The sequence below is a fragment of the Anser anser genome (assembly GCF_964211835.1).
Source record: "Anser anser genome assembly, chromosome: 2".
Taxonomy (NCBI): domain Eukaryota; kingdom Metazoa; phylum Chordata; class Aves; order Anseriformes; family Anatidae; genus Anser; species Anser anser.
The window spans coordinates 97492160-97564248 of NC_139721.1; the positions used below are offsets into that span (position 1 = coordinate 97492160).

Here is a 72089-nt window from a genome sequence, read left to right on the forward strand (position 1 = left end):
CTGCAAGAGAGTTTTTAAAAATCTAGACGGGGAATTACTGATTTGCATAGACATCAGGTAGTTGGAAGAAGCGTGCTCAGTGTTGATATGCCACCAAAATAACAATTTAAAGGTGACTGCTTAGCACTGTTCATAAAATGACATGAATGCAGAATAATTCACAGAGGAAAAGCAAATGCAGTCACTCTTTCAGGAACACTTGAAAATTCACCTGAATCTCTCCTAGAGAATGGGCAGTTAACATGGTTATTACCATGGAGCAGGGTGTAAAGTTATCTGGGAATATTTATTATCTAACAAACTTGAGCAGGAAATTACTAGTTTTTAGAAAGCTTTAATTTAGGTTTTTGCACACAGAGAGCATCTTCTGGATGAAACACACTCGGGGAGACATTTCAGCAAGGCCCTGGCCTTGTGGCGACAAAACCTCTTGGGCTCATGAATCCCCATTCAAAAAGGGGGAAGACCCACACCGAGGAGCACCCTGGTGCTGCCTTTGCTTTCTCACCCCTCTTTCTCAGTCTTTCTTCACTCCCAAGACAAGATTTTCATGTGCTTTGGGACTTCTCATTGATGCTGGAAAAATGTCTGAATTCTTAAAAAAAAAAAAAAAAAGTATTTATGCAAGTTAGTTTAATCCAGGAGTTGAGAGGGGGGTAACAGGGCACTGCCTCAGTTCCCTAAAAAGAAAGGTTGATAGGAAAGAATTGCAGCATACAGTATTTGATGTCTACAGTAAATACTCATTTCAAATCCCACAGCCACGAGCGAGATACACACTTAATGTATGGAGAGACACTGTTAATATGGCTCAGTAAGGTATAAGAAAGGGCCAGTTGGGAATCCAGCGTTACATGTCTGAACCTGTTTAATATTCTGAGCCAGACACTCAATTCTTGCATCTCAGCATGGCTTTGTCACCTTCAGTTGAAGCTATGTTGCTTTTTACACCAGGACTACATTCATGCATTAAGGAATATAAGTGTGAACTATTATGAGCTATGATCAATCATCAGAAAACAGACATGATTATAATTTTATAATTATGAGAATAATTGGAAAAGATTAGTATTCTACCCAGCTGGAGACTTCGCAAAAGCCTGAAGGCAATTAAGCTGCTATATTTTGAAAGTATCTAATCAATTTAATTTCTTTTCTTATATAAAGCAGCATGAACTTCAGTTTGCATTGTCAGAGGAGGCATGTTGGGTGACAAATAAACATCACTGGTAGGTCAATCCAGCCCTGTCACAGGTCAAGAAAATTCTTCTTGCTGGTTCTTGTAGGCCTTGATGTAGGCTCTGTTCGAGAGCACAAGACCTCTTTAACATGTTTACATTTACTATTTCAGGCAGCACTGAACCAAATTAACTGGCATCTCAAATCAAACTGACATTTAAAAAACAGGTTGCAGAGACTTTTTCAGGTTAGTCAAGCAAAACACTGATAGAAAATAGTGCACATTGACATGCAATCATTTAAGAAAACCTAAGAATCAAGCATCACTTAAAAGGTGCCAGAAAGGAAAAAAAGAATCCGTACTTCCTAGAAGCTCATTCCTACTTCCTGAAAAACTGCCCTGATAACAAAACAAAAAAAAAAAGAAAGAAAGAAAAGCGGATTCAAATTACGCTACAGAAAGGAAAATCATAAAATACCAACAATCTGGAAGCCAGATATTCAATGTCAGTACAGGGCACAGAGCACACCGAGACTATTGCATCAACTTCCTACCTGCTCTTGGTATTTCTGTGGGCTCAGCATTGGTATAACGTAATTCCTGGCTCATTGAGTATACTTAGAGTAACAAGTAAGCATAAAACTTAACTACCAACTGAAAAACAACCCAAAGCAATGAGGAACAGCATAGGCCTCTCTCTACTCAAGATAAGAGCTCTGCTGAATTTCACTCCTTCTCACCCTTAACTGGGATTAAGCAACACAAGCTCCATAGGACACGATGCAAAGGTCCTGAAAGAAAAAAAAATAAATTGCTGCCCTGGCCTCAGACTGTGAACAAAAGCCATTGACTTTCAAAAGCAGGTCTGGAGTATTTCACAGTTGCCAGTGCCTTCATGAAGAAGTTGGAAGAGTCACTGCTGCATCTCCTCGCACCCCGGGGAAACCTTGGTTGCTGTAGGGTAACTGCAGCTTAAACTCCAGACTGGAGAGAGAGAGGGAAGGAGGCTGGAAAGAATCCAGGAAAGATTTACTCACAAGTCAGAATCCACTTTCAAGTCCATCATTTGAGTAGCTTTCTGGCACCCTTGTGCATGTGTGCGGTTAAGGGAACAGGCAAGAAAGTGGGGACAATAGGACCCTGACCATCCTGCTTCAGATTCAGAGCTGGTCTGGACACCTCTGCATGCTCCCACACCACACAGCAACCTCAGACACTGCCTCTGCTCATGTGCCACTCTCATATCCAGGCCACAGTCAAACCAAGTCTGAGGATTGTCTTTTTAATGAAGTGAAGGCTTTTGGGTAAGAGTCAGCATACCTGATTGCTTTGCTGATGGTTTGAGAGACACTAGCAAAAGCCAAGCTTCAAAATAAAAGTGCCATGACATTGTTTTTTGAGATTCATGATACAGCAATCTGATTTTAGTATTTCAGTGGTGTATGAAAGCCACCCACCACTCCATCTCTGCTGCACAAAGCTAATGTGGCTCAGATAATTAACTCAAGGACAAATGATTATCAAGCTACAGGATGTTCACCACTGGAGTCATTAATCCCTTCAAACGTATTACCATTGTTTTATTGACTGACATCCCTTATGCGATCAGCTGAATTCAGTTCATGATCTTTTCAATCACGAAATGCACGACTGCAGTTCTCCTCTTCTGAATTGTTACATTAGCCTCCTCTGATGTTTGAATCACAAGGATTCGTGAAGCTTCTGCTGTTATCTATTAAAGTGATTCTATTAAAGTGATTTATGGTTTGTACTATTTTAGGTGGCATACCTGCAAGCAGAGGCAGAAGTGGCACTTCTGTTCTAAAGTGCCTTTTAACTCCTCTCCTGTAATGCATTGCAGAAAAGGAGAGGGGAAAAAAGAAAAAAAAAAAGTTTCTAGTAGAGAGTGATTCCCAAGAAAGTTTGTTTACAGCACCCTCCAGGCACCAACAGGACTGCAGCATATTTTGGCATATTAAGCCTCTTCTCCTCTCACATTTGAGGCTTTTCCCTTCCACCCCATTGTGGCCCCTTTAATCCCTTAGGGCACATCAGGAACCCTCCCATCGCCTCGTTGCAGGGTGTCATTTGCCTGGAGCACGCTATCCTGGTGGCCATGGTGCCCTTTCCACCCAATCCTCCAACCCCACTTACTATAAAGACAAAGGGCAGGCATCTCAGAAGAAAACGAGGAGACTAGCAGGGGACGCTCAGGGCAATTGCTCTCTGCTGAAGGTCTTTTCCCCAGCAGTCACTTTGCCACCAGATGTTATGCAGTCTGAAGCCTGAAGGCAGGCCAAAAAGGGCATGTAGAAATAACATATTTCACTGTCCATCCCAGTTTCATAGTGGTCATCTGATTCTGTACGCTCATCATCCATTTGAAAATAAAGATATCTCTTCTGCAAAACGATGCTAATGTCATATAAATAAGTACAGACAAAGGCTGAGTCTTCACAAAACCATGGCAAGGACATACAGTAAGTTAGTCTTACACAGACAAAAGGCATTTTAATAAAGTCAAATGCCAGCCTATGCATAGAGGTGCGAAAAATGCCCCCTTTATCAAGGGAAAGTAGCACTGCAGCTGGAAATCCCAAGACTAGAAAGGATCTAGAGAGAATAATGACAAATTAGCAACGTAGCATGAGCTCCCAGTGTGATCTAAGGCTCAAAAGAGATCAGGTAGAAGAAAGGAGCTGTTCTATACCCTTCCATACACAATGGGAAGGACTGGTGTGGATATCACATCTTTTTCAAAAAGCATTTACAAAACTTGGGTAGGCTGTCCCCAAAAAGCCTTAAACAAACCTGAGAATAGAAGAAAATATCTACTGTAGTAAATTTCAGAATCAATCTCTTTTCCTTATGAAAAGATTGCCAATAACAAAATCTAAGAACTTTCACAGGAAGAAAAAGTGCTAAAAAATAAGTTTAGTGGAGCAAGACGTAACACATCAGTAGTACAAAGTCAAACCATACATCAGGATCAGATTTTAATAGTGAAAATGTTTAACTAGTAGAAGGAATCATCATGAGAAATACTGTATTCTTCATCTTTGATTTCTCTAACCAAAGCTGAGGTGTTTATGTTTTAGAAACAGAAATCAACAGTTTAAAATCTTTGAAAAGGTATATTCCACATGGCTTTGCATCACCTCTCCTAGTGATAATTAGTTGCATTGGGTAGCGTAAGAACCAAATGTAAAATAGTTGGCTAGCTTTTAACAGGTCCCACAGCCTGATATTCTTGTTTTTGGACAGGAACAAACTCAAAACGTTGATTGCTTGTATCTAATGAAAATGAGCAAAATGTCTGGGTATCTTTTAGACCATGTTAAGGTGACATAGGAAAACAGCAGAGGTACTTCCAGTCCAGGTGAAGCAGATTCCTAACCTCATCCTGGGAGGAGGCAGTAAAAACAGAACATGTTAAAAGGCAACATCGAGGTAACGGGAACAAACTTTGATGCTATGAAAGATCTGGCCCTCCTGCAATCAGTGGAAATTCTGCCTTTGATTTCAAAATGAACCAGAAATTCACACAGACATTGCCTACTATACACTGAAAAAAGACAAAATCTTGACACTGTTGTTACACGTTTTATGTACAGCTGGGACAGATACCTTAAAGGAGAGGAATAAGGTATATAAAATAGAGACACAGAACAGAGTGGACACTCCTATCCATTATCCCATAACGAAAAGAGAGTGCATTAAATTCAATTACAAAGGCAATCACACTAAATGTAACATTATAATTAACACATCGGTACTTGGAATCATTACTCCATGCTAACATTTAATCAGTTTAAATTTTTATGAACTTTTCAATGCTTAACTGAGCAACAGCAGCATCCGCAGTTGCTGTAGCTCTGGGGGAGTTTCAGATTGAAAATATCTTGAGCATTATATCTCCAGGCAAAAAACACCACAGGTTAGATCAGAAATAATCTTCCATTCCCTGCAACATCTAGCTGTGAATGAATGCCTGGGCTCTTAATGCTTTTGTGTATGTCTCCCTTTTCTTCTACTGATACACCCAGCCAAGACCACTCTACTGGCAAAGCAAGACATTGGTGGGGATGGTCTCTCAGCCTGTCAGAGGATGTCTGTTCCTCACTTTCCTCTTCTAGCAACTCTCTGGCTAAACATAAATCTTTGCATATGGCACTTCACATGTAGCAAATAGGAAGAGTGTCATTTTTCCTTTTTACAGTGCAGCACAACAATATCGCCAATTGCAAATTTAATCTGCAATGTGGACTGCTTTTAGCTCTACAGCTGAGTCACTGTGTGATTGCTTGGATCTGCTTCTGCAATTTTGAGAAGGATTTGTCAAAAGAGGAAAAAAAAGCAAAAGGAGTTCGAAACTGGCCCACTGGTACTTGACCAACACCTGAGACTTTCCTCCTGAATGAGGGATTAGTGGGAGCTAATCCTTCCTGAAGGCACTATATTCAGCAGATTCCTACGGGGAACGTGGTCCACTGTGATTATTGAGATGTTCTGCTTCAGAAACAACTTGACAACCACCCTTGTCTGAATGCCAGGACACCTGCAGCCAATCAGCGATGGGCCAGGCCACCCCTTGGGAGGACCTCAACGCGTGGGACATGAGTGCCTTGGGCAGAAAGGGAAAAGTCTGTTCCCTCCAGGGCTCAGCCAGAGAAAGATATCAGGGCTTTAGCATGCTTGAGCTGTGCATGACAGAGCGCCTCTCCCTGAAAAAGTACATGCATCTCATGCATGGGAGCAAAAACATGGCACATACGAACACCAGGCATGCTGGTAAGGGTCTTTGCAAGTTAACCCATGCTGACTTTTCATTCAGTTCTCATTTCATTGTTTTAAGGCCTGAAATTCGAACCTCACAAACCAATGGTAAAGTTGTGCTATCAACAAAAATACAGTTATGCTTGTTTTCATTTCTCCTAACTGCAAAAAGTGATAGTCGTAGAGTTCAAGGTGTTTTGTTTTTTTTCTTCCCTAACCTCTGTATTCAGCTGCATCCATGTTAAATCTAAATATATTGCTCCCTCCTCACCTGCAAGCTCAGACCACGGTGGGTTTTGTTCAGTAAGACAGATGTGGAAATTATTCATTACCTGATGAAATACTGGAGCATGAGGAAACGTATTCATGAATGCCTGAGGGAATTTGTTTACATGCATTCATTCATTGTCAGTCTTAACCAGATTGAATGTCTTTGTCTTTCCTTCTTTCTCACCCCATCCTCCTCCCCAGACAAGATGTCTGGGGACATTCTGAAGGTTAATTTAGCATTTTCTAAATGTCACCCAACTTGAATGATAAAGTTTATCTAATTTATTTTTCATCCTCCATCACAGCAAACTGTTAGCAACACTTAGCAACTCTTTGGACCATAATCTCTACCATAATCTCTAATCAGATGTTTTTGCAACGAGAGCCCACCCCTCCCCTCATCTTCCTTTTTCCACCTTTTATTGCTGAGTGTGACATCATATGGTATGGAATATCCCTTTGGTTGGTTTAGGTCAGCTGCCCTGGTGATGTTCTTTTCTCACTTCTTTGCCCACTGCCTAGGAGGGTTAGAGGGAGTCCTGATGCTGTGCCAGCGCTGCTCAGCAGCAGACACAACACTGGTGTGATACCACTGCTGTTCTAGCTACAAGTGTGGAGCACAGCACTGTATGGGCTGCTGCAGGGAAAATTAACATCCCAGCCAAACCTAGTACACTGAGTTAGGCACATGGCTTTTGATTTTTAAGGCTAAAATATTTTCAAGATGAAAGACTACTTAAAACCGCATTTTTGGAAAGAATAAGTGCAATGCTGTAAGCTCAAAAGAGCTGTGAAAACACAACTTAAACTAATTCAAACATGTTCTGGATAAAATCAATAGCTAATAAAAATTTGCAACAGCATTAGTAAAATCCATTGTATGTCTCTTTATGCTCAAGTTCAATGCACAGCATACTAATTTGTATAGTAATGCAGTTGGACAAGTTGCATAAAACAGGATGCTTATTTTATTTAGGGTGAGGGGAAAAAGGAACATGTAATCATACTTTTAGACAGGCAACTTAATTTAGTTTATTTTTAACTGTGATACTCAGATTCAGCAATCACACAAATTTGATTTAGAATAAATATATAGGTAATAGTGTAAGTACTGAGATAGCTGCAGCACTAAATCTTACCTGTTTTGAACACACCAAGGAAGCCATAACACACAGGTGTGGTGTCAAAAACAACTTTAGCCTCATGATTAAAATCGCTAGGACACTGTATGCCAACAGCTGCAATGCATGGTATACCACCTGCAAAATAAACAAACAAAACCACAAACAATTGTATTTACATACTTTTAATTTCTCTCAAAACTGTAACTTCATTTTCAGTATAGCTTAAATGACAAGTTTGTCTGAAAAAGAGTCAAAGTGAAAGTAAAGATCTTCACATTTCAGATGGTGAACAGAACTTTGTCATCTTTTTTTTAAAGTGCGTCTAGTCTGTCAAAGTATGGAACAACAGCAGGAGAAACATTAACAATAAAACTAGAAGGAATTTGAGAAATGGCTAGCTCTTCAAAAGATTCTAGAACACAGGCAGAAACAGCTAAAATTTGTTATATTATCTCTTTATAGAAGTGAAGAGACCTTGCTAATACCTTGTCTAATACCTAAAATATTGACGTATGAGATGGAAGAAGCAAATATAGTCATCTAACCTGGAGAAAAGGAGACTCAGGGGAGACTCTACACCTGTATCATGTATCTACTCTGTATCATGTTCTATAATTACTTTAAAGGAGGCTATAAGCAAGGTGGGGATCAGTCTCTTCCCAAGCACCAAGCAATAAAACAAGAGGAAATGACCCTAAGTTATGCCAAGGGAAGTTTAGGTTGGATATTAGGAAAAAAATCTTCACTGTTCCGAAGTGTTGGAACAGGCTGCCCAGAGAAGTAGTTGAGTTACCACCCCTGGAGATCTTCAAAAGATGTGTACCGTAGAGCTTAGTGACATGGTTTAATGGTGGACTTGTCAGTGCTAGGTTAAAGGTTGGACCAGATGATCTTAGAGGAGGTCTTTTCCAACCTAAATGATTTAAATGATTCTATAATCTCGGCTACTCACACTACCACAGGCAACTTGTTAGAAAAAAAACAGTTAGAAGGCATCAGACATGTAGTTCAGCCCTCCTAACAGTGAATCTACATCACCTGTGGAAGTGCTGTGGTAAATCACAGAGGCATTTTCACAATCAGTGCCTTTCTGCACTGGTACAGCAAAAGCCCAAAGGACTCCTATCCTGCACTGCCACCCCACCATTAATTAGCATTATTTTCTGTTCAGCATTCCAGAGCTATTTTGGTGACATATTGGATTCAATTTAAGACAATGGAATAAAAGACGCGAATAATTAGCTACAAATAAACCATCTACCAGCATTAATATTGAAATACAGCTTGCAATGGGCCAACTATTCTCATTAACATATGAATAAAATTGTGCAGAAAAAAATATCTTACCTCACCCTGGTTAAAACGTTCCTCTCTGAATAAAGAAAAAAGGAAAAAAATCATGATTTGTTTCTATCATATAGATGCAGCACTTTTACTTTACAGTAAGCAAGAGTCAGCACCTGTACAGATTTTTTTTTCTAAGAAGCTTATATATATACACTGCAGATTAGGAACTATCCTCCATCCCTATGTCTACTTGGATATCTGAAAATTAATTATAGCAGTTTTTTAATCACTTTCATGAATTATTTCACATATAGAAGAGTTGAACAGTTTATTTTGAGAATGAAACCTCAGTAACATAACAGAGGCAAAGAACTGTTACCAAAATGTCAGACATTTACTCAGACTGGTTTTGGCTTTATGGGAAATATAAATGTGAATACAGTGAAAACAAGGTATACTTTTTTTTTTTTTTTTTTAAATAAAAACCCTCTGAGGGCAGAATGCTGCATCAATTTTTTATTTTTTTAATTTTGATATATGCCATTAAGACTATGGAAAGCAGATATTACTGAAATGACTAGTGACAAAAAAAAATGGAAGCAAAAAGATTTCCTTTGTTAGGGAAATGACAACATGCAATTGGCCAAATTCACTGCCCTTAAGCACTTCAAGAAGTGATGCCAAATGCCTGTAACAGGCAGAGCACGTATTACAGACGCTTAGAAAATAAAATTAATACAGCTGGGATCCCTTCCTAAAGATGAAATTCAAGTATTTTTATAACCTGGAAAAAAATAACGGGGAAGAAACAGCTTGTGTTCACTGTTTATAGGAGAAAAGTGAATAGACACATAAGTAAACACTGATTTAGGAACAAAGTAGAAATATAAATGATGAAATAGAATATTTGTGGGCGAGGGGGGCTAAGATGTCTGAAACTAAGTTCAGCAGATAAAACTTAGTCTATAAAAATACTACAAATAGTACATCCAAGCCATTCAGTTACATAATTTACCCTTCAAAAAGGGTCAACGTAATGTAGCTATTTAGTGTATGTCAAATCAAATGAACTTCCAGCAGGAAGATCAGTTTGACATTCAAAAAGAATACTTACCTTTCATATTGGCCTGTATGAGATAAAGTCCACCTAAGATATTTAATTGCCTGAAGAACACAGAAGCCAGCAAAATTATGAATAAATTTTCAAAAGCATTATAGAGCATTTCCAACATTCGTTAAATTAAATTACACCTGAGTATCTCGTTTTCAGATAATGCTAAGATAAAGGCACACAATGCTTTACCTAAAAATTCTTTCTGAGGATGTTTAATTAGCCAGGCAGTTAGCAGTTATCCCATCTGTTCTTGTGTTCTTGTGTCTGTAAGTTGTTTTCACACAAACTATACATAATCAAATTTACAAAAACAGTTGTAAACTTTAGTTATAGTACTCATCAGCTAAGTGACAGAATTTTTTTTGGTGCTTAACATCAAAGCAAGTTTTCTCACTGACGCAGGACCAGAACTTTGTAAAAACTTATGTAAAGGAAATACAGAACTGTATACAAATATTTTTGACAATCTGTATTTTGTTTAACTTTTTCCTGTCTCAAAATAAATACTGGTCCCTTAGAAACACGAAAAAAGTAAATTCAAGTTAAAGGTGATTCACTAAATCACTTACCTTTTTGATGATTACCCCCAAAACCACCAGAACAACTGGTAGTAGTAGAGTCTTTGTGTATCTAACTGGAGTCTACAATGGAAATACAATGCATTAATTGCTTTCCAGTCATCTAGAGTTACATCGATGTTCATTTTGAAAAAAATAATATAAAGGAGTTTTTCCTCAAGTGAAACAAATATAAACACACAACAAGAACAAAACAAGCTAGAAGAAACTTAAATTTAAACTCCACCCAGCAATCTCACTAGAGGTCTTAATACTAGGGTCATTAAAAAATTATTCCCCTTTCTTTGGCAAACTACCCAAAGACTTGAAGTAGATGGTATCTCAAAAGAATTCGAGTGTTCTGGGTTGACTAATCTATAAATGTTCTGAACACATTTAGATACTGATGAACCAGAAAAGTCTACTAACAACACACATGGAAACCTCGATACTTTTCTGTAAACTAAATCTACTTCACCTTCGTGGCTCTCATCACATTTTCCGTTTACTCAGCATCAGTTACTGACAGACACAAAATCTTAATTTTGCAGGACTTTGACCTTTCATATATCCCTGAACAAGCACTTCTTTTAGTAAAGTAAGCATGCTTCTTAGATATGAAATCAAAACACTTTTAGTGTTAGCAAATTTAAAAGCAATAAAACCATTTAAATTTAGCTGAAGTTCATTAACATCTCTAACTTCATCAGTAAGCGCTTGGAAAAAAAAGAAAGAATTCTTACGACAGCAGTAGTATGTTATGGCTCACAGATGTTTCAAGTTATAAATGGAGATAAATCAAAAAGCTCCCTTTTCCACAAACATCTAATTTGATCAGATTACCTCTTTTTCCATGAAGTCAAACTCTGCAGCACAGGTATACATTAATGTATCAAAATCCTTGTAGCCAATAAATTTAGATTTTAGTATGTTACCTATATGAGCCTGGTAGGAAATACAAAAAAAAGAGCTGCAGTAAGAAAAAAAAAAAAAACTGTTTTCTGCAAACAAGTAGTGTAAATATATATCATTTTTTTAAATTAAAACAGAGGATTATATAATTTACAATAATGTTATAAATGCACCAAAAATGTATTTGAGTAGATTAAATGATATATTTGATCATAACAGATTAGACAAAAGAAAAAGCAGAAAGCAGCAGAAAAAGAATGTTACCACTGCAACTGGGTTGAACAAGAGTACAGTTTGCATATGCATATTTTAAGATATGAGCTTCCCACCTCTTGCCCCTACATTTAGGTGTGCAGCATCTTCATAGACAGGGTTTAAAAAATATAATTTAATAATAAAAGCACTAAAGTGCAATTAGGAGTTCTAGTTACAACAAGCATTTCAGAATTGCCTTAAAAATGAGTTTCAGAAGAAATTGAATCAAGAAACAGAGTAAATAAAGATGTAGGAAAAAGATACCAAAAATAAACAGAGCTCTATAAAGCCAAATTTCATAACAAACACAGAGCATTTATCAACTCAACAGTAAACACATTGGTCTTTTCACAAACTTAGGTCATAAAACCTCAAAGTCTTCATTCATATTGAATGAGAAAGCAAATACACAAGCCCATTCCCATTTCTGCAAAAGAAGTCTTGGAATCTCGGGAAAATATATCAATAAGAGACTGAAATCAAAGTTTTAAGACAAAATATTTTTAAAAGACACCATATACTTGCATAAGAGAAAGAAGACGTACATCATCAGCTATTCCAAATGCTAAAGAAGTTAGGTATTTCAAGGTGACTGTCCCAAATAACCAGGCACATCCTTCAATGACCTTAAAAATACATTCAGAATGAAATAAACATGTCTCAACAAACTTTTAAATAAAGCCATCCTTTCTCAGAAAGATTACTAAATTTAGTGACTAGCTCAAAACTCTACGTTATCACCAAGATATACAATCATTTCTAACCAGTTACACTTCTGAAATTTGAACACACTGGATGGTTTTATGTTTTGTTTTCTCTTTTTTCCCCCTCCCTTAGTTCAACTGAAATATTTTTGGATTAACTGATATTTTGGCTGTATCACTGCACATGACAATGTAGCAGAGGATGTAGCAAAGTAAACTTTAAATGGGGCAGCCAAACTGTCAATTCCATCTGTTTTGCATACAGTGGTGTACCATGATTATTTTCCACCATCAGCCTCTCTGTAATTATCAGGTTGTACTACCCCACTAATCCAAACCTTTGAAGGAATTTGCTGATTTATAGTACCTTTTGAAGATAATCTCAAAATAGAACTTCAAGGAGATAGAAAGGGTTACATACCATGTTTATGAAATGTAACTAAAACTACTAAAAAGGAGAAAATTCTAGGTAGTCTCGTTTTACTTAGTTCCTTATAAAACGAGCCCAGCTGAGTAGGAAAGCCTGGCTCAGCATCATGCATATGACAGGGACCAGCAGCAGATACATTCACAGAGAATATAATAAAAACATGCAAACTGATCTTTACCCTAATGTAACCATGATATTTATGTGACTGTGGGTTGCATTCAATCATCATGTTTAATGGCTGAAAATGAACCTAAATGCCTGAGAGGTACCTAATCCTTTTCTGACTCTTTATTTTTTGCTTCCACAATATAATAATTCTCTCTTATAAATTTACTGCTGCCAACATAAGGAGCACCAAATAAACTGTAATTATAACCTGTTTCTACTCACTAGCTTTCTTATGCTTACCTCCACCTTCGAAGATGTAGAATTCTAACTTATTTTAAAATCTGTGCTATTTAGCAATTCTTTATTAATAATTATCTTCATATCCTCTCTTCTTATATTTGATTGTGGTACGTTTTGCATTTGGGGGGAGGGCATTCTTTCATGTGCCTTTTTTTTTTTTTTTAAGAAAGATATGCTGACTGAGATTGCATATAATATTTAGGATGGCAAGAATGAGTTTAAAAAATAAGAAAATTTACTGCTTTTTCTGGAAGGAGTCCACTCTCCATAACTTCCATTGTTTACTTTCCTTTTTGATGCCTGCTCAGAAATGCAATGATGTATTCAGAGAACTTTTCATAAGAATACCAAAATTTTTCTGCTTATTTAGGTTCAAATATTTTATACATATAATTTGGGTGGTGGTGGTCTTCTTTTGAAAACTTACCATTTAATCCCACCCTTTGTTTCTTACCTTCTAACATTCACACCTTATCACATGGAGCTTATTTTCTTTTACAGTTCCCGTTAGTTATCTTCCCCAAAAGGTTTCTGAAATTCAAGTGCATTACATTCACCCATACACCCTTATCTATATCCTTCAAAGAAGTCAAATACATTTGCCAGGCATGACTTCCTTTAGAGAGGCTGCATCGGACTTATCTTTTGTTATATCACATGTACATGTATCTTTAACAACTTTATTCATCTATTTATTCTTCTACAAAGTTGGACTTACTGGTCTGTAGTTCCACAAATGTCTTGGATCTCAGTTTTAAAAACCTGACACAAGATCTGTCTACATTCCCAATTCCCTGGTACCACAGGTAACTAGTTACATTGACAGGTTACACACGCGATGCAGTTTGTTATAATTTTTTTTTTCATTTTAATGCCTTTATATTCTAATGCCTGCATAATAACTGTATGAATTTCATCCAGTTTTGGCAAGAGGTTACCATTCATTTTAATGAGAATGGTCTTAAGCACCTGGATAGTCTTAGTAGTCTCCCATTAAAGATATCTTTACCAGTTAACGTTGTATCTTAAGCAGCAAGTTGTTTCTCATGTTTTCTACAGTGTTGTATTTTATTTGTCAGAGTTTTGGGGGTTTCCTCCACATTTGGACATTATTTCAACTGCCCTCAAACCCCAACTACATGCCCCTACATCGTTTTAGTCTGACTCTTTTCTTGTACTTAGTTATGTAATTGTAAGTTGCTTGATGTTATCAAAAATATTCTGAAAGAATGGTGATATAGGACATATTTTTAATGAATCACTAGTGTAGTGTCTTAATCCCCATCAAATCACCAGGCACTGTTATTCTTTTAACTGCCTCTTCTAAATTGCTTTCTGTTTCAGAGAGATTTTCATACAGATCTTAGGTTTTGCAAACAGGTTTAAATTAAATGTGCTGCCATTTGAATGTTATTTTAATTTTGTGAAATAAATGCTTATTTATGCCCTTTTTCATCCTTCAGTATTTTAAAATGAATTCCTAGGAATAGGGACAATTTACTTGAAAAGGGCAGTTTATCTGTATTTCTTGATTTTCTGCTGTTAGAAAACAAAAGTTAGTTCAGTTTCATTAAAACAAAAGTCATAATTATTTTCTAAAATTCAAGATGTATGAAATTCCTTACCCACAGATAGACTTGACTTCTGCACCTTTTAAAGACTCTTGGACTCAGTTCCAGAATTCCCTAATAATAAAATGAAAATATATTTCCAGGTAAGATATAACAAGAAGATGTTCCAGTATCTTAGATGACTTTTTATTTTATTTTAATAAGCACCTGCTTTAGCATGCAGCTACTTAAAGTAAATAAATAAACACACACACCACCACACACCAGATTCCGGAATCAACACATGAAACATGAATGAACAGAATCAACATACGGTATTGTGATTTTACCCTGCATTGGCAAAACATGCCAAAATAAAAATTCCTACTGCAGTTTATATATGATTAATGGACGACTACTCTACTTTTTACCAAGTAAAATTCTATATTATACAGTTCTAAGTTTCTTTAAATCAAAGACAACAGGAAACAATTATGTCTGCTTTCATGAACAACAGCCTTCTGAAGCAACAAATAAATTACTGGCAGCATAACACAAATTTTTCATACAAGGCAAGAGAACACAAGTGGGGAAAAAATAATCAGTATTTTTCTGTTTCACATTGTTCCTGATTTATGACACACAGAAAATCCGTTCTAAGATGCCTTGACAAACAACAGCATTAAGAAAAACAGAGAATGAACTTAAAAGCTTTTAGAACCCCGTCTGTATGTGACATGGACTGAGGCCACTATATACAGTCAAATAACAGACAAACAACAAATGTTTTTTTCTAAGCAGAAAATAGGCAAGAAACTCAATGTAACTACACTTAGTATATAATTACAGAAGCTGCTACAAGCAAGTACAGTAAGTTTATAAGAAAAACTATTCCAACAACTACCAGTAGTGAAAGGAGATAATTCTTAACACAGGTGAGAAATTACCACTCTTTTACTGAAGGACAAAATATAAATAAAACAAAAAAGAAAACAAACAAAAATCACTGAGGTCACCCCATGCTTCTAGCAGGGGCAAAAGGATTCAGAAATTGAGATTACTTGTAGCATGCTAAAGCAGATCTGTTTATACAATCTTATCTCCTATTTCATGTACATAATTCCCTTAGCAGAAACCATATGAAACTAGAAGAGGTTAGAGGTGGTTTTTCCTCTTACGTATAAATGAAGATAGCGAATGTTGAGATGAGTCTTTAGTGAATAATTTCACACTTGGGAATATGGCTCAATAGCTTCAAATAGTACTGTGTACTATTTGAACTACAGTTTCCCTTACTCTGCTCTGGTGAGGCCTCACCTCAAGTGCTGTGTTCAGTTTTGGGCCCCTCAGTACCAGAAGGGCATCGAGGCCCTGGAGCACGCCCAGAGAAGGGCTACAAAGCTGATGAAGGGCCTGGAACACAAGTCCTATGGGGAGCAGCTGAGGGAACTGGGGTTGTTCAGTCTGGAGAAGAGAAGACTCAGGGGAGACTTTATTGCTCTCTACAAGTACCTGAAGGGAAGGTGTGGGGAGCTGGGGGTCAGCCTCTTCTCACAGGTAGCTAGTGATAGGACAAGAGGGAATGGCCTCAAGTTGTGCCAAGGGAGGTTCAGGTTCAAAATTAGGAGACATTTCTTCTCAGAAAGAGCAGTCAGGCATTGGAACGGGTTGCCCATGGAGGTGGTGGCGTCACCGTCCCTGGGGGTGTTCAAAGAAAGGTTGGAGGTGGTGCTTAGGGACATGGTTTAGTGGGTGACATTGGTGGTAGGTGGATGGTTGGACCAGATGATCTTGGAGGTCTTTTCCAACCTTAATGATTCTACGGAATTTTGTTATGTAAGTTACAGTCATTTGTTCTGTATTTGCAGTTTCAGAGAAAGAAGCATTTAAAACAAGACTTCTTGCTCATGTTCTCATTTCATAATTATTTTGGTCAAATATTATGATGGTGTTAACAATGGTGTGGATCCTGTAAAATTTAACCTGGCCTAAATAAAGAAGACAGCTGACCCCTAACTCAGCTTCCCTTTGGAAGAGGTCTTGGTGTGAAAAATCTTAGTATTTAATTATTCTCCTAATATCTTTAAGGTCTGTTTGTGACATAAAAGATTTGTCAACTGTCTGGTAATGCAGCAGTTTTACATTTTATATCAATACATACAGAACAGTACATGATTAATTTTCTTTTTCTTAAACAACTTACCCATATAACTACTAAAGATGCAGCATAATATGATGTTAATAACATCGAATTACCGAACATCAAAATAAAACATACTACAAGAGATACCTGAAAAAAGAAAATTAAAATTATTAAATTTACAATAGAAAAGGTTAAGAATTGCCTAACTATATAAATTACGTTGTAACACAAACAGCTTTATAATTAAAGACACAACCCTGGCAACAAGTGCAAGCTTGATATTTGGCTTAGAGAACTGTTCTGAAAACACTGAGTACGACATAATTGTGACAGATAGCCAAGTGTACAGTATTATTTTATATTATAAAGTACACATAGATTAAGACTAACTCATCTTGCCCGATACACCTGTTATATTTTTGAAGTTATTCCTAACATAATGCAATAATTTGGGGAAAAAAAAAAAAGTATTTCTCTATTCTGTTTGTTATCTTTCAGAGTCCTGGACAAACATTAAAAGTACTGAATAACTGAATAAATGCTTGTTTTCTTTCTTCCAAAGTGAGAAGCATATATTTAAAAAATAATCATTACTGAATTAAATGAAGCAGCATTCTGACTGTTCAATCATATGAACAGCTATATCAGGTTGAAAGTCAAGGCTGAAATACACAAAAAACTTTTTTGCACCATCCTGATCTCCTACTGTGCTTTCTGATTAAGAGAAAGCAAGCTGAATTACATTTCCCAACTTGGGAAAGCCATATCAATGATCAATCTCTACCTTCTACTGTGCACAGGAATAAGGAAAAGTAGTAAAATGTTCAGCCTTTTGATTTATTTTCTTTTTTCCATAGCTAGGCTGTAATTTTCTACAAAAACTGGAGGTTGGGGACAGAATCAGAAACACCACAAAGACAGACCAGCAGTTTACCCAGCCTCAGAAAGCTTTCTCTATAATGGTACACAACTATTTAATGATCTGAAATTAGGCTTTTATGGCACTTTGGCACCAATATTATACACTTACTACTATAAGCCAAATGACACAAATATTTCATCCTGCTTCTGCCAAAATTTACTAAACCAAGATGCTTATTTGCAAATTTTCCTTATAAGTGTGACTGGGAACAAGCATTTTATATATAGTTTTAGATAGAAATTGAGCTGAATAGAACTTACTACTGCCTTTCATTTACCGTTTGCAGTATTTCAAAATGTTTGGAAAAAAGTATGAAATATCATTTAGATAAAAGCTTCTTTTGTGTGGCAAAAACACTTTCTGCCCACTGAGTTTGCATTGCAAAATTTTATCAAAAGTGTATTTTTAAAAATAGACATATTTCTTAAAAAGGAAAAAAAAGTTTACATCTTCCTATATATTTAAGACTGTGGTCTTTCTTCAAACAGCAGAAAATCCTAGCAACAGAACTTGATCATTATCTTAGTTTCAAAAATGAAGACCAGGTATATTATGCTGAAACCCATTTGCCTTTTACTTATTATCTCCTGCCTTTGACTTTCTTATCAATTTGACAAAATAAGTTTTTTTCAGACTAACATTTTATCTTTTTTTGCCCTTCATTCTAAACATTTCTCTAAATAGTTTGAGCAGAACATCTTCTCGTGGTCCAGATGTCCGTAGTCTTCAAAACCAAGTTCTAGTTGGGGTTTCCTAATTTTGACTTGCAAACACCTCATTTATTGTTTCCATTAACTAATGGCATAAGATGAACGCTATCTTTTCAACTTTTTATTGTTCATACTCTATTTTTAGTATATTTTCTATTCTGCTGTTTGAGAATGCATGTATCTTTGAATTCATGAAATAAGTAGAAACAAAAAGGCAAGGCAAATATTTCTACAAATCTTTTAGGTCAATAATTTTTATGGAGTTCAACAATTACGATGCATCGGACAGATCCTACTTTCTGACACTATGATATAAAAACATTTAAGATCAAATGTTCAAATCCAGGCCCCTCCAACCCCTGCTGTTGACTCCCTCAAGTGATGACAGGCCATGCAGAGGGATCTAGATAGATTGGTGCATTGGGCAATTATCAACAGCATGAAGTTCAGCAAAGGTAAATACCAGGTTCTGCACCTGGGACGGAGTAATGTTTGTTACAAGTACAGACTAGGAGATGAGTGGCCAGAGAACAGTTCTCTAGAAAGGGATCTGGGGGTGCTGGTTGACAGCAGGCTCAACACGAGTCAGCAGTTTGCCCTGGCAGCCAAGACAACAAACTGCATTTTTGGATGCATTAAACACAATATAGCCAGCTGGCCAAAAGAGATGATTCTCCTGCTCTATTTAGTAATGATGAAGCCTCACCTTGACTACTGCATGCAGTTCTGGTCTTCACAATATAAAAAGGATGTTAAGTTACTTGAAAGCATCCAGAGACGGGCAACAAAGCTGGTAAAATGGCTGGAAAGTATGTCCTGTGAGGAGAGGCTGGGGACAATTGGGCTGGCTAGCTTGGAGAAGAGGAAGCTAAGAGGTCACCTCATTGCTCTCTACAACTTCTTGAGGAAGAAGTGGAGAGGGAGGCACCTGTCTTTCCTCCCTGGTAACCAACAATAAAATGGAAGAGAATGACACAAAGCTATGCTGGGGAAGGTTCAGAATGGATATTAGGAATAATTTCTTTACCATGACAGTGGTCAAACACGGAAACAGGCTTTCTAGAGAGGTGGTTGATGCTCCATGCCTGTCAATGTTCAAGGGGCATTTGTATAATGCCCTTAATTATATGCTTTAACTTTTGGTTAGCCCTGAAGTGGTCAGGCAGTTGGACTTGATGATCTTTGAAGGTCCCTTCCAAATGAACTATTCTATTCTGTTATTGCACATTTCTAATCACTTTGAAACTAATGAAAACACTTCAGACACACTGTTTTGATACTTTAACCTGTTTGAGAAGTTTTAATTTGAAAAAAAAAGTTACCATATGAACAGAGAGTATCTTCTGTAATTTGCAGGCGTCAATATAACCCATAATACACACAGCAAATAATGAAGCTATCTAGAATGAAAAGCAAAAAAAAATAGTTAACAATTTACAGTGTTGTACTTGCTCTAGCAAATACATATTCATACAAAAACTAATTACTCAAACAATTATAAACCAACTTTTACTGGTGCTTTTTTGCTAAGTGCATACTTAGGCATTTTATAACAGCTTCTTTCAAGAAACTTTAATTTTGCTGCTCTGAATAACAGTTATCAAACATATTTGAGTATTTAAGAAGTAGGTACTTGGTTTTCCAAAAATGGAAGTTATCACAACACAGCACTAAACACATCTTTCACTTTTTAGAAAAAAAAAAAAAAAAAAAGCATTCATTAACATTAACTAACCCCAAATTTTTGCAAAGCACTAAAACATCACAATTTGCTGCTGAGGAAAATGAGATTCACTGATTAGGTAGCTTGCTAAAAGTCACATGGAAAATTCATGAAATTATGAATCGAACCTATAAGTGTCAGACCCAACATCTTATAATGGTTATAGCAATGGATTTCTTATAATGTCTTACAGAGTTTAATGGCTTCTTCTTCTCCACTTAGGATATTTGCATACACAGTTTTGAACAATTGATATATACTATCAACTCAAACCGAGCAACATCTCTTTTGAGTGCAACAGACAAGGGAAAAAGTATGGAAACATGGATGGATTTCAATCAACAGGTTACATTTCAGTCAACTTAAGCATTAAGATATTGTGCTGTATGACCAGTATCCTATTGCTCACAGTAGCATATGCTACATGTCAGCGCTAGTTCAAGTTAACTCAACTGCTTGAGCTCTCAGACAGAGAAATTCTGCCACTACTCTCAGGTTTATTAAAATTAAATAGGAAATCATGCAAAATCATGCCAAATATCACATGCCATGCAAACTTTGCCCTCTGTAAAATAAATAAATAAATAAATAAATATCTGAATAGCCCAAAGCAATGCAAGATCAACACCTTTTATTTTTGTACTTCAATATACAAAGTTTTCCCATGTTCTGCACTTGTTCAAATGCAGTGACCTTAGGATGGAGGCTGCTTTTAAGAAATAAGTAAATTATTTAGTCCTGGAAAAAGAAGACTGCGTGGTGTCCAATTTTAAATTTAAGAATAGAAAAAAAAATGGTGTGATAAATGGGGTGAATCTTTCCTAAGAGCAAGAGTAAAGCCTGGCTAAAATGAAAGCAACAATAGTTGTGAACTCAGTGACTGTCTATAGAAAGTAGTTAATTTGCCTAAAGAAGACAAAGAGGCTATGCAGAGGTGGACACGGTCTTACCTGAGTTAGAAGAACAAACTGAGCAAACTGCCAGGGAAGCATGAAAAAGATATTAGAAACACACAGTGCAATCAAGCTTCCTGTATTAATATTCGGAATCCTTGGGAAAAAGAGACAGAATAGGTATCAGTAAGTTAAATTACACAGATATTTGCATATTATCAAAAAGTAAAACAGAGAACGGAATAAAAAAATAATAATAAAGTTACCTTGGAATTTAGCTAGCAATACAGATCCACTAAAAGTAACAATGTTCAAGTAAATTTAGTATCATTTTTCCATCGGTTTCCAAAAACAATAGTTCTGATGCTTAGTGTTTCTTAACGATATGATATAACATTACCAAGTTTGTCTTTTCCTGGCAATATGTAATACAGCAAGTCAAAACTATATTCCATGCAGCGGTCCACCTTCATGTAACAAGTACAGTCAGGTCACAACCATTTTCTTTTCAGCTGAATTCACAACTATTCTCACAACAGTCTGCACCCAACAGTGATTTTACTCCTCTAGCATTCTATCTCACCCTTCTTTCATATTTACTTTCTGCAACTCTTTTTTTGCCAGCAATCCTGATAAAGGATTTCAACACAATCACAAGTATATGAAACTCACCTTTGACTGAAAACACTCTATTTTCCATGTCTTCCTAGAAAAGTTTTATTTATTTACTCCTAGCTTTGAGATCAGATCAGAAATATGTCATGATTCAAGTTTCCCCAAGTGGCCTCCAAAACTCAGGATATCATAAATATTCTTCCGAAAAGAACCCAAACCCAACAGATCACAGCAGTCTGAACAAATTCTGCAAAATACTCTTTGGTTTCTCCTAAAATCTCTCAAGATTAACTATCGGAAGTCCTGCTAAGCATGAGTTTAAGCTATTATTTAAGTGATGCAAATAACAGAGAATTTAAGTTCTAGTCTCTTTTTCAAATATACTTCCTATATTACATTAGGAGACTGCTATACGTAAAACAGAGCTGCTCTTGAAGCAGGATCTCTAACTGAGAACCTGAAAGTTAAGTCTTTATGTTTTTTATCACCTTTTCAGATCCTCGTGCTGAAACGCCTAGGCTAAATACCTTGCTTCTTCATTGGTAAGCAAGATCAAAGACTATTTTAAGTACCAGCATTTGAAGAACAGAAGTGCATGTATCTAATTAAAAGTCAGTTATGGATACAGATTATATACACTAGAATCAACCTAACTTGAAGTTTAATTTTCTTGGCTTTTGTTTGACTTCACAATTTAACATTAAATGAGGAGGTGTCATTATAATATGAAATCTAGCAATCACTCTACAAACTATTCCTCAAAGTATTTTTCTAGACAGCACGCATTTCTTCCTTACCTAACAAACACACATTAGTGACAGATGATAGAAACATGTTTTGGTTTAATCATCAATAACTACAACAAAATTCAGCTAAATCACAAATATACTGCAAATGTGATGTGCTGGAGTTTGTTAATACTTGAGGGCTTTTCAACCAGTCATGCTTATTTTCAAACCAAAGGCAAAACAGTAACACGATCACCTTGCGGGCCAGAAACAGCCACTGAAAAGCAGGGCTAACAAATTCAGGGGCATCCCTGCATTATTATAACTAGATTGCTTTAAAAGACTGAATTAATAAACACAAAAACTGCAAGAACATTCTAGCTTATGGGTGCTATAGAATCCTCTGTTGCATAGCATAAGCTTACGCTACGTGCAATCAACATACCACTCTCCAAGAGGGCCATAACCAATTGATGGGGTTATCAGCTTGTTTCTCAAAGGAAGGAAGTGACATCAACCAAAAAGTCCGATTTTTTTTTTTAGTTTACACATGTATTTGCCGAATTAGTGATTCTGATTTTTATTTTAATCATGTCTTCAAGTTGCAAAAATTTTCCTTTTAATACATGAGTAACATGACTGCAGTTTTACTGGTGCAGAGTCTGCAACATAACAGCCACAGGAAGGTTTCCACGTTAATGATATCACTCCTACAGCATAGCAAGGCACATAAATAAATACTTAAATAAATGTTCTTAAATACATGCCCTGTGACATTCTCTTTTAAAGTCGCTGTAAAAAGCTAAGTATAAATTGAGAGGTACCTGAGAATATAGGTCAAAAGCAACATCTGAAGCACAAGGAATGGGTATGAGAAACTTTCACGAAGAGGCGGAGTCCACATGACACGAGTGCACTAAAAATAAGAACCGGGTTAGCTGATAATGTTTGCTGCTGTATTTTCATAAAGCAATGCATTTGTATTTCAAAATGAATGACCACAGGTACTTCAGTAAAGCAGAACCCAAACTACACGAGCTTTTATTCACAAGCTTAAAAACAAACCAAAAAACAAAACACAAACAAACAAAACATAAGCCAAGAAGCAGAATAGAGAAGGAAAAAGGATGCAGCTTTCAGACTTAAGGTGTATGACGCACTGTTTAATTAAAATAGATTACTGCTTTTCCAAAATTAAGTATGACAGCTAGAGAATATCCCAAGAAACAGACAGGAAAGCAGCTGCTTGGCTCTGCTTCTGCTGAACGTAAAAAGTTATTCAGGTAACTGAAATCATTCTCAAATTCATGCAGTGACTTGCCACACTTACATGGAGAAAGTGTGTGAGGAAAGGATCTGAAGAAGAAACCAACATACTCTTCATTACACTAGTTATTTAGGCTGCAAATATTTTACATTTCTAGCAGCATCAACACGGAAAATTTTATAGAATGGGCTCTTCAAAATAGGCCAATAAAACCTAATGATTAAATTAAGCTCTTACACAGCTGTTCTTATTCACATCTTTCACTCTTGAACTCTCCTAAAGCAAAGGATAACACAGTGACATCAACCAAATAGCTTTTTCATGAATTTCTTGGGGTTTGTGGCAAACAGCTCAACTACTTAACTGCCATCCTCTATCTTTCTATTCAGCTCTTTAGAAAATGCTTACAGATGGCAATGACCATCAAAAAAAATATATAACTATATATATAATATATATAATAATATATAATAATATATATTAACTTCACAGTTAAGCACATTACTTTATATCCTTTTTCCAATTTAAATTGATGTTCCTACATGATCAAATAATATTCATCACACTATTTCAATTTTACATACAGAGGTGTTTCAGATGCATAAACAGTTAACCTGCAGGAAATCATACTTTAAATGGAATCTGTTGTAAAGAACACCAGAAGTCTCAACAAAAGGAAATACAATCACTTTGAAATCCAAGGTTTACCAGCAAAAGTAAAAGAAAGCTTTGATTACCACTATGTAGCTAACATCTAGAAGGCTTTCACCCAGCATTTAGCAGAAATAGTTTCAAAAAAATACATCCTGAAATCCTATTTATTTACGGTTGCAACAGAGAGAATCATGCTTATACATATTTAGCACTCGACTTTTTGTAAATTGCTAAGTATGCTTTTACAAAATATTTATATAGCTTTTCTTACACAGACCTAGCTTATACAACAGTATTACCCATCTCCTTTGTCTAATTCCATTTTAATTAGCCAGCCTCTGTAAGATAGGTAGCATTGAACCTGTGGCCAGGAAACATACAAATACAACCCTCAGGAGATTAAGAGTTTCTCCCCCAGTCTGAAATACCATTTCCCATTGCTGCAATCAGTTAGCACAACATGTAATCGAAAGCAAATAAAGCAATTTCAATGAGGAAAACACATCGGTTCCTGTACATCTCTTCTGTTGCACACATGACAAAATTGACTGTGTAAGTGACAGAAGGCCAAAATAAATGAATGCAAATGAGAATTAGTATAGACTTAATCGTGAAAAAAAGCTGAAGGAAAAATACTCTGATGGATGTTAACACATGCTCCAGAAAAGACTGCTGAAGAGAGAGTTCTGTTCAAAAAATGAACAGAATCAACTAAAAGAGGTGCTGACGAAACCTATGAACTTTCTAACTCAAGAGGAGAAATGGGGAGGGTTGGTCCATTCAAACACCTTCAGTCAAGGTTGACAAGGAATAAAATTGTTTCAAGTAAATATTTTTTGATATAAGCATTACGAAAGAAAAAAATATTTTAAAGAGTGGATAATTTTGACATGCAAACAAAAGGAATCAAAATGGCTATTCCCACTAAAAATTAGAAATAAAATGCAATAGAATCATAGAATAGAATACTCTGAATTGGAAGGGACCCACAAGGATCATTGAGTCCAACTCCTAGCATCCCCCTAGGTCTATCCCAAAATTCAGACCACATGACTGAGAGCATAATCTAAACGCTTTTTAAACTCCGACAGGCTTGATGCCGTGACAACATCCCTGAGGAGCCTGTTCCAGCACGTGACCACCCTATCACTGAAGAACCTTTTCCCCATATCCAGCCTGAATGTCTCCTGTCACAGCTTGACACCATTCCCTTGGGCCCTATCACTGGTGACTAAAGAGAATAGATCAGTGCCTGCCCCTCCACTCCCCCTCGTGAGGAAGCTGTAGACCTCGATGAGGTCTCCCCTCAGCCTCCTCTTTTCCAGGCTGAAGAGGCCAAGTGACTTCAGCCACTCCTCATATGTCTTCCCCTCTAGGCCCTTCACCATCTTCGTATGGACGCTCTCTGGACGGTAGAGACTCTCTGGACACTCTCCATCATGGCTGCGTAGAGCCCAGCAGGAGGAGCCAGCTGGTGACCATGCAGGCTGCCAGCTCGCACCCCACATTTAAGAAAAAAAATAAATAAAACCTAAAAAGCAACCGAGATTGAAGTCATTTGGGGGATGGGAAATTATCATGGGATTGGGTCACTGGGTGAGGGCAGCAGCCATAAAGGTGACCATGCTCTAGCAGGAAAAAGGCTGACAGAACCTGGGGCAGAAGCAAATGCCAGCCGGCCTGAGAAGTGCCAGCCCAGGAGCCGTACCACAGGGAGCAGTCCTTCAGGAGCGGACTGCTCCAGCATGGGCTGCTCTCCACAGAGCAGCACAGGAAGTTTCTCAGACAAAAGGAGCTCTGTTTAGGGTAGAAATCAGGCCCATTTTACACCATTTATACCTCTTACCAGTAAGAAGGCATAGGACAAGGAGGAATGGTCTTAAAACTAAAAGAGGATAGACTAGGCATTAGGAGGAAATTCTTCCCTGTAGAAGGGTGGTGAGGCACTGGAACAGGTTGCCAAGAGAAGCTGTGGATGCCCCATCCCTGGAGGTGTTCAAGGCCAGGCTGGATGGGGCCTCAGCCAACCTGATCTAGTGGGTGGCATCCCTGCCTATGGCAGGGGCGTTGGACTAGATGGTCCCTTCCAGCCTTGGCCATTCTGTGATTCTGTGGTGAGGTGTTACTCCAACAACAGCGATTATCCCGAAGGTATGTGTCACCTTTAGGAATACCCCGGCTCCATCCTAGGCTTCACCAGTTTCCTGCACCTTGCACATCCACATTCGCAAGTTCTCCTGAATTCTACGTGTCTTGCTTTGGGGGTGTGTCTCATTGGTTAGGGGCAAGTATTAAGCTATCAATTTTAATGCTCTGTAGACATCATCACTGGAACATGTTGAATCTACACAGCCAGTATGTGAAAGACAGTAGTTTTTTAGGTCAAAAATTCTTTAAAGACCCTTTCTTGTTTCTGTACTTCAGTGAAACCTCACAATCCTGTCAACAGAATACCTCTAAGTTGAAATCTTTTTATCTGGTTTCCTAAGGGAGCCATGTCTGCTCCACAAGGGGTGGACACAAACTAATACTTTTCTTTACAGAATCACAGAATGGTCTAGGTTGGAAGAGACCTCCAAGATCATCTAGTTCAACCTCTGACCTAACACTAACAAGTCCTCCACTAAACCATATCACTAAGTCCAACATCTAAACATCTCTTAAAGACCTCCAGGGATGGTGACTCAACCACCTCCCTGGGCAGCCCATTCCAATGCCTAACAACCCTTTTGGTAAAGAAGTTCCTCCTAATATCCAACCTAAACCTCCCCTGGCACAACTTTAGCCCATTCCCCCTCATCCTGTCACCAGGCACATGGGAGAATAGACCAACCCCCACCTCGCTACAGCCTCCTTTAAGGTACCTATAAAGAGTGATAAGGTCGCCCCTGAGCCTCCTCTTCTCCAGGCTGAACAAGCCCAGCTCCCTCAACTGCTCCTCGTAAGACTTGATCTCCAGACCCCTCACCAGCTTCATTGTCCTTCTCTGGACTCTCTCGAGCACCTCCATGTCCTTCTTGTAGCGAGGGGCCCAAAACTGAACACAGTACTCGAGGTGCGGCCTCACCAGAGCCGAGTACAGGGGGACAATCACTTCCCTAGACCTGCTGGCCACACTGTTTCTTATGCAAGCCAGGATGCTGTTGGCCTTCTTGGCCACCTGAGCACACTGCTGGCTCATATTCAGCCGACTCTCAACCAGTATTCCCAGGTCCTTCTCTGCAGGCAGCTTTCCAACCACTCTTCTCCCAGCCTGTAGCGCTGCTTGGGGTTGTTGCGCCCCAGATGCAGGACCCGGCACTTGGCCTTGTTGAACTTCATACAGTTGGCCTCAGCCCATCGGTCCAGCCCATCCAGATCCTCCTGCAGAGCCTTCCTTCCCTCAAGCAGATCGACACACGCACCTAACTTGGTGTCATCTGCAAACTTACTGAGGGTGCACTCAATCCCCTCATCCAATCATTGATAAAGATATTAAAGAGAACTGGCCCCAGCACTGAGCCCTGGGGGACTCCACTAGTGACCGGCCTCCAACTGGATTTGACTCCATTCACCACAACTCTTTGGGCCCAGCTATCCAGCCAGTTTTTAACCCAACGAAGCGTATGCCAGTCCAAGCCACGAGCAGCCAGTTTCTTCAGGAGAATGCTGTGGGAAACTGTGTCAAAAGCCTTACTGAAGTCAAGGTAGACCACATCCACAGCCTTTCCCTCATCCACTAAGCGTGTCACTTTGTCATAGAAGGAGATCAGGTTCGTCAAGCAGGACCCGCCTTTCATAAACCCATGCTGACTGGGCCTGATCACCTGGTTGTCCTGCAAGTGCCGCGCTTCCCTGGCACTGAGGTCAAACTAACAGGCCTATAGTTCCCCGCGTCTACCCTCCGGCCCTTCTTGTAGATGTTTGCTAGCCGCCAGTCGACTGGGACCTCCCCTGACAGCCAGGACTGCCGATAAATGATGGAAAGCAGCTTGGCCAGCTCCTCCGCCAGTTCACTCAGTACCCTCGGGTGGATCCCATCTGGCCCCATTGACTTGCGTACATCCAAGTGCTGTAGCAGGTCGCCAACCATTTCCTCATGGATAGAGAGGGCCACATCCTGCTCCCCATCCCCTTCCACCAGCTCAGGGTACTGGGAATGGGCAACAATGGGAACTGAGAGAGTGCTGACCTGGCACCAGCCAACTGACACAGCAGGATCATCGTGCAAGGAGCTCCAAACGGGCCACAGCCAAGGCGGCAGTACAAAACACGCGACTGTAACAAAGGTTGGAGGAGAGGACTCGAGGAATTCAGGTATTTTGAGGAATGGAAGTTACAGGGGAAATGGAAGCATGGAGGCAGGACACATTCAAGGCAAAGCAAGCTTTGGCAGCTCCTTTCTTTAAGAAGCTTTTTGCTTCTGAGATAGATGCATATGCCAGGGTACACCCCTGACTGTACATAGACAAGGAAGAGCTCTGTAACTGTTAATGCAACCACACAGCCTAAGGAAGCTCAGAAATGACTGGGAAGGTCAGAACTCTCTTTTCTTCCCATCTAGGTCTAAAAGCGAAATGTGTTTTAACATAAACTGTATTTGTATGGTAATAGAGACTTCATGCCTCAAATATAATGGCTAAGTTAGGCACTGAATACTCATCATCACAGGTTCTTTACTAAGGGATGCAAGACACAGACTCCTGATGGTTCTTGAACAGGAGACATTTATTGCCCTTTTTCACTACTACATATACTTTCCCCGTAGCCCCACGCGCTGTCCACGCGCCCGAATCTGTCTTACAATTGGTTAGAGACCCTCAGACACGCGCCTTGAGCCAGCCAGCAATTGGCCACTGCCCAAAGCTCATCTTTAACACTGTAGCCAATTTACTTTATCTCGACCTTGCTCAAGTTTTTGGTTCTACCACTGTTTTCCTCATTATCTCACTAACTTGTTCTCATTAACTCAGGGACGTGTGAAACAGCACAAAGCTCCCTGCGAATTCCTTTCCCACACTTTACTACTACAGGACAAAGAAATAGTTTATTTTAACATGGACCATCATGAATTTATAGAAGTTTATAGCATGTTTATGCCATGACGTCCCTTCTACTTCAGTTCCTAGAATCTTAAAGACATTTTTTAAAATACTGTTTTACCAGAGAAGTCACTAGAATCAGCACCATTCAATTCTTTGCTTGCTTTGCTATTTTACAAATATGTTAAATTAATAGTGTAAAATAAATGCTTATAAAGTATAAATTAAATGCAAAGTTGCACTCCAATTACAAATAAAATAAATATTTCATAAATATATATACTAACATGTCTTTTCCCTAAAGCATGTATTATCTCTGTTCTCCCCTGCCCCTCCCTCAGGTCCTGTCATCCACAGAGAGGGAAGCTCTCCTATGGGGTCTCTGTATGTTTACAGTTTCTAAATTCTATGCGTCCTGGCTATAGAATATAGTACAGCAGTACTAATGGGTTTCTTTGCTGGTTTGGTATTCATGAATTTCTGGTAAAATACGTAGCAATCTAAATAAAACCTCCTCTGTTTCTGTAGCTTATTCACATGGTACATCTAGCCCAGTTATGTCTGGAACACAGACAAAAAGAGATTTTGATGTTTTGAAACTTGAACTTAATGTCCTGCTGAGATTTCAATCTCAGAACCACTTTACAATATATTTACTTTGTTGGGCTTTTTGTTTGTTTGTTTTGTTTTGTTTTTAATCTAAGGTGACACATTGGACAGTGATACATAAAAGTTGTAGCGTATTTTGCTTTCAGTAAGGTTTTATTCCTTTCTTATTAACCTTGTGCACTCATCCCCAAGTAGATAAGCAACGTCGATATCTTCAAGGAAATGAGATCAATCTTAGTCTTAAAAAAAAAAAGAAAAAAAAAAACTGTGGAAGACCTACCTCTCCATGGTTGAAAAAGAAACACATCACAGTAATGAGGCCTCCTAGACGGCTCCCACTGTGAAAAGAACATGCAAGACAGGTACAACAAACTCTTAACGGCCAATGCTGCTTCAAAAATATGAAGCAACACTAACTTACAGCTAAGTTTATTGGGGAAAACAAAAATGCTTCCAGGCACCAAGGAAAAGCAATCTGTAGAGTACACAAAATATTAAAATACTAGGCAGTCAGCTAGTGTTTACTCCAGAGCAGACCACTCTTTCCACATCATTTTTTTTTCTTCTGTAGAGCACCCATTTCAATGTAAATAACACGTGAAATAGTTATTCTGCTTGTCACAAGCTTTGGTTTATATTATTTCATCAGCAGTAACAATGAATCCTAGTAGTTACAGCCTGCAATTGCAGCTACTTAATCAACCATACCTAGACTTCAGTCATGAGAAGTAAAGAATGTTTTTTGAATTTTGTTTATTGTTTGTTTGTTTTTGTTCAATTGATTGTTTCAACAAAACTCCAAGCAATACAAATGGAGAACTGGCATGCTCAGTCACCCAAAGGGCATCTTTGCAAATACTGATCTGAACCTAATACTTTGTTAAATAACCAAATCAAATGTGCTCAAAAACATACACAAAAATTAATTCATGCAATACAGTCAATGCAAGCTATAATTTAATTCTTATGCAAAGTACTCTGACATTGACATGTAGAAGTTTTTTAAGCCCTTGACTTAAGGATTTTTATAGGTTTCTAAATAAACCAAGCTTACCTGTTGAAAAATTAGTATCATGGATTCAACACTAAAACCAAAGATAGTACTTAGTACTTTTTCCACCTCAAAACAGCAATAGATAATGTTCCTACCTGTTTGGCTAGATTTGTTATTACTGACGTTCTGTGATATAAATCAAGCAACCCTTTTGTACATAAAAAAGTGCATTTCTACTGTGAATTTGACAGGAAATACAATTTTTGCAATAGCAGCCAGCTGTTAAGATTTCAAAAAAAAAAAGTCCTCTCAGATCTTCACCCATCACTAATATACAGGTCAAACAGAATCAGTAGGTTCTGGGTACAATATCAGGGGATTAAAGATACCAGCTGAGTCCTAAAACAATCTCCAGAAAACATGCATTCTTGCACATAAAACTCAACTTTTAATTCTGCAAATACTAAAAGCATCTAATGCTAAAAGCCCAAAATGACCAAGAGGATATGTTTATTATTAAAAAAGTCTTTAAAAATAAAGAAAACTAAAAATTTGCTTAAAAAAATATCAAGATTTATGCGAAGTATTAACATTGTGATAAAACCTTACAGTCTAGAATATAAGGTCTTAATTCTATTATGAATGTTTCAGATCCATCATGCCTTGTTATTCTACCACATGAGAATAGATCAGAAAATCTGTAGCACATAATAGGGAAATGCACCTTGTCACTATCTTTTCAAAAAAAGCAAATGAACACAGTCTATTTCACAGAGGGATATATTTAGTATAGAGTAAAATGGGTTATTTTCTAATAGTGCAATGATATCATGTAGGAGATACAGTAACTCTTCCCATTGAAATTCTCATACCATACTATGATTGGTGGAGTACATACAAAAAATAGCTTTTGAAAAGGCCCTTCTGTTGGGAGTTATAGCTCCCATGTTTAAAAAACTACTAATTCTTTATTAAATTTAGATTATTCTGTTTCAAAGAACTGCAGATGACCTGAACAGTTAATTCTTAGTCTAGTGGAGTCAGGTCTGGAATAATAAAAGAACTTGTATTTTGAATCCCCAGGTACAATAAGATGAAGCCTAAAGAAAGGCACCAGGGACTTGCACTAATTCATTGTTAATTAACATGCAAGAAACAGAATACTGAAAAAGCACTGTCAGAAGGAGATTGGGGAAATTTACTGGTAGCTCCTTGAGATCCAGTATTTGACAATCAACTTATGCATTCTGTCCCTCAACTGCAAGAACAGAGGGAACAGGGGGAACCTGACAACTGCATAAACCACTTACCTGAACACCATTCCTTTACCAATAAAAATAAAACAAAACAAAACAAAACCTAAGCATGAGTTTTCAACATATCCCTTTGATTGTCTTAACAGAGAATGCTCCAGAGCTTGAAGCTAACTTGCATCATACCAGAAGATTCCCAAGTGCCTTTGCATAACCAGAGGTTGCAGTTTCACACTACAGCTAACCAAATGCAACGTCAGCTCACTTTTGAAAAGGATGGTTGTGTTCCCCTTCTTAACCTTGGCCACACACAGCGTGCTAGGACAGGGAAATACTGTCTGGTGATCTTCTAACCTTGAAGAGGAAATTGTTTAAGGAGTTAAACAGCAAAAAGTAGTCCTACAAAAGCAACTACCTTTCTGCTATCTGAACTCCTGGAACAATAGAGTATGGACGGCAAGCACAGATGGGAACACATGCTAGCTTGGAAAGTAAGAGAGTGGTCTTCCACTATGCTATTACCTGCCGTCACTAGACAAAGTTACAAGGAGACTAAAAGCAAATAAGGCTGAAATAAAAAGACTATATGTTTCACAAACACCTAGGGAGGAAAAAAAAGCTAGAAAAAAACAATTATGTAAACTTGAGATGATCGTTGCTAACAAATTCATAAATGAAAAGTTGAAGAAAATATTAGAGGATAGTTTCCCACCATCAAATGAGTCAGGTGCTGTGAAAAAGTCTTTCAAAAGGCATAGAAAAAAAATCAGCTTTAGGAAGGAGACCTACACCAATTCATAAGATTCCTACTTCAGCATAGCAGAATTGCATCACTCAAGATTCAGTTCTTCAATTTTTCACACCTAAATAAAAGCCTTTGTATTCCAGCTTTCCTTGACTACAAGGAACCTTCATACAGATATAATGACTAAGCAGCCATCTAGATTTGGTATCAAACTATGAACTTCTTTAGAAGAAATAAAAAAGATCAAAATCCTACCTCCAGAAAATTGCATAGTCATTAGTTATTTTTCATAACCCCAGCTAGCTAGTGGCTTACAATTTGAAAGAACTGCATTTACATTCTAGTCATTTTGACTACGTACATTGCAGATCATTTGCATTTAAAACTGAATTACTTTCAATACTCAGTAGTTAATTTCTCAGTACTTTCCTTGGATAAGACATTACTGACTCTTCAGTGACATTAATACATGAAATGTGGCTTTCCATGCACCTAACTTAAGAGAAACATGACAAGTTAGTCATACGAATATTCAAAGATTACCTACTTCCTCAAAAAATGAGGGATTTACTTTCTTTGTTAAGAAACACATACATGCTTTACTCCCAAATGTCTGACAGTTGTACTACACAACTTCCTCTTCTCAGTATCACATTCAGCTCCTGCCCTGTGCTATTCTTTATCTGAACCATCACCATATGCTTCAGAGAAAGCAGAAAGAGAACAAATGTCAGTGAAGCCACATAATGATGTGGAGGGAAAAAACACATCTCTTTAAAAAAAGTAGCAGCTTTTTGCACAACAGACGAATGAAAATAGAGGTACAAATATTTCTGCTTCTTTTTTTCTGCAGAACGTGGAATCTCTTTTGTATGAAAGTATATTATGGTTCCTGAAATTTAAGGTCAGATACTGAAAACAGAAATTCACTGAAAAAGGGAAGTATATGTATGCCTGCAAAAGAATGCATTATCTTAAAAAACATTTTGCCTTGTCAGTTATATTAAAATTGAAAGAAATGCAGTATTACTGGAGGAAAAGCATTCTAAAAACCCCAGTCTTGTCATTCAACAAGTGCAGTGTCATTTAAACTTTGTTTAAAAATGAGTAACACTGGTAATTTTAAGAACACCATCAGGACAAAAGTTATTTAAAAATTGCATAATAGTAAATTTTATCCACAACACAGTGGTATCAATGAGATACCACTTCACTGAAATTTTCCATGTTTTTGTAGCATCAACATTTTACTTTAATCAACAAGCTTCTGTCCCACTAGTTTTCAGTGACAATGTATACATTACAGTAAAAATACTACTACTGTACAAACAAACAATATACCATCAAAATATTTTAGCATCTACCTTTTTTTTAATTATACTGTAAAAGCAGACTACAAGTACTAATTAAATAGTCTCAACTGCCTTACCTGAGGTATGTGCCATATAGGAAGAACAGTGACATCATTAATCCATTCAAAAGAAAAATCACAGCAACATAAAAGGAAGCAGGGTCTCCCAAACCTAACAAAAAATTAACACATTGTCAAATATACATGAAAGATCATATAGTTTATAAATCACCACACAATCAGTATAATAAAGCACATTACATAGACTACCTTAATATATCTACAGAAAGAGGCAAAGAAAAGAAAATGCCATGAAGATTATATCAAAAGACAACATTCTCCACCCCACAGAAAAAAAAGTTACTATTAAAAGAAGAGGAGGGGGACACACAGCATTTGTGCAGTCAGAACAAACCAAGAAGGAAGCTTTACCTATATATATAAAAAAAAGAAATGTATAGAAGGGATAAGCATTACTGTAACAACATTCTCTACGGAAATTTTGACTTCATAGAGGATTTTAGAACACGTTTGTACTCCCCATACTCTCACTTCCATTCTCTTTTAGGTGTAAAACCATCATTAAACATAAATTACGCACAATGCTCTTTGCTTTTCTTCTTTCATAGTGCACTGGCACCACTGGGGATGCAGTGCAGTGAGTCCAGAGAGTGCACTGGCACCACTGGGGATGCAGTGTAGCGAGTCCAGAGAGTGCACTGGCACCACTGGGGATGCAGTGCAGTGAGTCCAGAGAGTGCACTGGCACCACTGGGGATGCACTGCAGTGAGTCCAGAGAGTGCACTGGCACCACTGGGGATGCAGTGCAGTGAGTCCACAGAGTGCACTGGCACCACTGCGCATGCACCCGGGTGAGTCCAGAGAGTGCACTAGCACCACTGGGGATGCACTGCAGTAAGTCCAGAGAGTGCACTGGCACCACTGGGGATGCAGTGCAGTGAGTCCAGAGAGTGCACTGGCACCACTGGGGATGCACTGCAGTGAGTCCAGAGAGTGCACTGGCACCACTGGGGATGCAGTGCAGTGACTCCAGAGAGTGCACTGGCACCACTGGGGGTGCAGTGCAGTGAGTCCATCCAGAGAGTGCACTGGCACCACTGGGGGTGCGGTGCAGTGAGTCCAGAGAGTGCACTGGCACCACTGGGGATGCAGTGCAGTGAGTCCAGAGAGTGCACTGGCACCACTGGGGATGCGGTGAAGTGAGTCCAGAGAGTGCACTGGCACCACTGGGGATGCAGTGCAGTGAGTCCAGAGAGTGCACTGGCACCAGTGGGGATGCAGTGCAGTGAGTCCAGAGAGTGCACCGGCACCACTGGGGATGCAGTGCAGTGACTCGAAAGAGTGCACTGGCACCAGTGGGGATGCACCCCGGTGAGTCCAGAGAGTGCACTGGCACCACTGGGGATGCAGTGCAGTGAGTCCAGAGAGTGCACTGGCACCACTGGGGATGCACTGCGGTGAGTCCAGAGAGTGCACTGGCACCACTGGGGATGCACCCCGGTGAGTCCACAGAGTGCACTGGCACCACTGGTGATGCAGTACAGTGAGTCCAGAGAGTGCACTGGCACCACTGGGGATGCAGTGCAGTGAGTGCAGTGAGTGCACTGGCACCACTGGGGATGCAGTGTAGTGACTCCAGAGAGTGCACTGGCACCAGTGGGGATGCAGTGCAGTGAGTCCAGAGAGTGCACTGGCACCACTGGGGATGCAGTGCAGTGAGTCCAGAGAGTGCACTGGCACCACTGGGGATGCACTGAAGTGAGTCCAGAGAGTGCACTGGCACCACTGGGGATGCAGTGCAGTGAGTCCAGAGAGTTCACTGGCACCACTGGGGAAGCAGTGCAGTGACTCCAGAGAGTGCACTGGCACCACTGGGGATGCGGTGCAGTGAGTCCAGAGAGTGCACTGGCACCACTGGGGATGCACTGCAGTGAGTCCAGAGAGTGCACTGGCACCACTGGGGATGCAGTGCAGTGAGTCCAGAAGAGTGCACTGGCACCACTGGGGATGCGGTGAAGTGAGTCCAGAGAGTGCACTGGCACCACTGGGGATGCAGTGCAGTGAGTCCAGAGAGTGCACTGGCACCACTGGGGATGCACCCCGGTGAGTCCTGAGAGTGCACTGGCACCACTGGTTATGCAGTGCAGTGAGTACAGAGAGTGCACTGGCACCACTGGGGATGCACTGCAGTGAGTCCAGAGAGTGCACTGGCACCACTGGGGATGCAGTGCAGTGAGTCCAGAGAGTGCACTGGCACCACTGGGGATGCAGTGCTGTGAGTCCAGAAAGTGCACTGGCACCACTGGGGATGCAGTGCAGTGAGTCCAGAGAGTGCACTGGCACCACTGGGGATGCACTGCAGTGAGTCCAGAGAGTGCACTGGCACCACTGGGGATGCAGTGCAGTGAGTCCAGAGAGTGCACTGGCACCACTGGGGATGCAGTGCAGTGAGTCCAGAGAGTGCACTGGCACCACTGGGGATTCACTAAGTGAGTCCAGAGAGTGCACTGGCACCACTGTGGATGCAGTGCAGTGACTCCAGAGAGTGCACTGGCACCAATGCGGATGCACCCGGGTGAGTCCAGAGAGTGCACTAGCACCACTGGGGATGCACTGCAGTAAGTCCAGAGAGTGCACTGGCACCACTGGGGATGCAGTGCAGTGAGTCCAGAGAGTGCACTGGCACCACTGGGGATGCAGTGCAGTGAGTCCAGAGAGTGCACTGGCACCACTGGAGATGCAGTGCAGTGAGTCCAGAGAGTGCTCTGGCATCACTGGGGATGCAGTGCAGTGAGTCCAGAGAGTGCACTGGCACCACTGGGGATGCAGTGCAGTGAGTCCAGAGAGTGCACTGGCACCACTGCGGATGCAGTGCAGTGAGTCCAGAGAGTGCACTGGCACCACTGGGGATGCAGTGCAGTGAGTCCAGAGAGTGCACTGGCACCACTGGGGATGCAGTACAGTGAGTCCAGAGAGTGCACTGGCACCACTGGGGATGCAGTGCAGTGAGTCCAGAGAGTGCACTGGCACAACTGGGGATGCACCGCGGTGAGTCCTGAGAGAGCCCTGGCACCACTGGGGATGCAGTGCAGTGAGTCCAGAGAGTGCACTGGCACCCCTGGGAATGCAGTGCAGTGAGTCCAGAGAGTGCACTGGCACCAGTGCGGATGCAACCCGGTGAGTCCAGAGAGTGCACTGGCACCACTGGGGATGAACCCCGGTGAGTCCTGAGAGTGCACTGGCACCACTGGGGAAGCACTGCAGTGAGTCCAGAGAGTGCACTGGCACCACGGGGATGCAGTGCAGTGAGTCCAGAGAGTGCACTGGCACCACTGGGGATGCAGTGCAGTGAGTCCAGAGAGAGCACTGGCACCAGTGGGGATGCAGTGCAGTAAGTCCAGAGAGTGCACTGGCACCACTGGGGATGCACCCCGGTGAGTCCAGAGAGTGCACTGGCACCAATGGGGATGCAGTGCAGTGAGTCCAGAGAGTGCACTGGCACCACTGTGGATGCAGTGCAGTGAGTCCAGAGAGTGCACTGGCACCACTGGGGATGCACTGCAGTGAGTCCAGAGAGTGCACTGGCACCATTGCGGATGCAGTGCAGTGAGTCCAGAGAGTGCACTGGCACCACTGGGGGTGCGGTGCAGTGAGTCCAGAGAGTGAACTGGCACCTCTGGTTATGCAGTGCAGTGAGTCCAGAGAGTGCACTGGCACCACTGGGGATGCAGTGTAGTAACTCCAGAGAGTGCACTGGCACCACTGGGGATGCACGCCGGTGAGTCCAGAGAGTGCACTGGCACCACTGGGGATGCAATGCAGTGAGTCCAGAGAGTGCACTGGCACCACTGGGGATGCAGTGCAGTGAGTCCAGAGAGAGCACTGGCACCACTGGGGATGCACTGAAGTGAGTCCAGAGAGTTCACTGGCACCACTGGGGATGCACTGTAGTGAGTCCAGAGAGTGCACTGGCACCACTGGGGATGCAGTGCAGTGAGTCCAGAGAGTGCACTGGCACCACTGGGGATGCACCCCGGTGAGTCCAGAGAGTGCACTGGCACCACTGGGGGTGCGGTGCAGTGAGTCCAGAGAGTGCACTGGCACCAGTGGGGATGAACCCTGGTGAGTCCAGAGAGTGCACTGGCACCACTGGGGATGCAGTGCAGTGAGTCCGGAGAGTGCACTGGCACAACTGAGGATGCAGTGCAGTGAGTCCAGAGAGTGCACTGGCACCACTGGGGATGCACCCCGGTGAGTCCAGAGAGTGCACTGGCACCACTGGGGATGCAGTGCAGTGAGTCCAGAAGAGTGCACTGGCACCACTGGGGATGCGGTGAAGTGAGTCCAGAGAGTGCACTGGCACCACTGGGGATGCAGTGCAGTGAGTCCAGAGAGTGCACTGGCACCACTGGGGATGCACCCCGGTGAGTCCTGAGAGTGCACTGGCACCACTGGTTATGCAGTGCAGTGAGTACAGAGAGTGCACTGGCACCACTGGGGATGCACTGCAGTGAGTCCAGAGAGTGCACTGGCACCACTGGGGATGCAGTGCAGTGAGTCCAGAGAGTGCACTGGCACCACTGGGGATGCAGTGCTGTGAGTCCAGAAAGTGCACTGGCACCACTGGGGATGCAGTGCAGTGAGTCCAGAGAGTGCACTGGCACCACTGGGGATGCACTGCAGTGAGTCCAGAGAGTGCACTGGCACCACTGGGGATGCAGTGCAGTGAGTCCAGAGAGTGCACTGGCACCACTGGGAATGCAGTGCAGTGAGTCCAGAGAGTGCACTGGCACCACTGGGGATTCACTAAGTGAGTCCAGAGAGTGCACTGGCACCACTGTGGATGCAGTGCAGTGACTCCAGAGAGTGCACTGGCACCAATGCGGATGCACCCGGGTGAGTCCAGAGAGTGCACTAGCACCACTGGGGAAGCACTGCAGTAAGTCCAGAGAGTGCACTGGCACCACTGGGGATGCACTGCAGTGAGTCCAGAGAGTGCACTGGCACCACTGGGGATGCAGTGCAGTGAGTCCAGAGAGTGCACTGGCACCACTGGAGATGCAGTGCAGTGAGTCCAGAGAGTGCTCTGGCATCACTGGGGATGCAGTGCAGTGAGTCCAGAGAGTGCACTGGCACCACTGCGGATGCAGTGCAGTGAGTCCAGAGAGTGCACTGGCACCACTGGGGATGCAGTGCAGTGAGTCCAGAGAGTGCACTGGCACCACTGGGGATGCAGTACAGTGAGTCCAGAGAGTGCACTGGCACCACTGGGGATGCAGTGCAGTGAGTCCAGAGAGTGCACTGGCACAACTGGGGATGCACCGCGGTGAGTCCTGAGAGAGCCCTGGCACCACTGGGGATGCAGTGCAGTGAGTCCAGAGAGTGCACTGGCACCCCTGGGAATGCAGTGCAGTGAGTCCAGAGAGTGCACTGGCACCAGTGGGGATGCACCCCGGTGAGTCCAGAGAGTGCACTGGCACCACTGGGGATGCACCCCGGTGAGTCCACAGAGTGCACTGGCACCACTGGGGAAGCACTGCAGTGAGTCCAGAGAGTGCACTGGCACCACTGGGGATGCAGTGCAGTGAGTCCAGAGAGTGCACTGGCACCACTGGGGATGCAGTGCAGTGAGTCCAGAGAGAGCACTGGCACCAGTGGGGATGCAGTGCAGTAAGTCCAGAGAGTGCACTGGCACCACTGGGGATGCACCCCGGTGAGTCCAGAGAGTGCACTGGCACCAATGGGGATGGAGTGCAGTGAGTCCAGAGAGTGCACTGGCACCACTGTGGATGCAGTGCAGTGAGTCCAGAGAGTGCACTGGCACCACTTGGGATGCACTGCAGTGAGTCCAGAGAGTGCACTGGCACCATTGCGGATGCAGTGCAGTGAGTCCAGAGAGTGCACTGGCACCACTGGGGGTGCGGTGCAGTGAGTCCAGAGAGTGAACTGGCACCTCTGGTTATGCAGTGCAGTGAGTCCAGAGAGTGCACTGGCACCACTGGGGATGCAGTGTAGTAACTCCAGAGAGTGCACTGGCACCACTGGGGATGCACGCCGGTGAGTCCAGAGAGTGCACTGGCACCACTGGGGATGCAATGCAGTGAGTCCAGAGAGTGCACTGGCACCACTGGGGATGCAGTGCAGTGAGTCCAGAGAGAGCACTGGCACCACTGGGGATGCACTGAAGTGAGTCCAGAGAGTTCACTGGCACCACTGGGGATGCACTGCAGTGAGTCCAGAGAGTGCACTGGCACCACTGGGGATGCAGTGCAGTGAGTCCAGAGAGTGCACTGGCACCACTGGGGATGCACCCCGGTGAGTCCAGAGAGTGCACTGGCACCACTGGGGGTGCGGAGCAGTGAGTCCAGAGAGTGCACTGGAACCAGTGGGGATGAACCCTGGTGAGTCCAGAGAGTGCACTGGCACCACTGGGGATGCAGTGCAGTGAGTCCGGAGAGTGCACTGGCACCACTGAGGATGCAGTGCAGTGAGTCCAGAGAGTGCACTGGCACCAGTGGGGATGCACCCCGGTGAGTCCTGAGAGTGCACTGGCACCACTGGGGATGCAGTACAGTGAGTCCAGAGAGAGCACTGGCACCACTGGGGATGCACTGAAGTGAGTCCAGAGAGTTCACTGGCACCACTGGGGATGCACTGCAGTGAGTCCAGAGAGTGCACTGTCACCACTGGGGATGCAGTGCAGTGAGTCCAGAGAGTGCACTGGCACCACTGGGGATGCACCCCGGTGAGTCCAGAGAGTGCACTGGCACCACTGGGGGTGCGGTGCAGTGAGTCCAGAGAGTGCACTGGCACCAGTGGGGATGCACCCTGGTGAGTCCAGAGAGTGCACTGGCACCACTGGGGATGCAGTGCAGTGAGTCCAGAGATTGCACTGGCACCGCTGGGGATGCACTGCAGTGAGTCCAGAGAGTGCACTGGCACCACTGGGGATGCAGTGCAGTGAGTCCAGAGAGTGCACTGGCACCACTGGGGATGCACCCCGGTGAGTCCTGAGAGTGCACTGGCACCACTGGGGAAGCACTGCAGTGAGTCCAGAGAGTGCACTGGCACCACTGGGGATGCAGTGCAGTGAGTCCAGAGATTGCACTGGCACCGCTGGGGATGCACTGCAGTGAGTCCAGAGAGTGCACTGGCACCAGTGGGGATGCAGTGCAGTAAGTCCAGAGAGTGCACTGGCACCACTGGGGATGCACCCCGGTGAGTCCAGAGAGTGCACTGACACCAATGGGGATGCAGTGCAGTGAGTCCAGAGAGTGCACTGGCACCACTGCGTATGCAGTGCAGTGAGTCCAGAGAGTGCACTGGCACCACTGGGGATTCAGTGCAGTGAGTCCAGAGAGTGCACTGGCACCACTGGGGATGCACTGCAGTGAGTCCAGAGAGTGCACTGGCACCATTGCGGATGCAGTGCAGTGAGTCCAGAGAGTGCACTGGCACCACTGGGGGTGCGGTGCAGTGAGTCCAGAGAGTGCACTGGCACCTCTGGTTATGCAGTGCAGTGAGTCCAAAGAGTGCACTGGCACCACTGGGAATGCAGTGTAGTAACTCCAGAGAGTGCACTGGCACCACTGGGGATGCACGCCGGTGAGTCCAGAGAGTGCACTGGCACCACTGGGGATGCACCCCTGTGAGTCCAGAGAGTGCACTGGCACCACTGGGGGTGCGGTGCAGTGAGTCCAGAGAGTGCACTGGCACCAGTGGGGATGCACCCTGGTGAGTCCAGAGAGTGCACTGGCACCACTGGGGATGCAGTGCAGTGAGTCCGGAGAGTGCACTGGCACCACTGAGGATGCAGTGCAGTGAGTCCAGAGAGTGCACTGGCACCACTGGGGATGCAGTGCAGTGAGTCCAGAGAGTTCACTGGCACCACAGGGGAAGCAGTGCAGTGAGTCCAGAGAGTGCACTGGCACCACTGGGGATGCGGTGCAGTGAGTACAGAGAGTGCACTGGCACCACTGGGGATTCACTGAAGTGTGTCCAGAGAGTGCACTGGCACCACTGGGGATGCACTGCAGTGAGTCCAGAGAGTGCACTGGCACCACTGGGGATGCAGTGTAGTGAGTCCAGAGAGTGCACTGTCACCACTGGGGATGCAGTGCAGTGAGTCCAGAGAGTGCACTGGCACCACTGGGGATGCAGTGCAGCGAGTCCAGAGAGTGCACTGGCACCACTGGGGATGCACTGCAGTGAGTCCAGAAGAGTGCACTGGCACCACTAGGGATGCACACGGTGAGTCCAGAGAGTGCACTAGCACCACTGGGGATGCAGTGCAGTGAGTCCAGAGAGTGCACTGGCACCACTGCGGATGCACTTCAATGAGTCCAGAGAGTGCACTGGCACCACTGGTTATGCAGTGCAGTGAGTACAGAGAGTGCACTGGCACCACTGGGGATGCAGTGTCGTAACTCCAGAGAGTGCACTGGCACCACTGGGGATGCAGTGCAGTGAGTCCAGAGAGTGCACTGGCACCACTGGGGATGCACTGCAGTGAGTCCAGAGAGTGCACTGGCACCACTGGGGATGCAGTGCAGTGAGTCCAGAGAGTGCACTGGCACCACTGGGGATGCACTGAAGTGAGTCCAGAGAGTTCACTGGCACCACTGGGGATGCAGTGCAGTGAGTCCAGAGAGTGCACTGGCACCACTGGGGATGCAGTGCAGTGAGTCCAGAGAGTGCACTGGCACCACTGGGGATGCACCCCGGTGAGTCCTTAGAGTGCACTGGCACCACTGGGGAAGCACTGCAGTGAGTCCAGAGAGTGCACTGGCACCACTGGGGATGCAGTGCAGTGAGTCCAGAGATTGCACTGGCACCACTGGGGATGCACCCCGGTGAGTCCAGAGAGTGCACTGGCACCACTGGGGATGCAGTGCAGTGAGTCCAGAGAGTGCACTGGCACCACTGGGGATGCAGTGCAGTGAGTCCAGAGAGTGCACTGGCAGCACTGGGGATGCAGTGCAGTGAGTCCAGAGAGTGCACTGGCACCACTGGGGATGCACCCCGGTGAGTCCAGAGAGTGTACTGGCACCACTGGGGGTGCGGTGCAGTGAGTCCAGAGAGTGCACTGGCACCACTGGGGGTGCGGTGCAGTGAGTCCAGAGAGTGCACTGGCACCTCTGGTTATGCAGTGCAGTGAGTACAGAGAGTGCACTGGCACCACTGGGGATGCAGTGTAGTAACTCCAGAGAGTGCAGTGGCACCACTGGGGATGTACGCCGGTGAGTCCAGAGAGTGCACTGGCACCACTGGGGATGCACCCCGGTGACTCCAGAGAGCGCACTGGCACCACTGGGGATGCAGTGCAGTGAGTCCAGAGAGTGCACTGGCACCACTGGGGATGCAATGAAGTGAGTCCAGAGAGTTCACTGGCACCACTGGGGATGCAGTGCTGTGAGTCCAGAGAGTGCACTGGCACCACTGGGGATGCAGTGCAGTGAGTCCAGAGAGTGCACTGGCACTACTGGGGATGCACCCCGGTGAGTCCAGAGAGTGCACTGGCACCAGTGGGGATGCAGTGCAGTGAGTCCAGAGAGTGCACTGGCACCACCGGAGATGCAGTGCAGTGAGTCCAGAGAGTGCACTGGCACCACTGGGGATGCACTGCAGTGAGTCCAGAGAGTGCACTGGCACCACTGGGAATGCAGTGCAGTGAGTCCAGAGAGTGCACTGGCACCACTGGGGGTGCGGTGCAGTGAGTCCAGAGAGTGCACTGGCACCACTGGTTATGCAGTGCAGTGAGTACCGAGAGTGCACTGGCACCACTGGGGATGCAGTGCAGTGAGTCCAGAGAGTGCACTGGAACCACTGGGGATGCAGTGCAGTGACTCCAGAGAGTGCACTGGCACCACTGCGGATGCGCCCGGGTGAGTCCAGAGAGTGCACTAGCACCACTGGGGATGCAGTGCAGTAAGTCCAGAGAGTGCACTGGCACCACTGGGGATGCAGTGCAGTGAGTCCAGAGAGTGCACTGGCACCACTGGGGATGCAGTGCAGTGAGTCCAGAGAGTGCACTGGCACCACTGGAGATGCAGTGCAGTGAGTCCAGAGAGTGCTCTGGCACCACTGGGGATGCAGAGCAGTGAGTCCAGAGAGTGCACTGGCACCACTGGGGATGCACCCCGGTGAGTCCAGAGAGTGCACTGGCACCACTGGGGATGCAGTGCAGTGAGTCCAGAGAGTGCACTGGCACCACTGGGGATGCAGTGCAGTGAGTCCAGAGAGTGCACTGGCACCACGGGGGATGCAGTACAGTGAGTCCAGAGAGTGCACTGGCACCACTGGGGATGCACTGCAGTGAGTCCAGAGAGTGCACTGGCACCACTGGGGATGCACTGCAGTGAGTCCAGAGAGTGCACTGGCACCACTGGGGATGCAGTGCAGTGAGTCCAGAGAGTGCACTGGCACCAGTGGGTATGCAGTGCAGTGAGTCCAGAGAGTGCACTGGCACCCCTGGGAATGCAGTGCAGTGAGTCCAGAGAGTGCACTGGCACCAGTGGGGATGCACCCCGGTGAGTCCATAGAGTGCACTGGCACGACTGGGGATGCAGTGCAGTGAGTCCAGAGAGTGCAATGGCACCACTGGGGATGTACTGCAGTGAGTCCAGAGAGTGCACTGGCACCACTGGAGATGCACCCCGGTGAGTCCAGAGAGTGCACTGGCACCACTGGGGATGCAGTGCAGTGAGTCCAGAGAGTGCACTGGCACCACTGGGGGTGCGGTGCAGTGAGTCCAGAGAGTGCACTGGCACCAGTGGGGATGCACCCTGGTGAGTCGAGAGAGTGCACTGGCACCACTGGGGATGCAGTGCAGTGAGTCCGGAGAGTGAACTGGCACCACTGGTTATGCAGTGCAGTGAGTACAGAGAGTGCACTGGCACCACTGGGGATGCACTGTCGTAACTCCAGAGAGTGCACTGGCACCACTGGGGATGTAGTGCAGTGAGTCCAGAGAGTGCACTGGCACCACTGGGGATGCACTGCAGTGAGTCCAGAGAGTGCACTGGCACCACTGGGGATGCACCCCGGTGAGTCCACAGAGTGCACTGGCACCATTGGGGAAGCACTGCAGTGAGTCCAGAGAGTGCACTGGCACCACTGGGGATGCAGTGCAGTGAGTCCAGAGATTGCACTGGCACCACTGGGGAGGCAGTGCAGTGAGTCCAGAGAGAGCACTGGCACTACTGGGGGTGCACCCCGGTGAGTCCAGAGAGTGCACTGGCGCCACTGGGGATGCACCCCGGTGAGTCCAGAGAGTGCACTGGCACCAATGGGGATGCAGTGCAGTGAGTCCAGAGAGTGCACTGGCACCACTGGGGATGCAGTGCAGTGAGTCCAGAGAGTGCACTGGCACCACTGGGGATGCACTGCAGTGAGTCCAGAGAGTGCACTGGCACCATTGGGGATGCACTGCAGTGAGTCCAGAGAGTGCACTGGCACCATTGCGGATGCAGTGCAGTGAGTCCAGAGAGTGCACTGGCACCACTGGGGGTGCGGTGCAGTGAGTCCAGAGAGTGCACTGGCACCTCTGGTTATGCAGTGCAGTGAGTACAGAGAGTGCACTGGCACCACTGGGGATGCAGTGTAGTATCTCCAGAGAGTGCACTGGCACCACTGGGGATGCACGCCGGTGAGTCCAGAGAGTGCACTGGCACCACTGGGGATGCAGTGCAGTGAGTCCAGAGAGTGCACTGGCACCACTGGGGGTGCGGTGCAGTGAGTCCAGAGAGTGCACTGGCACCACTGGTTATGCAGTGCAGTGAGTACAGAGAGTGCACTGGCACCACTATGGATACAGTGTAGTAACTCCAGAGAGTGCACTGGCACCACTGGGGATGCACCCCGGTGAGTCCAGAGAGTGCACTGGCACCACTGGGGATGCTCTGCAGTGAGTCCAGAGAGTGCACTGGCACCACTGGGGATGCAGTGCAGTGAGTCCAGAGAGTGCACTGGCACCACAGTTGATGCAGTGCAGTGAGTCCAGAGAGTGCACTGGCACCAGTGGGGATGCAGTGCAGTGAGTCCAGAGAGTGCACTGGCAGCACTGGGGATGCAGTGCAGTGAGTCCAGAGAGTGCACTGGCACCACTGGGGGTGCGGTGCAGTGAGTCCAGAGAGTGCACTGGCACCAGTGGGGATGCACCCTGGTGAGTCGAGAGAGTGCACTGGCACCACTGGGGATGCAGTGCAGTGAGTCCGGAGAGTGAACTGGCACCACTGGTTATGCAGTGCAGTGAGTACAGAGAGTGCACTGGCACCACTGGGGATGCACTGTCGTAACTCCAGAGAGTGCACTGGCACCACTGGGGATGTAGTGCAGTGAGTCCAGAGAGTGCACTGGCACCACTGGGGATGCACTGCAGTGAGTCCAGAGAGTGCACTGGCACCACTGGGGATGCACCCCGGTGAGTCCACAGAGTGCACTGGCACCATTGGGGAAGCACTGCAGTGAGTCCAGAGAGTGCACTGGCACCACTGGGGATGCAGTGCAGTGAGTCCAGAGATTGCACTGGCACCACTGGGGAGGCAGTGCAGTGAGTCCAGAGAGAGCACTGGCACTACTGGGGGTGCACCCCGGTGAGTCCAGAGAGTGCACTGGCGCCACTGGGGATGCACCCCGGTGAGTCCAGAGAGTGCACTGGCACCAATGGGGATGCAGTGCAGTGAGTCCAGAGAGTGCACTGGCACCACTGCGGATGCAGTGCAGTGAGTCCAGAGAGTGCACTGGCACCACTGGGGATGCACTGCAGTGAGTCCAGAGAGTGCACTGGCACCATTGGGGATGCACTGCAGTGAGTCCAGAGAGTGCACTGGCACCATTGCGGATGCAGTGCAGTGAGTCCAGAGAGTGCACTGGCACCACTGGGGGTGCGGTGCAGTGAGTCCAGAGAGTGCACTGGCACCTCTGGTTATGCAGTGCAGTGAGTACAGAGAGTGCACTGGCACCACTGGGGATGCAGTGTAGTATCTCCAGAGAGTGCACTGGCACCACTGGGGATGCAGTGCAGTGAGTCCAGAGAGTGCACTGGCACCACTGGGGATGCACCCCGGTGAGTCCAGAGAGTGCACTGGCACCACCGGGGATGCAGTGCAGTGAGTCCAGAGAGTGCACTGGCACCACCGGAGATGCAGTGCAGTGAGTCCAGAGAGTGCACTGGCACCACTGGGGATGCACTGCAGTGAGTCCAGAGAGTGCACTGGCACCACTGGGAATGCAGTGCAGTGAGTCCAGAGAGTGCACTGGCACCACTGGGGGTGCGGTGCAGTGAGTCCAGAGAGTGCACTGGCACCACTGGGGATGCACTGAAGTAAGTCCAGAGAGTGCACTGGCACCACTGGGGATGCAGTGCAGTGAGTCCAGAGAGTTCACTGGCACCACTGGGGATGCAGTGCAGTGAGTCCAGAGAGTGCACTGGCACCACTGGGGATGCAGTGCAGTGAGTCCAGAGAGTGCACTGACACCACTGGGGATGCACCCCGGTGAGTCCAGAGAGTGCACTGGCACCACTGGGGATGCAGTGCAGTGAGTCCAGAGAGTGCACTGGCACCACTGGGGATGCACTGCAGTGATTCCAGAGAGTGCACTGGCACCACTGGTTATGCAGTGCCGTGAGTCCAGAGAGTGCACTGGCACCACTGGGGATGCATTGCAGTGAGTCCAGAGAGTGCACGGCACCACTGGGGATGCAGTGCAGTCAGTCCAGAGAGTGCACTGGCACCACTGGGGGTGCGGTGCAGTGAGTCCAGAGAGTGCACTGGCACCACTGGGTATGCAGTGCAGTGAGTCCAGAGAGTGCACTGGCACCACTGGGGATGCAGTGTAGTAACTCCAGAGAGTGCACTGGCACCACTGGGGATGCACCCCGGTGAGTCCAGAGAGTGCACTGGCACCACTGGGGATGCAGTGCAGTGAGTCCAGAGAGTGCACTGGCACCAGTGGGGATGCAGTGCAGTGAGTCCAGAGAGTGCACTGGCAGCACTGGGGATGCAGTGCAGTGAGTCCAGAGAGTGCACTGGCACCACTGGGGATGCAGTGCAGTGAGTCCAGAGAGTGCACTGGCACCACTGGGGGTGCGGTGCAGTGAGTCCAGAGAGTGCACTGGCACCACTGGGGATGCACCCCGGTGAGTCCAGAGAGTGCACTGGCACCACTGGGGATGCAGTGCAGTGAGTCCAGAGAGTGCACTGGCACCACAGTTGATGCAGTGCAGTGAGTCCAGAGAGTGCACTGGCACCACTGGGGATGCACTGCAGTGAGTCCAGAGAGTGCACTGGCACCACTGGGGATGCACTGCAGTGAGTCCAGAGAGTGTACTGGCACCACTGGGGATGCAGTGCAGTGAGTCCAGAGAGTGCACTGGCACCACTGGGGGTGTGGTGCAGTGAGTCCAGAGAGTGCACTGGCACCACTGGTTATGCAGTGCAGTGAGTACAGAGAGTGCACTGGCACCACTATGGATACAGTGTAGTAACTCCAGAGAGTGCACTGGCACCACTGGGGATGCACCCCGGTGAGTCCAGAGAGTGCACTGGCACCACTGGGGATGCTCTGCAGTGAGTCCAGAGAGTGCACTGGCACCACTGGGGATGCAGTGCAGTGAGTCCAGAGAGTGCACTGGCATCACTGGGGATGCACTGCACTGAGTCCAGAGAGTGCACTGGCACCACTGTGGATGCTGTGCAGTGACTCCAGAGAGTGCACTGGCACCACTGGGTTGCAGTGAAGTGAGTCCAGAGAGTGCACTGGCACCACTGGTGATGCACTGAAGTGAGTCCAGAGAGTGCACTGGCACCACTGGGGATGCAGTGCATGAGTCCAGAGAGTTCACTTGCACCACTGGGGATGCAGTGCAGTGAGTCCAGAGAGTGCACTGGCACCACTGGGGATGCAGTGCAGTGAGTCCAGAGAGTTCACTGGCACCACTGCGGATTCACTGCAATGAGTCCAGAGAGTGCACTGGCACCAGTGGGGATGCAGTGCAGTGAGCCCAGAGAGTGCACTGGCACAACTGGGGATGCACCCCGGTGAGTGCAGAGAGAGCACTGGCACCACTGGGGATGCAGTGCAGTGAGTCCAGAGAGTGCACTGGCACCACTGGGGATGCAGTGCAGTGAGTCCAGAGAGTGCACTGGCACCACTGGGGGTGCGGTGCAGTGAGTCCAGAGAGTGCACTGGCACCACTGGTTATGCAGTGCAGTGAGTACAGAGAGTGCACTGGCACCACTATGGATGCAGTGTAGTAACTCCAGAGAGTGCACTGGCACCACTGGGGATGCACCCCGGTGAGTCCAGAGAGTGCACTGGCACCACTGGGGATGCAGTGCAGTGAGTCCAGAGAGTGGTCTGGCACCACTGGGGATGCACTGCAGTGAGTCCAGAGAGTGCAATGGCACCACTGGGGATGCACTGCAGTGAGTCCAGAGAGTGTACTGGCACCACTGGGGATGCAGTGCAGTGAGTCCAGAGAGTGCACTGGCACCACTGGGGGTGCGGTGCAGTGAGTCCAGAGAGTGCACTGGCACCACTGGTTATGCAGTGCAGTGAGTACAGAGAGTGCACTGGCACCACTATGGATACAGTGTAGTAACTCCAGAGAGTGCACTGGCACCACTGGGGATGCACCCCGGTGAGTCCAGAGAGTGCACTGGCACCACTGGGGATGCTCTGCAGTGAGTCCAGAGAGTGCACTGGCACCACTGGGGATGCAGTGCAGTGAGTCCAGAGAGTGCACTGGCATCACTGGGGATGCACTGCAGTGAGTCCAGAGAGTGCACTGGCACCACTGTGGATGCTGTGCAGTGACTCCAGAGAGTGCACTGGCACCACTGGGTTGCAGTGAAGTGAGTCCAGAGAGTGCACTGGCACCACTGGTGATGCACTGAAGTGAGTCCAGAGAATGCACTGGCACCACTGGGGATGCAGTGCATGAGTCCAGAGAGTTCACTGGCACCACTGGGGATGCAGTGCAGTGACTCCAGAGAGTGCACTGGCACCACTGGGGATGCAGTGCAGTGAGTCCAGAGACTGCACTGGCACCACTGCGGATTCACTGCAATGAGTCCAGAGAGCGCACTGGCACCACTGGGGATGCAGTGCAGCGAGTCCAGAGAGTGCACTGGCACCACTGAGGATGCACTGCAGTGAGTCCAGAGAGTGCACTGGCACCAGTGGGGATGCAGTGCAGTGAGTCCAGAGAGTGCACTGGCACCACTGGGGATGCACCCCGGTGAGTCCAGAGAGTGCACTGGCACCACTGGGGATGCAGTGCAGTGAGTCCAGAGAGTGCACTGGCACCACTGGTTATGCACTGCAGTGAGTCCAGAGAGTGCACTGGCACCACTGGGGATGCAGTGCAGTGAGCCCAGAGAGTGCACTGGCACAACTGGGGATGCACCCCGGTGAGTGCAGAGAGAGCACTGGCACCACTGGGGATGCAGTGTAGTAACTCCAGAGAGTGCACTGGCACCACTGGGGATGCAGTGCAGTGAGTCCAGAGAGTGCACTGGCACCACAGTTGATGCAGTGCAGTGAGTCCAGAGAGTGCACTGGCACCAGTGGGGATGCAGTGCAGTGAGTCCAGAGAGTGCACTGGCAGCACTGGGGATGCAGTGCAGTGAGTCCAGAGAGTGCACTGGCACCACTGGGGATGCAGTGCAGTGAGTCCAGAGAGTGCACTGGCACCACTGGGGGTGCGGTGCAGTGAGTCCAGAGAGTGCACTGGCACCACTGGGGATGCACCCCGGTGAGTCCAGAGAGTGCACTGGCACCACTGGGGATGCAGTGCAGTGAGTCCAGAGAGTGCACTGGCACCACAGTTGATGCAGTGCAGTGAGTCCAGAGAGTGCACTGGCACCACTGGGGATGCACTGCAGTGAGTCCAGAGAGTGCACTGGCACCACTGGGGATGCACTGCAGTGAGTCCAGAGAGTGTACTGGCACCACTGGGGATGCAGTGCAGTGAGTCCAGAGAGTGCACTGGCACCACTGGGGGTGTGGTGCAGTGAGTCCAGAGAGTGCACTGGCACCACTGGTTATGCAGTGCAGTGAGTACAGAGAGTGCACTGGCACCACTATGGATACAGTGTAGTAACTCCAGAGAGTGCACTGGCACCACTGGGGATGCACCCCGGTGAGTCCAGAGAGTGCACTGGCACCACTGGGGATGCTCTGCAGTGAGTCCAGAGAGTGCACTGGCACCACTGGGGATGCAGTGCAGTGAGTCCAGAGAGTGCACTGGCATCACTGGGGATGCACTGCACTGAGTCCAGAGAGTGCACTGGCACCACTGTGGATGCTGTGCAGTGACTCCAGAGAGTGCACTGGCACCACTGGGTTGCAGTGAAGTGAGTCCAGAGAGTGCACTGGCACCACTGGTGATGCACTGAAGTGAGTCCAGAGAGTGCACTGGCACCACTGGGGATGCAGTGCATGAGTCCAGAGAGTTCACTTGCACCACTGGGGATGCAGTGCAGTGAGTCCAGAGAGTGCACTGGCACCACTGGGGATGCAGTGCAGTGAGTCCAGAGAGTTCACTGGCACCACTGCGGATTCACTGCAATGAGTCCAGAGAGTGCACTGGCACCAGTGGGGATGCAGTGCAGTGAGCCCAGAGAGTGCACTGGCACAACTGGGGATGCACCCCGGTGAGTGCAGAGAGAGCACTGGCACCACTGGGGATGCAGTGCAGTGAGTCCAGAGAGTGCACTGGCACCACTGGGGATGCAGTGCAGTGAGTCCAGAGAGTGCACTGGCACCACTGGGGGTGCGGTGCAGTGAGTCCAGAGAGTGCACTGGCACCACTGGTTATGCAGTGCAGTGAGTACAGAGAGTGCACTGGCACCACTATGGATGCAGTGTAGTAACTCCAGAGAGTGCACTGGCACCACTGGGGATGCACCCCGGTGAGTCCAGAGAGTGCACTGGCACCACTGGGGATGCAGTGCAGTGAGTCCAGAGAGTGCACTGGCACCACTGGGGATGCAGTGCAGTGAGTCCAGAGAGTGCACTGGCACCACTGGGGATGCACTGCAGTGAGTCCAGAGAGTGCAATGGCACCACTGGGGATGCACTGCAGTGAGTCCAGAGAGTGTACTGGCACCACTGGGGATGCAGTGCAGTGAGTCCAGAGAGTGCACTGGCACCACTGGGGGTGCGGTGCAGTGAGTCCAGAGAGTGCACTGGCACCACTGGTTATGCAGTGCAGTGAGTACAGAGAGTGCACTGGCACCACTATGGATACAGTGTAGTAACTCCAGAGAGTGCACTGGCACCACTGGGGATGCACCCCGGTGAGTCCAGAGAGTGCACTGGCACCACTGGGGATGCTCTGCAGTGAGTCCAGAGAGTGCACTGGCACCACTGGGGATGCAGTGCAGTGAGTCCAGAGAGTGCACTGGCATCACTGGGGATGCACTGCAGTGAGTCCAGAGAGTGCACTGGCACCACTGTGGATGCTGTGCAGTGACTCCAGAGAGTGCACTGGCACCACTGGGTTGCAGTGAAGTGAGTCCAGAGAGTGCACTGGCACCACTGGTGATGCACTGAAGTGAGTCCAGAGAGTGCACTGGCACCACTGGGGATGCAGTGCATGAGTCCAGAGAGTTCACTGGCACCACTGGGGATGCAGTGCAGTGACTCCAGAGAGTGCACTGGCACCACTGGGGATGCAGTGCAGTGAGTCCAGAGACTGCACTGGCACCACTGCGGATTCACTGCAATGAGTCCAGAGAGCGCACTGGCACCACTGGGGATGCAGTGCAGCGAGTCCAGAGAGTGCACTGGCACCACTGAGGATGCACTGCAGTGAGTCCAGAGAGTGCACTGGCACCAGTGGGGATGCAGTGCAGTGAGTCCAGAGAGTGCACTGGCACCACTGGGGATGCACCCCGGTGAGTCCAGAGAGTGCACTGGCACCACTGGGGATGCAGTGCAGTGAGTCCAGAGAGTGCACTGGCACCACTGGTTATGCACTGCAGTGAGTCCAGAGAGTGCACTGGCACCACTGGGGATGCAGTGCAGTGAGCCCAGAGAGTGCACTGGCACAACTGGGGATGCACCCCGGTGAGTGGAGAGAGAGCACTGGCACCACTGGGGATGCAGTGCAGTGAGTCCAGAGAGTGCACTGGCACCACTGGGGATGAAGTGCAGTGAGTCCAGAGAGTGCACTGGCACCACTGGGGGTGCGGTGCAGTGAGTCCAGAGAGTGCAATGGCACCTCTGGTTATGCAGTGCAGTGAGTACAGAGAGTGCACTGGCACCACTATGGATGCAGTGTAGTAACTCCAGAGAGTGCACTGGCACCACTGGGGACGCACCCCGATGAGTCCAGAGAGTGCACTGGCACCACTGGGGATGCAGTGCAGTGAGTCCAGAGAGTGCACTGGCACCACTGGGGATGCACTGAAATGAGTCCAGAGAGTTCACTGGCACCACTGGCGATGCACTGCAGTGAGTCCAGAGAGTGCACTGGCACCACTGGGGATGCAGTGCAGTGACTCCAGAGAGTGCACTGGCACCACTGGGGATGCAGTGCAGTGAGTCCAGAGAGTGCACTGGCACCACTGGGGATGCAGTGCAGTGAGTCCAGAGAGTGCACTGGCACCACTGGGGATGCACTGCAGTGAGTCCAGAGGTTGCACTGGCACCACTGGGGATGCAGTGCAGTGAGTCCAGAGAGTGCACTGGCACCACTGGGGATGCACTGCAGTGAATCCAGAGAGTGCACTGGCACCACTGGGGATGCAGTGCAGTGTGTGCAGACAGTGCACTGGCACCACTGGGGATGCACTGCAGTGAGTCCAGAGAGTGCACTGGCACCACTGGGGATGCACTGCAGTGAGTCCAGAGAGTGTACTGGCGCCACTGGGGATGCAGTGCAGTGTGTGCAGACAGTGCACTGGCACCACTGGGGATGCAGGGCAGTGAGTCCAGAGAGTGCACTGGCACCACTAGGGATGCAGTGCAGTGAGTCCAGAGAGTTCACTGGCACCACTGGGGATGCACTGCAGTGAGTCCAGAGAGTGCACTGGCACCACTGGAGATGCAGTGCAGTGAGTCCAGAGAGTGCACTGGCACCACTGGGGATGCAGTGCAGTGAGTCCAGAGAGTGCACTGGCACCACTGGGGATGCAGTGCAGTGAGTCCAGAGAGTGCACTGGCACCACTGGGGATGCACCCCGGTGAGTCCAGAGATTGCACTGGTACCACTGGGGATGCAGTGCAGTGAGTCCAGAGAGTGCACTGGCACCACTGGGGATGCACCCCGGTGAGTCCAGAGAGTGCACTGGCACCACTGGGGATGCAGTGCAGTGAGTCCAGAGAGTGCACTGGCACCACTGGGGATGCAGTGCAGTGAGTCCAGAGAGTGCACTGGCACCACTGGGGGTGCGGTGCAGTGAGTCCAGAGAGTGCACTGGCACCACTGGGGATGCGGTGCAGTGAGTCCAGAGAGTGCACTGGCACCACTGGGGATGCACCCCGGTGAGTCCAGAGAGTGCACTGGCACCACTGGGGATGCAGCTGCAGTGAGTCCAGAGAGTGCACTGGCACCACTGGGGATGCAGTGCAGTGAGTCCAGAGAGTGCACTGGCACAACTGGGAATGCACCCCGGTGAGTCCTGAGAGAGCACTGGCACCACTGGGGATGCAGTGCAGTGAGTCCAGAGAGTGCACTGGCACCACTGGGGATGCAGTGCAGTGAGTCCAGAGAGTGCTCTGGCACCTCTGGGGATGCAGTGCAGTGAGTCTAGAGAGTGCACTGGCACCACTGGGGGTGCGGTGCAGTGAGTCCAGAGAGTGCACTTTCACCACTGGGGATACGGTGCAGTGAGTTCAGAGAGTGCACTGGCACCACTGGGGATGCAGTACAGTGAGTCCAGAGAGTGCACTGGCACCACTGGGGATGCACTGCAGTGAGTCCAGAGAGTGCACTGGCACCACTGGGGATGCAGTGCAGTGAGTCCAGAGAGAGCACTGGCACCACTGGGGATGCACTGAAGTGAGTCCAGAGAGTTCACTGGCACCACTGGGGATGCAGTGCAGTGAGTCCAGAGAGTGCACTGGCACCACTGGGGATGCAGTGCAGTGAGTCCAGAGAGTGCACTGGCACCACTGGGGATGCACCCCGGTGAGTCCAGAGAGTGCACTGGCACCACTGGGGATGCAGTGCAGTGAGTCCAGAGAGTGCACTGGCACCACCGGAGATGCAGTGCAGTGAGTCCAGAGAGTGCACTGGCACCACTGGGGATGCACTGCAGTGAGTCCAGAGAGTGCACTGGCACCACTGGGAATGCAGTGCACTGAGTCCAGAGAGTGCACTGGCACCACTGGGGGTGCGGTGCAGTGAGTCCAGAGAGTGCACTGGCACCACTGGGGATGCAGTGCAGTGAGTCCAGAGAGTGCACTGGCACCACTGGGGATGCAGTGTAGTAACTCCAGAGAGTGCACTGGCACCACTGGGGATGCACCCCGGTGAGTCCAGAGAGTGCACTGGCACCACTGGGGATGCAGTGCAGTGAGTCCAGAGAGTGCACTGGCACCACTGGGGATGCAGTGCAGTGAGTCCAGAGAGTGCACTGGCAGCACTGGGGATGCAGTGCAGTGAGTCCAGAGAGCGCACTGGCACCACTGGGGATGCAGTGCAGTGAGTCCAGAGAGTGCACTGGCACCACTGGGGATGCACGGTAGTGAGTCCAGAGAGTGCACTGGCACCAATGGGGATGCAGTGCAGTGAGTCCAGAGAGTGCACTGGCACCACTGGGGATGCATTGCAGTGAGTCCAGAGAGTGCACTGGCACCACTGGGGATGCAGTGCAGTCAGTCCAGAGAGTGCACTGGCACCACTGGGGGTGCGGTGCAGTGAGTCCAGAGAGTGCACTGGCACCACTGGGGATGCAGTGCAGTGAGTCCAGAGAGTGCACTGGCACCACTGGGGATGCACTGCAGTGAGTCCAGAGAGTGCACTGGCACCACTGGGGATGCAGTGCAGTGAGTCCAGAGAGTGCACTGGCACCACTGGGGATGCAGTGCAGTGAGTCCAGAGAGTGCACTGGCACCACTGGGGATGCAGTGTAGTAACTCCAGAGAGTGCACTGGCACCACTGGGGATGCACCCCGGTGAGTCCAGAGAGTGCACTGGCACCACTGGGGATGCAGTGCAGTGAGTCCAGAGAGTGCACTGGCACCAGTGGGGATGCAGTGCAGTGAGTCCAGAGAGTGCACTGGCAGCACTGGGGATGCAGTGCAGTGAGTCCAGAGAGTGCACTGGCACCACTGGGGATGCAGTGCAGTGAGTCCAGAGAGTGCACTGGCACCACTGGGGGTGCGGTGCAGTGAGTCCAGAGAGTGCACTGGCACCACTGGGGATGCACCCCGGTGAGTCCAGAGAGTGCACTGGCACCACTGGGGATGCAGTGCAGTGAGTCCAGAGAGTGCACTGGCACCACAGTTGATGCAGTGCAGTGAGTCCAGAGAGTGCACTGGCAGCACTGGGGATGCAGTGCAGTGAGTCCAGAAGAGTGCACTGGCACCACTGGGGATGCAGTGCAGTGAGTCCAGAGAGTGCACTGGCACCACTGGGGATGCACTGCAGTGAGTCCAGAGAGTGTACTGGCACCACTGGGGATGCAGTGCAGTGAGTCCAGAGAGTGCACTGGCACCACTGGGGGTGCGGTGCAGTGAGTCCAGAGAGTGCACTGGCACCACTGGTTATGCAGTGCAGTGAGTACAGAGAGTGCACTGGCACCACTATGGATGCAGTGTAGTAACTCCAGAGAGTGCACTGGCACCACTGGGGATGCACCCCGGTGAGTCCAGAGAGTGCACTGGCACCACTGGGGATGCAGTGCAGTGAGTCCAGAGAGTGCACTGGCACCACTGGGGATGCAGTGCAGTGAGTCCAGAGAGTGCACTGGCATCACTGGGGATGCACTGCAGTGAGTCCAGAGAGTGCACTGGCACCACTGGGGATGCAGTGCAGTGAGTCCAGAGAGTGCACTGGCACCACTGGGGATGCAGTGCAGTGAGTCCAGAGAGTGCACTGGCAGCACTGGGGATGCAGTGCAGTGAGTCCAGAGAGTGCACTGGCACCACTGGGGATGCACCCCGGTGAGTCCAGAGAGTGCACTGGCACCACTGGGGATGCAGTGCAGCGAGTCCAGAGAGTGCACTGGCATCACTGGGGATGCACTGCAGTGAGTTCAGAGAGTGCACTGGCACCACTGGGGATGCAGTGCAGTGAGTCCAGAGAGTGCACTGGCACCACTGGGGATGCACCCCGGTGAGTCCAGAGAGTGCACTGGCACCACTGGGGATGCAGTGCAGCGAGTCCAGAGAGTGCACTGGCACCACTGGGGATGCAGTGCAGCGAGTCCAGAGAGTGGTCTGGCACCACTGGGGATGCACTGCAGTGAGTCCAGAGAGTGCACTGGCACCACTGGGGGTGCACCCCGGTGAGTCCAGACAGTGCACTGGCACCACTGGGGATGCAGTGCAGTGAGTCCAGAGAGTGCACTGGCACCACTGGAGATGCAGTGCAGTGAGTCCAGAGAGTGCACTGGCACAACTGGGGGTGCACCCCGGTGAGTCCAGAGAGTGCACTGGCACCACTGGGGATGCAGTGCAGTGAGTCCAGAGAGTGCACTGGCACCACTGGGGGTGCGGTGCAGTGAGTCCAGAGAGTGCACTGGCACCATTGGGGATCGGTGCAGTGAGTCCAGAGAGTGCACTGGCACCACTGGGGATGCACTGCAGTGAGTCCAGAGAGTGCACTGGTACCACTGGGGATGCAGTGTAGTGAGTCCAGAGAGTGCACTGGCACCACTGGGGATGCGGTGCCGTGAGCCCAGAGAGTGCACTGGCACCACTGGGGATGCGGTGCAGTGAGTCCAGAGAGTGCACTGGCACCACTGGGGATGCAGTGCAGTGAGTCCAGAGAGTGCAGTGGCACCACTGGGGATGCAGTGCAGTGAGTCCAGAGAGTGCACAGGCAGCACTGGGGATGCAGTGCAGTGAGTCCAGAGAGTGCACTGGCACCACGGGGCATGCACGCCGGTGAGTCCAGAGAGTGCACTGGCACCACTGGGGATGCAGTGCAGTGAGTCCAGAGAGTGCACTGGCACCACTGGGGATGCACCCCGGTGAGTCCAGAGAGAGCACTGGCACCACTGGGGATACACTGCAGTGAGTCCAGAGAGTGAACTGGCACCACTGGGGATGCAGTGCAGTGAGTCCAGAGAGTGTACTGGCACCACTGGGGATGCAGTGCAGTGAGTCCAGAGAGTGCACTGGCACTACTGGGGGTGCGGTGCAGTGAGTCCAGAGAGTGCACTAGCACCACTGGGGAAGCGGTGCAGTGAGTCCAGAGATTGCACTGGCACCACTGGGGATGCAGTGCAGTGAGTCCAGAGAGTGCACTGGCACCACTGGGAATGCAGTGCAGTGAGTCCAGAGAGATCACTGGCACCACTGGGGATGCAGTGCAGTGAGTCCAGAGAGTGCAATGGCACCACTGGGGATGCACTGAAGTGACTCCAGAGAGTGTACTGGCACCACTAGGGATGCAGTGCAGTGACTCCAGAGAGTGCACTGGCACCACTGGGGATGCACGGTAGTGAGTCCAGAGAGTGCACTGGCACCACTGGGGATGCAGTGCAGTGAGTCCAGAGAGTGCACTGGCACCACTGGGGATGCACCCGGGTGAGTCCAGAGAGTACAATGGCACCACTGGGGATGCACTGCAGTGAGTCCAGAGAGTGCACTGGCACCACTGGGGTGCACTCCGGTGAGTCCAGAGAGTTCACTGGCACCACTGGGGATGCAGTGCAGTGAGTCCAGAGAGTGCACTGGCACCACTGGGGATGCACTGCAGTGAGTCCAGAGAGTGCACTGGCACCACTGGGGATGCACTGCAGTGAGTCCAGAGAGTGCACTGGCACCACTGGGGATGCAGTGCAGCGAGTCCAGAGAGTAGTCTGGCACCACTGGGGATGCACTGCAGTGAGTCCAGAGAGTGCACTGGCACCACTGGGGGTGCACCCCGGTGAGTCCAGACAGTGCACTGGCACCACTGGGGATGCAGTGCAGTGAGTCCAGAGAGTGCACTGGCACCACTGGGGATGCAGTGCAGTGAGTCCAGAGAGTGCACTGGCAGCACTGGGGGTGCACCCCGGTGAGTCCAGAGAGTGCACTGGCACCACTGGGGATGCAGTGCAGCGAGTCCAGAGAGTGCACTGGCACCACTGGGGATGCAGCGCCGCGAGTCCAGAGAGTGGTCTGGCACCACTGGGGGTGCGGTGCAGTGAGTCCAGAGAGTGCACTGGCACCACTGGGGGTGCACCCCGGTGAGTCCAGACAGTGCACTGGCACCACTGGGGATGCAGTGCAGTGAGTCCAGAGAGTGCACTGGCACCATTGGGGATCGGTGCAGTGAGTCCAGAGAGTGCACTGGCACCACTGGGGATGCACTGCAGTGAGTCCAGAGAGTGCACTGGTACCACTGGGGATGCAGTGTAGTGAGTCCAGAGAGTGCACTGGCACCACTGGGGATGCGGTGCCGTGAGCCCAGAGAGTGCACTGGCACCACTGGGGATGCGGTGCAGTGAGTCCAGAGAGTGCACTGGCACCACTGGGGATGCAGTGCAGTGAGTCCAGAGAGTGCAGTGGCACCACTGGGGATGCAGTGCAGTGAGTCCAGAGAGTGCACTGGCACCACTGGGGATGCAGTGCAGTGAGTCCAGAGAGTGCACTGGCACTACGGGGCATGCACGCCGGTGAGTCCAGAGAGTGCACTGGCACCACTGGGGATGCAGTGCAGTGAGTCCAGAGAGTGCACTGGCACCACTGGGGATGCACCCCGGTGAGTCCAGAGAGAGCACTGGCACCACTGGGGATACACTGCAGTGAGTCCAGAGAGTGAACTGGCACCACTGGGGATGCAGTGCAGTGAGTCCAGAGAGTGCACTGGCACCACTGGGGATGCAGTGCAGTGAGTCCAGAGAGTGCACTGGCACCAATGGGGGTGCGGTGCAGTGAGTCCAGAGAGTGCACTGGCACCACTGGGGAAGCGGTGCAGTGAGTCCAGAGATTGCACTGGCACCACTGGGGATGCAGTGCAGTGAGTCCAGAGAGTGCACTGGCACCACTGGGAATGCAGTGCAGTGAGTCCAGAGAGATCACTGGCACCACTGGGGATGCAGTGCAGTGAGTCCAGAGAGTGCAATGGCACCACTGGGGATGCACTGAAGTGACTCCAGAGAGTGTACTGGCACCACTAGGGATGCAGTGCAGTGACTCCAGAGAGTGCACTGGCACCACTGGGGATGCACGGTAGTGAGTCCAGAGAGTGCACTGGCACCACTGGGGATGCAGTGCAGTGAGTCCAGAGAGTGCACTGGCACCACTGGGGATGCAGTGCAGTGAGTCCAGAGAGTGCACTGGCACCACTGGGGATGCACCCGGGTGAGTCCAGAGAGTACAATGGCACCACTGGGGATGCACTGCAGTGAGTCCAGAGAGTGCACTGGCACCACTGGGGTGCACTCCGGTGAGTCCAGAGAGTGCACTGGCACCACTGGGGATGCAGTGCAGTGAGTCCAGAGAGTGCACTGGCACCACTGGGGATGCACTGCAGTGAGTCCAGAGAGTGCACTGGCACCACTGGGGCTGCAGTGCAGTGAGTCCAGAGAGTGCACTGGCACCACTGGGGATGCAGTGCAGCGAGTCCAGAGAGTGGTCTGGCACCACTGGGGATGCAGTGCAGTGAGTCCAGAGAGTGCACTGGCACCACTGGGGGTGCACCCCGGTGAGTCCAGACAGTGCACTGGCACCACTGGGGATGCAGTGCAGTGAGTCCAGAGAGTGCACTGGCACCACTGGGGGTGCACCCCGGTGAGTCCAGAGAGTGCACTGGCACCACTGGGGATGCAGTGCAGTGAGTCCAGAGAGTGCACTGGCACCACTGGGGGTGCGGTGCAGTGAGTCCAGAGAGTGCACTGGCACCATTGGGGATCGGTGCAGTGAGTCCAGAGAGTGCACTGGCACCACTGGGGATGCACTGCAGTGAGTCCAGAGAGTGCACTGGTACCACTGGGGATGCAGTGTAGTGAGTCCAGAGAGTGCACTGGCACCACTGGGGATGCGGTGCCGTGAGCCCAGAGAGTGCACTGGCACCACTGGGGATGCGGTGCAGTGAGTCCAGAGAGTGCACTGGCACCACTGGGGATGCAGTGCAGTGAGTCCAGAGATTGCACTGGCACCACTGGGGATGCAGTGCAGTGAGTCCAGAGAGTGCACTGGCACCACTGGGAATGCAGTGCAGTGAGTCCAGAGAGATCACTGGCACCACTGGGGATGCAGTGCAGTGAGTCCAGAGAGTGCAATGTCACCACTGGGGATGCACTGAAGTGACTCCAGAGAGTGTACTGGCACCACTAGGGATGCAGTGCAGTGACTCCAGAGAGTGCACTGGCACCACTGGGGATGCACGGTAGTGAGTCCAGAGAGTGCACTGGCACCACTGGGGATGCAGTGCAGTGAGTCCAGAGAGTGCACTGGCACCACTGGGGATGCAGTGCAGTGAGTATAGAGAGTGCACTGGCACCACTGGGGATGCACCCGGGTGAGTCCAGAGAGTACAATGGCACCACTGGGGATGCACTGCAGTGAGTCCAGAGAGTGCACTGGCACCACTGGGGTGCACTCCGGTGAGTCCAGAGAGTGCACTGGCACCACTGGGGATGCAGTGCAGTGAGTCCAGAGAGTGCACTGGCACCACTGGGGATGCACTGCAGTGAGTCCAGAGAGTGAACTGGCACCACTGGGGCTGCAGTGCAGTGAGTCCAGAGAGTGCACTGGCACCACTGGGGATGCAGTGCAGCGAGTCCAGAGAGTGGTCTGGCACCACTGGGGATGCAGTGCAGTGAGTCCAGAGAGTGCACTGGCACCACGGGGGATGCAGTGCAGTGAGTCCAGACAGTGCACTGGCACCACTGGGGATGCACCCGGGTGAGTCCAGAGAGATCACTGGCACCACTGGGGATGCAGTGCAGTGAGTCCAGAGAGTGCAATGGCACCACTGGGGATGCACTGAAGTGACTCCAGAGAGTGTACTGGCACCACTAGGGATGCAGTGCAGTGACTCCAGAGAGTGCACTGGCACCACTGGGGATGCACGGTAGTGAGTCCAGAGAGTGCACTGGCACCACTGGGGATGCAGTGCAGTGAGTCCAGAGAGTGCACTGGCACCACTGGGGATGCAGTGCAGTGAGTCCAGAGAGTGCACTGGCACCACTGGGGATGCACCCGGGTGAGTCCAGAGAGTACAATGGCACCACTGGGGATGCACTGCAGTGAGTCCAGAGAGTGCACTGGCACCACTGGGGCTGCAGTGCAGTGAGTCCAGAGAGTGCACTGGCACCACTGGGGATGCAGTGCAGCGAGTCCAGAGAGTGGTCTGGCACCACTGGGGATGCAGTGCAGTGAGTCCAGAGAGTGCACTGGCACCACGGGGGATGCAGTGCAGTGAGTCCAGACAGTGCACTGGCACCACTGGGGATGCACCCGGGTGAGTCCAGAGAGATCACTGGCACCACTGGGGATGCAGTGCAGTGAGTCCAGAGAGTGCAATGGCACCACTGGGGATGCACTGAAGTGACTCCAGAGAGTGTACTGGCACCACTAGGGATGCAGTGCAGTGACTCCAGAGAGTGCACTGGCACCACTGGGGATGCACGGTAGTGAGTCCAGAGAGTGCACTGGCACCACTGGGGATGCAGTGCAGTGAGTCCAGAGAGTGCACTGGCACCACTGGGGATGCAGTGCAGTGAGTCCAGAGAGTGCACTGGCACCACTGGGGATGCACCCGGGTGAGTCCAGAGAGTACAATGGCACCACTGGGGATGCACTGCAGTGAGTCCAGAGAGTGCACTGGCACCACTGGGGTGCACTCCGGTGAGTCCAGAGAGTGCACTGGCACCACTGGGGATGCAGTGCAGTGAGTCCAGAGAGTGCACTGGCACCACTGGGGATGCACTGCAGTGAGTCCAGAGAGTGCACTGGCACCACTGGGGCTGCAGTGCAGTGAGTCCAGAGAGTGCACTGGCACCACTGGGGATGCAGTGCAGCGAGTCCAGAGAGTGGTCTGGCACCACTGGGGATGCACTGCAGTGAGTCCAGAGAGTGCACTGGCACCACTGGGGTGCACCCCGGTGAGTCCAGACAGTGCACTGGCACCACTGGGGATGCAGTGCAGTGAGTCCAGAGAGTGCACTGGCACCACTGGAGATGCAGTGCAGTGAGTCCAGAGAGTGCACTGGCAGCACTGGGGGTGCACCCCGGTGAGTCCAGAGAGTGCACTGGCACCACTGGGGATGCAGTGCAGTGAGTCCAGAGAGTGCACTGGCACCACTGGGGGTGCGGTGCAGTGAGTCCAGAGAGTGCACTGGCACCATTGGGGATCGGTGCAGTGAGTCCAGAGAGTGCACTGGCACCACTGGGGATGCACTGCAGTGAGTCCAGAGAGTGCACTGGTACCACTGGGGATGCAGTGTAGTGAGTCCAGAGAGTGCACTGGCACCACTGGGGATGCGGTGCCGTGAGCCCAGAGAGTGCACTGGCACCACTGGGGATGCGGTGCAGTGAGTCCAGAGAGTGCACTGGCACCACTGGGGATGCAGTGCAGTGAGTCCAGAGAGTGCAGTGGCACCACTGGGGATGCAGTGCAGTGAGTCCAGAGAGTGCACTGGCACCACTGGGGATGCAGTGCAGTGAGTCCAGAGAGTGCACTGGCACCACGGGGCATGCACGCCGGTGAGTCCAGAGAGTGCACTGGCACCACTGGGGATGCAGTGCAGTGAGTCCAGAGAGTGCACTGGCACCACTGGGGATGCACCCCGGTGAGTCCAGAGAGAGCACTGGCACCACTGGGGATACACTGCAGTGAGTCCAGAGAGTGAACTGGCACCACTGGGGATGCAGTGCAGTGAGTCCAGAGAGTGCACTGGCTCCACTGGGGATGCAGTGCAGTGAGTCCAGAGAGTGCACTGGCACCAATGGGGGTGCGGTGCAGTGAGTCCAGAGAGTGCACTGGCACCACTGGGGAAGCGGTGCAGTGAGTCCAGAGATTGCACTGGCACCACTGGGGATGCAGTGCAGTGAGTCCAGAGAGTGCACTGGCACCACTGGGAATGCAGTGCAGTGAGTCCAGAGAGATCACTGGCACCACTGGGGATGCAGTGCAGTGAGTCCAGAGAGTGCAATGGCACCACTGGGGATGCACTGAAGTGACTCCAGAGAGTGTACTGGCACCACTAGGGATGCAGTGCAGTGACTCCAGAGAGTGCACTGGCACCACTGGGGATGCACGGTAGTGAGTCCAGAGAGTGCACTGGCACCACTGGGAATGCAGTGCAGTGAGTCCAGAGAGTGCACTGGCACCACTGGGGATGCAGTGCAGTGAGTCCAGAGAGTGCACTGGCACCACTGGGGATGCACCCTGGTGAGTCCAGAGAGTACAATGGCACCACTGGGGATGCACTGCAGTGAGTCCAGAGAGTGCACTGGCACCACTGGGGTGCACTCCGGTGAGTCCAGAGAGTGCACTGGCACCACTGGGGATGCAGTGCAGTGAGTCCAGAGAGTGCACTGGCACCACTGGGGATGCACTGCAGTGAGTCCAGAGAGTGCACTGGCACCACTGGGGCTGCAGTGCAGTGAGTCCAGAGAGTGCACTGGCACCACTGGGGATGCAGTGCAGCGAGTCCAGAGAGTGGTCTGGCACCACTGGGGATGCACTGCAGTGAGTCCAGAGAGTGCACTGGCACCACTGGGGGTGCACCCCGGTGAGTCCAGACAGTGCACTGGCACCACTGGGGATGCAGTGCAGTGAGTCCAGAGAGTGCACTGGCACCACTGGAGATGCAGTGCAGTGAGTCCAGAGAGTGCACTGGCACCACTGGGGGTGCACCCCGGTGAGTCCAGAGAGTGCACTGGCACCACTGGGGATGCAGTGCAGTGAGTCCAGAGAGTGCACTGGCACCACTGGGGGTGCGGTGCAGTGAGTCCAGAGAGTGCACTGGCACCATTGGGGATCGGTGCAGTGAGTCCAGAGAGTGCACTGGCACCACTGGGGATGCACTGCAGTGAGTCCAGAGAGTGCACTGGTACCACTGGGGATGCAGTGTAGTGAGTCCAGAGAGTGCACTGGCACCACTGGGGATGCGGTGCCGTGAGCCCAGAGAGTGCACTGGCACCACTGGGGATGCGGTGCAGTGAGTCCAGAGAGTGCACTGGCACCACTGGGGATGCAGTGCAGTGAGTCCAGAGATTGCACTGGCACCACTGGGGATGCAGTGCAGTGAGTCCAGAGAGTGCACTGGCACCACTGGGAATGCAGTGCAGTGAGTCCAGAGAGATCACTGGCACCACTGGGGATGCAGTGCAGTGAGTCCAGAGAGTGCACTGGCACCATTGAGGATCGGTGCAGTGACTCCAGAGAGTGTACTGGCACCACTAGGGATGCAGTGCAGTGACTCCAGAGAGTGCACTGGCACCACTGGGGATGCACGGTAGTGAGTCCAGAGAGTGCACTGGCACCACTGGGGATGCAGTGCAGTGAGTCCAGAGAGTGCACTGGCACCACTGGGGATGCACCCCGGTGAGTCCAGAGAGTGCACTGGCACCACTGGGGATGCAGTGCAGCGAGTCCAGAGAGTGCACTGGCACCACTGGGGATGCACTGCAGTGAGTCCAGAGAGTGCAGTGGCACCACTGGGGATGCAGTGCAGTGAGTCCAGAGAGTGCACTGGCACCACTGGTGATGCAGTGCAGCGAGTCCAGAGAGTGCACTGGCACCACTGGGGATGCAGTGCAGTGAGTCCAGAGAGTGCACTAGCACCACTGGGGATGCACTGCAGTGAGTCCAGAGAGTGCACTAGCACCACTGGGGATGCAGTGCAGTGAGTCCAGAGAGTGCACTGGCACCACTGGGGATGCAGTGCAGTGAGTCCAGAGAGTGCACTGGCACCACTGGGGATGCAGTGCAGTGAGTCCAGAGAGTGCACTGGCACCACTGGGGATGCAGTACAGTGAGTCCAGAGAGTGCACTGGCACCACTGAGGATGCACTGCAGTGAGTCCAGAGAGTGCACTGGCACCAGTGGGGATGCAGTGCAGTGAGTCCAGAGAGTGCACTGGCACCACTGGGGATGCACCCCGGTGAGTCCAGAGAGTGCACTGGCACCACTGGGGATGCAGTGCAGTGAGTCCAGAGAGTGCACTGGCACCACTGGGGATGCAGTGCAGTGAGTCCAGAGAGTGCACTGGCACCACTGGAGGTGCGGTGCAGTGAGTCCAGAGAGTGCACTGGCACCACTGGTTATGCAGTGCAGTGAGTACAGAGAGTGCACTGGCACCAGTATGGATGCAGTGTAGTAACTCCAGAGAGTGCACTGGCACCACTGGGGATGCAGTGCAGTGAGTCCAGAGAGTGCACTGGCACCACTGGGGATGCAGTGCAGTGAGTCCAGAGAGTGCACTGGCACCACTGGGGATGCACTGAAATGAGTCCAGAGAGTTCACTGGCACCACTGGCGATGCACTGCAGTGAGTCCAGAGAGTGCACTGGCACCAATGGGGATGCAGTGCAGTGAGTCCAGAGAGTGCACTGGCAGCACTGGGGATGCAGTGCAGTGAGTCCAGAGAGTGCACTGGCACCACTGGGGATGCAGTGCAGTGAGTCCAGAGAGTGCACTGGCACCACTGGGGATGCAGTGCAGTGAGTCCAGAGAGTGCACTGGCACCACTGGGGATGCGGTGCAGTGAGTCCAGAGAGTGCACTGGCACCACTGGGGATGCAGTGCAGTGAGTCCAGAGAGTGTACTGGCACCACTGGGGATGCGGTGCAGTGAGTCCAGAGAGTGCACTGGCACCACTGGGGATGCAGTGCAGTGAGTCCAGAGAGTGCACTGGCACCACTGGGGATGCACTGCAGTGAGTCCAGAGGTTGCACTGGCACCACTGGGGATGCAGTGCAGTGAGTCCAGAGAGTGCACTGGCACCACTGGGGATGCGGTGCAGTGAGTCCAGAGAGTGCACTGGCACCACTGGGGATGCAGTGCAGTGTGTGCAGACAGTGCACTGGCACCACTGGGGATGCAGTGCAGTGAGTCCAGAGAGTGCACTGGCACCACTAGGGATGCTGTGCAGTGAGTCCAGAGAGTTCACTGGCCCCACTGGGGATGCACTGCAGTGAGTCCAGAGAGTGCACTGGCACCACTGGAGATGCAGTGCAGTGAGTCCAGAGAGTGCACTGGCACCACTGGGGATGCAGTGCAGTGAGTCCAGAGAGTGCACTGGCACCACTGGGGATGCAGTGCAGTGAGTTCAGAGATTGCACTGGTACCACTGGGGATGCAGTGCAGTGAGTCCAGAGAGTGCACTGGCACCACTGGGGATGCAGTGCAGTGAGTCCAGAGAGTGCACTGGCACCACTGGGGGTGCGGTGCAGTGAGTCCAGAGAGTGCACTGGCACCACTGGGGATGCAGTGCAGTGAGTCCACACAGTGCACTGGCACCACTGGGGATGCAGCTGCAGTGAGTCCAGAGAGTGCCCTGGCACCAATGGGGATGCAGTGCAGTGAGTCCAGAGAGTGCACTGGCACCACTGGGGGTGCGGTGCAGTGAGTCCAGAGAGTGCACTGGCACCACTGGGGATACGGTGCAGTGACTTCAGAGAGTGCACTGGCACCACTGGGGATGCAGTACAGTGAGTCCAGAGATTGCACTGGCACCACTGGGGATGCACTGCAGTGAGTCCAGAGAGTGCACTGTCACCACTGGGGATGCAGTGCAGCGAGTCCAGAGAGTGCACTGGCACCACTGGGGATGCAGTGCAGCGAGTCCAGAGAGTGCACTGGCACCACTGGGGATGCACTGCAGTGAGTCCAGAGAGTGCACTGGCACCACAGGGGGTGCACCCCGGTGAGTCCAGAGTGTGCACTGGCACCACTGGGGATGCAGTGCAGTGAGTCCAGAGAGTGCACTGGCACCACTGGGGGTGCACCCCGGTGAGTCCAGAGAGTGCACTGGCACCAATGGGGATGCACTGCAGTGAGTCCAGAGAGTGCACTGGCACCACTAGGGGTGCGGTGCAGTGAGTCCAGAGAGTGCACTGGCACCACTGGGCATGCAGTGCAGTGAGTCCAGAGAGTGCACTGGCACCACTGGGGATGCACTGCAGTGAGTCCAGAGAGTGCACTGGCACCAGTGGGGATGCAGTGCAGTGAGTCCAGAGAGTGCACTGGCACCACTGGGGATGCGGTGCAGTGAGTCCAGAGAGTGCACTGGCAACACTGGGGATGCGGTGCAGTGAGTCCAGAGAGTGCACTGGCACCACTGGGGATGCAGTGCAGTGAGTCCAGAGAGTGCACTGGCACCACTGGGGATGCGGTGCAGTGAGTCCAGAGAGTGCACTGGCAACACTGGGGATGCGGTGCAGTGAGTCCAGAGAGTGCACTGGCACCACTGGGGATGCAGTGCAGTGAGTCCATAGAGTGCACTGGCACCACGGGGCATGCACCCCGGTGAGTCCAGAGAGTGCACTGGCACCACTGGGGATGCAGTGCAGTGAGTCCAGAGAGTGCACTGGCACCACTGGGGATGCAGTGCAGTGAGTCCAGAGAGTGCACTGGCACAACTGGGGATGCACCCCGGTGAGTCCTGAGAGAGCACTGGCACCACTGGGGATGCAGTGCAGTGAGTCCAGAGAGTGCAATGGCGCCACTGGGGATGCAGTGCAGTGAGTCCAGAGAGTGCTCTGGCACCACTGGGGATGCAGTGCAGTGAGTCCAGAGAGTGCACTGGCACCACTAGGGGTGCGGTGCAGTGAGTCCAGAGAGTGCACTGGCACCACTGGGGATACGGTGCAGTGAGTTCAGAGAGTGCACTGGCACCACTGGGGATGCAGTGCAGTGAGTCCAGAGAGTGCACTGGCACCACTGGGGATGCACCCCGGTGAGTCCAGAGAGTGCACTGGCACCACTGGGGATGCAGTGCAGCGAGTCCAGAGAGTGGTCTGGCACCACTGGGGATGCACTGCAGTGAGTCCAGAGAGTGCACTGGCACCACTGGGTGTGCACCCCGGTGAGTCCAGACAGTGCACTGGCACCACTGGGGATGCAGTGCAGTGAGTCCAGAGAGTGCACTGGCACCACTGGAGATGCAGTGCAGTGAGTCCAGAGAGTGCACTGGCACCACTGGGGGTGCACCCCGGTGAGTCCAGAGTGTGCACTGGCACCACGGGGGATGCAGTGCAGTGAGTCCAGAGAGTGCACTGGCACCACTGGGGGTGCGGTGCAGTGAGTCCAGAGAGTGCACTGGCACCATTGAGGATCGGTGCAGTGAGTCCAGAGAGTGCACTGGCACCACTGGGGATGCACTGCAGTGAGTCCAGAGAGTGCACTGGCACCACTGGGGATGCACGGTAGTGAGTCCAGAGAGTGCACTGGCACCACTGGGGATGCAGTGCAGTGAGTCCAGAGAGTGCACTGGCACCACTGGGGTGCACCCCGGTGAGTCCAGAGAGTGCACTGGCACCACTGGGGATGCAGTGCAGCGAGTCCAGAGAGTGCACTGGCACCACTGGGGATGCACTGCAGTGAGTCCAGAGAGTGCAGTGGCACCACTGGGGATGCAGTGCAGTGAGTCCAGAGAGTGCACTGGCACCACTGGTGATGCAGTGCAGCGAGTCCAGAGAGTGCACTGGCACCACTGGGGATGCACTGCAGTGAGTCCAGAGAGTGCACTGGCTCCACTGGGGATGCACTGCAGTGAGTCCAGAGAGTGCACTAGCACCACTGGGGATGCAGTGCAGTGAGTCCAGAGAGTGCACTGGCACCACTGGGGATGCAGTGCAGTGAGTCCAGAGAGTGCACTGGCACCACTGGGGATGCAGTGCAGTGAGTCCAGAGAGTGCACTGGCACCACTGGGGATGCAGTGCAGTGAGTCCAGAGAGTGCACTGGCACAATTGGGGATGAAGCCCGGTGAGTCCAGAGACTCCACTGGCACCACTGGGGGTGCGGTGCAGTGAGTCCAGAGAGTGCACTGGCACCACTGGAGATGCACTGCAGTGAGTCCAGAGAGTGCACTGGCACCACTGGGGATGCACTGCAGTGAGTCAAGAGAGTCCACTTGTACCACTGGGGATGCACCCCGGTGAGTCCAGAGAGGGCACTGGCACCACTGGGGATGCAGTGCAGTGAGTCCAGAGAGTGCATTGGCACCACTGGGGGTGCGGTGCAGTAAGTCCAGAGAGTGCACTGGCACCACTGGAGATGCAGTGCAGTGAGTCCAGAGAGTGCACTGGCACCACTGGGGATGCACTGCAGTGAGTCCAGAGAGTGCAGTGGTACCACTGGGGATGCACCCCGGTGAGTCCAGAGAGTGCACTGGCACCAGTGGGGATGCAGTGCAGTGAGTCCAGAGAGTGCACTGGCACCACTGGGGATGCGGTGCAGTGAGTCCAGAGAGTGCACTGGCACCACTGGGGATGCACTGCAGTGAGTCCAGAGAGTGACCTGACACCACTGGAGATGCAGTGCAGTGAGTCCAGAGAGTGCACTGGCACCACTGGGGATGCAACCCGGTGAGTCCAGAGAGTGCACTGGCACCACTGGGGATGCAGTGCAGTGAGTCCAGAGAGTGCACTGGCACCACTGGGGATGCAGTGCAGTGAGTCCAGAGAGTGCACTGGCACCACTGGGGATGCACCCCGGTGAGTCCTGAGAGAGCACTGGCACCACTGGGGATGCAGTGCAGTGAGTCCAGAGAGTGCACTGGCACCGCTGGGGATGCAGTGCAGTGAGTCCAAAGAGTGCTCTGGCACCACTGGGGGTGCACTGCAGTGAGTCCAGAGAGTGCACTGGCACCACTGGGGATGCACCCCGGTGAGTCCAGAGAGTGCACTGGCACCACTGGGGATGCAGCTGCATTGAGTCCAGAGAGTGCACTGGCACCACTGGGGATACGGTGCAGTGAGTCCAGAGAGTGCACTGGCACCACTGGGGATGCACACCGGTGAGTCCAGAGAGTGCACTGGCACAACTGGGGATGCACCCCGGTGAGTCCTGAGAGAGCACTGGCACCACTGGGGATGCAGTGCAGTGAGTCCAGAGAGTGCACTGGCACCACTGGGGATGCACTGCAGTGAATCCAGAGAGTGCACTGGCACCACTGGGGATGCAGTGCAGTGTGTGCAGACAGTGCACTGGCACCACTGGGGATGCAGTGCAGTGAGTCCAGAGAGTGCACTGGCACCACTAGGGATGCAGTGCAGTGAGTCCAGAGAGTTCACTGGCACCACTGGGGATGCACTGCAGTGAGTCCAGAGAGTGCACTGGCACCACTGGAGATGCAGTGCAGTGAGTCCAGAGAGTGCACTGGCACCACTGGAGATGCAGTGCAGTGAGTCCAGAGAGTGCACTGGCACCACTGGGGATGCAGTGCAGTGAGTACAGAGAGTGCACTGGCACCACTGGGGATGCACCCCGGTGAGTCCAGAGATTGCACTGGTACCACTGGGGATGCAGTGCAGTGAGTCCAGAGAGTGCACTGGCACCACTGGGGATGCAGTGCAGTAAGTCCAGAGAGTGCACTGGCACCACTGGAGATGCAGTGCAGTGAGTCCAGAGAGTGCACTGGCACCACTGGGGATGCAGTGCAGTGAGTCCAGAGAGTGCACTGGCACCACTGGGGATGCACTGCAGTGAGTCCAGAGAGTGCACTGGCACCACTGGGGATGCACTGCAGTGAGTCCAGAGAGTGCACTGGCACCACTGGGGATGCACCCCGGTGAGTCCAGAGAG

At 49.3% G+C, this 72089-nt stretch overlaps 1 protein-coding gene across 2 annotated transcripts; it reads right to left on the reverse strand.

Annotated features, from left to right (window-relative positions):
- Positions 1–7060: 7060 nt before the first annotated feature.
- On the reverse strand, positions 7061–34513 carry LOC310893743 (protein C-mannosyl-transferase DPY19L1-like). 2 transcript variants are annotated; one of them, XM_083823111.1, is made up of 13 exons: positions 34274–34513; positions 30133–30190; positions 23126–23217; positions 21016–21115; positions 19665–19742; positions 16771–16857; positions 14643–14702; positions 12021–12101; positions 11152–11253; positions 10321–10392; positions 9752–9801; positions 8698–8722; positions 7062–7485 (listed from the first exon to the last, which is right to left on the reverse strand). In XM_083823111.1, the coding sequence occupies exons 1-13, from the start codon at positions 34309–34311 to the stop codon at positions 7306–7308; spliced, it is 1023 nt and encodes a 340-aa protein (XP_083679237.1). In that variant the 5' UTR covers positions 34312–34513; the 3' UTR covers positions 7062–7305. The 2 variants fall into 2 exon arrangements, with proteins under 2 accessions (XP_083679238.1, XP_083679237.1); XM_083823112.1 differs by lacking the exon at positions 30133–30190 and having other exon boundaries at positions 7061–7485.
- Positions 34514–72089: the final 37576 nt, after the last annotated feature.

Bases quoted from the DNA above. Each gene is read 5' to 3' on its own strand.
- LOC310893743 (XM_083823111.1), bottom strand. From the start codon at position 34,311: ATGATGTCACTGTTCTTCCTATATGGCACATACCTCAG. The intron at 21,116-23,125 runs GTACCTCTCAAT...CTTTTTCCCAAG, and splicing joins CTTTTGACCTATATTCTCAG to GATTCCGAATATTAATACAG. The intron at 12,102-14,642 runs GTAAGGAATTTC...TGTATTTTTAAG, and splicing joins GAAGTCAAGTCTATCTGTGG to GTCATTGAAGGATGTGCCTG.